Raw genomic sequence first — 71162 nt, 5'->3', positions numbered from 1 at the left:
GTGGGGTGTGCAAGGAGGGGGGCGGGATGGGGGGCGGGACAGCTGCTCCCAGCTTGGCCTGGGCAGGGCCAGGGTGGCAAGAGAAAGCTCCCCCCTGTCCAGGTTTTCACGCAGGAGGACCCGACGAAGCACTTTAGTATGGGCCCAGCTCACAGGAAATAAACATAACAGACATCTGGAGCAAAGAGGGAAACGTCAGCATGGTCTCATTAGAGTCCAGCCACCTCCTCCTGCATTCCCCAGGCAGCCGTGGGGCTCAAACCTTCGTCTTAGCCTGGCTGTTGGGGTCAGGGAGGGCCACATGGTGTCTGGGAGCAGAAGGCTTTCAAGAGCTGTCTTTGGACCTCGTAGTTGTCTTGGGCGAGAATTTGGATCCCGGTGTTAGAAAAGTGATGGGTGGGACGTAAGCCAGGTGACGGGCGAAGTGGTTTCCAGTCTTCACAACGTGTCCCCCTTCCCGCTTGAAGGTGTTCTCCCCATTTCACTGTTGAACAAACTGAGGCACAAAGTTATCACAAAGGTCCAGGATGAGAACTGCCATCTCCAAGGGACAGGGCTCTTTTCCATAAATCAGGCTGCCTCACAGAACCCAGGCTGTTCTTTTCTGGTGATGATTGAAGCCCCGTTTATAAGTTCCGCAGGAGTGAATGCAGTTGCCCCTGGGGGACACAGGAATTAATCTGCCACAAGGTGCCAGACAGGCTCTGGCAAAGAACAATGGTGACCATTAGAGCCCCTGACATCAGTCTATCACTTTCAACTGTCAAGCCCTTCTGCACGCCTCTGGAGCCCTCAGGAGGTGGGAGTCGCAGCCCATTTTGCAGATGGGAAATGGAGGTTCGGAGAGACTAAATGCCTTCCCTGGGACGCTTCGTAAAGGGCAGAGCAGACCTGAGCAGAGCCCCCACCTGCCTCTTGGGATTGGTGGCAAGATATGGGGTGACGACTTCCGGGTACCCCAGGTCACCTGAGCCAAGGAGGCCCTTGGCTGCAAGGAGCTGACCAGTAAGAGACCACGGAGGAGTGTATGGGGGAAGATGCGGGCCCCCTTGCTCCAGGGAGGGTGCGTTCATCTTCTTAGCTACGGGCTATGCAGGGGGGAGGGGGGAGGGGGAAGGGCTTAAAACAATTGCTTTACAAACCGCACCCTTGGAGAGTGTATCTCAGTGACAGTCCTTCAAGTTTGTCTTTTACTGACTTTGGAACGTTGAGCTAACATTCTAAGCCTTGTGTAAAGGGTGTCGTAAAGGATGTCGTTTCAGTGGGTGTGTGAGAGATCAGGTTGGCAGATTCCTGTTTTCATTTCTTGGCATGTGGGAGAAAATGGGGGCCGAGAGGTAGGGGTGACAGGGCATGCTTTTTCTGAATTGTACGAGGTTTTCAGTAAAATAGTTCAGGCACCAAGTCCCCCACCCAAAGATCCCTGCGTCTGTCACCTAGGGTCCCCCAAATGAACCCTCCTTTGTTCATTGCACATCCAATCAGTCACTTCTTTAAGTGAAACAGATGCTAACTTCCACCCGTGCGGAAGATGGAATTCCAGCCCAGGGAGGGCAGGGTGACGTGAGGTGGCGAGTGGACAGCTGGGTGGCTGGCCCTTAAGTCACACTGGTCCAAGCCTCCATCCGGATGGGGCTGTGTGCTTGTCAAGTGACCTGGGAGAGGTTCCTTCTTCACCTGCAAAATGGGCTTGGGTAGAGGATTAGAGATAATATAAGAACCCAGCAGAGTGTCTGACACGTTTATTATTGTGTGTTTTGAAAAACCACCCTCAAGTTGGCTGGCTAATGCCCTGCCTAAGTAGATTGGAATTAGAAATTCAGGAATGCACCTTGTTTTTAATTGTTGCTGGCTTAGGAGTTTATGCATGACCACAGGACACAAACTCTAACGAAATTAAATGTGATTGCCATGGATTTAAGACAAGGAAGTATCTGATAAGGTATAATGGATTGCATTCTGCTTAAGAGCTTTAGGACATGGCGATTGACAGTGAAGAAGGCGAACTGGGAGCGGATTTGGATTCGATTTCCGAGTTTTGTGAAATGACCTTGAAGTTTTTCAAAAGGAAAATGAAAACCAAACACAGCATCCAGTGCAAAGCTCTTGAAAGTTCCGGGAGACATGGATCGGGCTGGGTCTTTTGGTTGTGAGGGTTTCTCACTTGTCGGTGGGACATGGGGTATCCCCGAGGTCTGTCCCTGGAGCCATGTGACAACATGGAAGACCTCTTTGTCACAGCTGGGTTTTAAATCTGGGCAAGATAAAAAGCCATTGTCTTTGCAGTGCAAATGACCCACAGAACAAACAGGATGAATTATGGCGTGTTGCGGTATTTTTAAGTGGGTCTATAATTTTTGGATTCCAGCAGCCCTCATTTGTTCTCAAGTGTCCAGCCCTGGGACGCATCAGTGAAGAGAGATCTTAAGAATTCCTCTCCCAACCCCTCCTCCTCTCCTTAGGCATTCGTTCCACTTACACCTTCTGTTTTCCTAATTTTGAGGTCCTCTGGCGTCTGCTGACCAAATCAACTGGCTGGGTTCAGTCGGATGAACTTCATTTAGCTGGGCGTTTGCATGCCCTCCCTTACCCTGAGCTGATTTATAGAAGCTATAATTAGTGAGATAACTTTAGCCGAGATGGACAGAGTTGCAAAGTGTCTGTATCATTTCCTCCCTGATTTACCAGTTGTATGATGCCGAACCCAGGAGATGCTTCACCCCTGCTGCGTGATCAGTGAGACTGACCCTGTGAGGGAGCGCTGCAGGTTCAGGGGACAAATTCTCCTTGTGGAACTGGGGAAGGCTGAGCGCTCTTTCCTGGCCACTGCCACATCCCGCACCCCACACACTCAGAACTAACACAGGGTAGCTGGTTTAAAATTTGGGGGAGGGCACAGAAATATCTAAAAAATAAGAAATCTTCGGAGAAAAGACCTGTGTTTTCCAGCAGCCTACAGTGAGAGATACAGAGTGTCATAAGTGCGGTGTCCACAGGTCGTCCACAGCACAGTGGCAGCGGTCCCACATGGCTGCAGGGCTGCACAGAGGATAGAGAGGCTGTCAAGGGCATCCTTCCTGAGAGGGGGAGCTTGTGGGCTTGGGAGGGCCTGCGCCAGCCAGGTAGGAGCTCACTGCAGAGACAGCCCTGGAGCCAGCGTGGTCTGAATCACACCAGTTAATGTTTGACCAGTCAGCCTCACGGTGACTGTGCCTGTTTTATTCGTGTCCTAAAGAAATTCTTGACATCGCCTGGCAAGACCCAGCAATGCTTCTTTCCAGATGGAATAGGGCTAATCCTCCTTTGAAAATCCTCAAAGTGCTAACGCTGGGACCAGAAAAATAAAACTGCCCTTCTCCAAGAAACAGGGAAGCCCAGAGCATTTGGAAAGATCCCCCCTCTGCTAAGAAGACTCAGGACTCTGTGAAGTCGGAATCCCATCTGCTCGTTTCATCTGAAGATGTTCCGACCGAAGGCCAGATGGCTGGGACATTAGGGGATGTGCCTGTTCAACATTGTTTTGTATTTGAGGAATAAATATTTAAATCTGAAACCAAGTGAATCACTTTCTACTGAAGTGGGCAAGGATGGAAAGTTGTGTGTGTGTGTGGATGCCGCCCTTCCCCCCGCCAGCCTAACCATAATCTGGGCATGCATGATGATTCCTGCCATGCTTGAAACCTTCAAAGAGGTGTCCCCCCTCCGCTGGTGCAGGATGCCAGGAACAGGGTGACGCTCCCTCTGTTTCAGGGTTGCTGTTTTCATTTCATGTCTGCTTCTGCTGCAAGAAGATTCCCGACGTGCATGGGTTGAAACGGAGACCCCATGCCTTAGTGTGATGAAACCCCCTTGGTTTTGTTTCAGTTTCGGCCTGTATGGTAACTGGACTCTGATACAAATGTGAGTGGATGGAAACTTAACCCTTTTCTTGACTGCAATTAAAGCTCTGAAAAGATCATAGGTCTTTGTGGTTGATTTCTGTCTTTATGGAAGAGGTTTGCATTGTAGTTTGCTGCTTTTGTTTTTTTTAAGAAGGGAAGTATTTTCTGCAGTGCCAGGAGGGTGTGGTAAAAAATGCATCTTATGTTTGGGAGGATCAACAGTTTCATAATCACATCGTTATCTAATCCCTTCTAAGCCTTATGAGGCAGGGTGGAAGTGTTTGCTGTCATCTTGTTACCTAAGGACAACTACTTCAGCGGTTTTTGCCATGTCCAGCACTGTTCTGAGTGCCTTATCATCTGTACCTCATTTAATCCCGTTCCAGCCCCTGTGAAGTTGGCATTATTGTCGCCATTTTGCAGAAGGTGAAACGATGTCGTTCTTTCAAGTAAGGTCGCATCTGAGACTCCATGTCCAGTGCTCTCTCTACACTGCCAGGCTACCTCCCTTAATAAGGACCCACCAGGAAGTCTGGGCTCCAATCTCTGCCTGGTCACCAGCAGGTGGCGCCACCTGTGAGCTTCAGCCCCCTCATTTCCAATGTGAGAGGATTATAATTTCCTGCAACACATGAAAATCACCTGGGGTTTTGCAAACACAGATGATTAGTCATGGTAAATATATCAATGCATTAAAAATAGAAGCACGTAAACAACGTTATTCATTGAAGATTTTCAACAATGATAATAATAATAATGGCCTCCATTCAGTTCACAAATGTTAAAAGGGTGCCCTGTCTGTGCCAGGCACTGTTCTAGGTGCTGAGGATACTGGAGTATCCTGGAGTTCCTGGTTCTGTTGGGGGACACATTTAGTCCCCAAGCAGACGGGCTGTGATTTCAGATTTCAGGGGTAAATGCTGAGATGAAAACCAATTCTTCTGCGGAGATGGAGGGAGCTAGGGGTTGAGGCAGAGTTTGGGATATTTTATGGTGTGGTCTGATGTTGTCTGTGTGGAGAGGGGTTTCAATGTCATCTCAAGTAATCCTCCAAAGCTGGGGTGGACAAACTACAGCTAGAGGACCAATCTGGTCCACTGTCTGTTTTGTCATTAAAGTTTTATTGGAACACAGCCATGCCCATTCATTTATGAGTTTTCTACAGTTGCTTTCCGCCTTTAATGGCAGAGTTGAACAGTTGCAGTAGAGATAGTAGGGCTTACAAAATGGAAAATATTAACTGTCTGGTCTTTCATAGAAAAAGTTTGCTCCTCGCCAGTCTAAAGTTTAGAGTTTAAGCCAGAACTGGAGTCTGTTGTCAATAAGGGATGGAGGCAGGGTTTACATCTGTTTGCCTAATGCTTTGTTTCCTTTCTCTGGGGTCTTAGCACAGTAGGCCTCCTGTGATGGGGGTAGGGAGCGGGTTATAAGGCAGCATATGGAAGAACACAATACGGTGCCTGCTGCCTGGGAGCCGCTCTCTTGGGGCTGTAGTCTGTGTGTGCAAGAAACAATTTCAGGACAATAGGAAACAGGATGTCAAGAAGGGCTCGATTATGTGACTTTGACTTGGAGACCAAGAGGAAAGATGGCTGCAACCCCGGAAGCCTTCCTGGAGGAAGTGGGAGTTGCAGACCAGTTAGTATTTGGCCAGGCAGAGCAGAGGCATGAAGACAGGCAGGTACGGTGGCAGCAAGGAAGCCACCCTGCTCAGACCAGAGAGGAAGGTGTCTGGCTGTCACACTCCAGTGTTTCTGTGTGCAAGCCGTTCGTCCAACGCTTGCCAGTCCTACCGAGTGCCGGGCCCTGTTCTGAGTTGGGTCACAAACAGGAATGGAGCAGCGTCCGTCCTCAGGCAGGAGGATTAGGCTGATTCGATACTAGGTGACCAGTACTGAGGTGGAGGGTGCTAGGCACCCCGTGGCACCCTGTGGTTGGGCAGAGGAGGGGTCCTAGAAGACTTCTGGTGGTGGCTCGTTGGAGCTCTGTGGTTTGAGCTGGTGATGGGCAGGTGAGAGGGAGAGAGTCCTTCAGGAAGAGGGAGCAGCTTGATCAAAGGCTTGGAGGTGGGTAGGCAGGGTGCCACCAGTGAGAGGGTTTGGCTGGGCAGAGAATGGAAGGAATGGAAGGTCGGAGCTTGCTGGGAATCCACCGTCTGGTACTGCAGTGTTCGGTCCACTATTTAAAACTCACCTGCGGAATAGGCTTCTCCCTCCTCCCAGGTGTCGGGAGATAGTCAAGGAGATGACCAGGGTCATGCTAAGACAGCATTCACATCCACGTCGGCCACAGGCCTTTCTGGCCCAGAGATGCCTGTGGGGCCGTATCTCACCAGCATCTGCTCAGTGTTCTCTCCAGCTGCCATCACAGAAGGAGAGAAAAGCGTCTCACTCAGGGCCTTCTGCAAAGAAGATTGTTGGGTCTTTTTTCGTTTTTGGAACGAGTTTTAAAATCCTCTGATTTGTGGCTGGTAGTCGAGTTCATCAAAGTGATTTTTCCAGATGCTGTAATTCTTGGGCCGCTGACACATCAAGGCTCCCCCTATCCCCCAGCTCCAAGTCCCGAGCTGGCCGTAGGCACCAATCCTCACCCACAGTCACTAGCTCAAGCATGCATGTGGCAGCTTACAGCTTCTAGAACCCCCTTCACAACTGTTCACTCCCTGTCTCTGCAACAACCAGGGGATGTGGCCATGGCAGGGACTGTTCTTCCCATTTGACAGAGGAAGGAACTGATAGGCCCAGGGCAAGTGCTTCTGGGGACAGGCGGGAGTCAAACCCTCCTCTGAGCTCAGGGCCGGGCAGAGAGATTGGGACCCCCTGGAGCGCAAAGCCAGAGGACAGGCGGCAAGGATTTCCCAACGCCTTCCCCGTTGCTCTTCCTGGGGGTTGAAGGACAACTCTCAGGCCTGAGAAACGGGGCTGGGCACGGGGCGATGGAGGTCAGGAGGTCAGGAGTGTGTCGGCAGAGAGGCTCGCTCCTATGAGCCGGGCCCCGGCAGCACCAGCCCCGCTCGGCCCTGTTTGTCTCTTTCATGCTGATTATTGCCAAGTTAGGCTTCGAGTTAGGACTAAGCATGGGGGTGGGAGGAACGGGGAGAGACCTGGATCGGCCCCAGAACGTAGGCCTCTGCCACCTCCTGGCTAGGTGACCATTGGCCACCACACTCAACCTCTGGACCTCAGTTTCCGCATCTGTTAGGGAGAGTCATTAATCCTGCCTTGTCCACCTGCCAGGGTTGTGGAAGGGCCCACATGATTTGACGGATGTGAACATGCTGTGTGAAAGGTCCTATGATGCCATGTTGGTCAATGTCCCCGGCCGCTTGAGGACTTTGGATTATACCTAACAGTGTCGCTCTCAGCTCTGACATTCTTTACCTCTTATTTTTTGGCCTCTCCCACATCCAGGCTGCTTCATGGAAGTATCTGTTTTTCACCCGGCCCGTCACTGTTATGGCCCAAGACATGTGGCCCCTGCCATGTGTTAGGTGGCTCCCTGACAATGCAGGCCACAGAACTGGCCTTCCCTTAGAAGGCCTTTGCGGGCCATTTAGTTTGTATCCTCTGTGGAAAGTGTAGGGCCTTAAAAGCATTTGGCCTCCTTTTTTTTTTTTTTCCCTGCAGTGGGTTGCACTGTGTTTCCCAAAAGATATGTCCAAGTCCTAACCCCTGGGACCTGTGACTGTGACCTTGTTTGGAAAAAGGGTCTTTGTAGATGTAATTAAGCTAAGGATCTCAAGAGATCATGCTAGATTTAGGGTGGGCCCTAAGTCCCATGATGGGCATTCTTATAAGAGAAAGGAAAGGGGGATTTGAGGAAGGGGAGAAGACACAGCAGCGGGAGGGTTCTGTGAAACGGAGGCACGTTGGGCTGATGCTGCCACAAGCCATGGACACCTGCAGCCCCCGGGAGCGAGAAGATCCTCCCCTGGAGCTTTCAGAGGTGCCTTGGCCCTGCCAACCTGTCAGTTTTGGACTTCTGGCCTCTAGAGCTGGAAGAGAATACACTTCCACTGCTGGAAGCCACCAAGTTTGCAGTCATTTGTTGCAGCAACCCTAGGACATTAATATCCTGCTTTGCCCTGCAATGATGTCCCCAAATCTAACTCCTTCTACCGTTGTCTGTAATGATACTTAATAAGGGGATGGGGCCTTGTCCTTTCCCATCCCCCTGGCTGGAGCATTTCAGTGTTCCATTTAATTTTAGGATCTGTGAGAAGGCAGCAAGGAAAACTGTGAGCACTCTTTTGAAGTTAGGAAATGTTCATTATCTTTCTTCTGAAAGCATTACAGGATGACATTTACAGGGAAGTACTTTGAAGCCCACGGGGTCGAGCGTGTGACCTTCAAGAAGGGAGTAGAGGACTTCTCTGGTGGTGCAGTGGTTAAGAATCCACCTCCCAATGCAGGGGACACGGGTTCGAGCCCCGGTCTGGGAAGATCCCACATGCCGTGGAGCAACTAAGCCCATGCGCCACAACTACCGAGCCTGCGCTCTAGAGCCCGGGAGCTGCAACTACTGAGCCCGCGCTCCGCAACTACTGAGCTTGCGCTCCATAACTACTGAAGCCTGCTTGCCTAGAGCCCGTGCTTTGCAACAAGAGAAGCCACTACGATGAGAAGCCCGTGCATCGCAACGAAGAGTAGCCCCCGCTCGCCACAACTAGAGAAAGCCCACGCACAGCAACGAAGACCCAGTGTAGCCAAAAATAAATAAATAAATAAATAAATTAAAAAGAAGGGAGTAGAAAGACCAGTACCCAGGCAGTCGGGCTGACCTGGCCCCTACATGTGCCTTGGAGCATCCGTCCATGCTGCTCCCTCTGCCAAGGATACCTCTTTTCCCCATAGTACTGCCTCTTGAAAATCCTATCATCTTCCAGCAGCTGCTCAGGAGGCAGTCGGGTGAGCAGGGAAATAGACACTGGCCCCAGACCCAGAGCCTCAGTGCGCCAAGAGAATGTGACCGGGCTCTGTGGAGGCTTGGCATTCGGTCCCTTTGTGAGCTTGGGTAAGACTCCCGCCTCTCTGGGCTTCGGTTTCCCCTTCTCTAAGTTCAGTTCAGTTCAACCGGTATTTATTAAGCATCTACTATGTATCAGGGAGGGTGTTTGGAGATTAGAGAGCATACGAACTAGTTACATAGTTGTTACTTCTAACATTAGGACGTAGAGACATCTGTAGAAAGAGTGGGTGAGTGAGTGAGTAAATGAGTACATGCCTTTCGCCACCGGCTTGAGGTTGTTCTTGCTGGGCCCTGCTGTGTGGTGGAAACTGCTGCGTGCATGTCTGCCTTTCCCTCCACTTTCCTGCCCTGGAGGCAGCACCAACTGCAGAGTGAGTAGCAGACAGACCGCAAGCAGCTACAGAGGCTACAGAATTTGGATTTTTGCTGAATGATTGGGCTCATGCAGTGCGACCAGCTGTTTGGATCTTTGTAGGTCACCGGGGGACCCAAAGGCATTATCATCCTTCACAGACCCTTGTATGTTCATCGAGATAAAATCCTCTTGCTACAAACCCCAGAGAACTACCGCTTCCTCATCTGTGCTGGGGTTTGTTACATCAACTCTGTTTTTGGTCCTTCTGCCACTGTCTGGGGCTCACAGAACGTTTTGTTGCTGTTACCCGCAGATCTGATTCAGTATCCCACTGGCTTTGGCATTGGACTGATTCCGTTCTCATTCTGGCCCTGCCAGGTGTGAGCTTTGTGACTTGGGCAAGTCACCTCGCCTGAGCTTCATCGCGGGGGAGAGAACGGGTGTAATACACTTACCCCAGGGTCTACAAGGAGCAAATCCTCCAGAAACGGGAGCTGTTGTCATTAGAAACTCTGTGTCATGACATTATTTGCTACTTCTGATTTCACTTGTCCATGACTCTAAGATTAGGGATTGAACTGGCTGGGGATGGGGAGGCATATCAGTTTTCTGTGACCATCCTAACACGTTATGGTAAACGTGGAGGCTTAAAACGACAGAAATTAATTTTCTTACAGTTGTGGAGGCCACAGATCTGAAGACAAGGTGCTGGCAGGCACGTACTCCTTCCGAAGTCTCTAGGAGAGATTCTGTTGCTTGCTTCTCCCAGTTTCCAGTGGCTCCAGGCGGTCCTTGTCTTGTGGCTGCATTAAGTGTCTCCATTTTCACAGGGTTACCTCCCCAGTGTCTCTCTGTGTTAGATCTCTCTCTGTTTTTCTCATATTTAAAGGACACTTGTCTGAAATTGAGTTATTTGTAATGAGGTGGATGGACCTAGAGTCTGTCATACAGAGTGAAGTAAGTCAGAAGAAAAATAAATATACGCAAATGCATCTATATGGAATCTAAAAAAAAAAAGGTTCTGAAGAACCTAGGGGCAGGACAGGAATAAAGATGCAGATGTAGAGAATGGACTTGAGGACACGGGGAGGGGGAAGTGTAAGCTGGGATGGAGTGGCATGGACATATATACACTACCAAATGTAAAAGAGATAGCTAGTGGGAAGAAGCTACATAGCACAGGGAGATCAGCTTGGTGCTTTGTGACCACCTACAGGGGTAGGATAAGGAGGGTGGGAGGGAGATGCAAGAGGGATGGGATATGGGGACACATGTATACATATAGCTGATTCACTTTGTTATACAGCAGCAACTAACACAACAATGTAAAGCATTTATACCCAATAAAGATGTCAAAAAAATAAAGGACACGTCATTAGTTTTAGGACCCACCCTAAATCCAAAATGATCTCATCTTACCCTGGATTAGATCTGCAAAGACCCTTTCCCCAAATAAGGTCACATTTACAAGTTCCCAGAGTTAGGACATGGGCATATCTTTGGGGAGCCACCACTGAACCCACCCCTGGAGGTAAGGAAAAGGAGGAATTGCTGTGAACCCATTTCTCTTACTTGCACATCATTCTAAGAAGGTCCAAAGCAGACCTCTCCCCTTGGCACTCACCATCCAGCCATGCAGAAGGTGACCTGCATGTACCTGTGATGCTCTGGGTGGGGCTTCAGTGCTATCCTTGCAAGTTCCAGGGAGATGAAAACCCTGGAGGCAGCAAGTGACAGATGGGGCTCAAGACCCCCTGTTTTTGTCACTGTAACAAAATATCAGGGACTGGGTGGCTTAAAGAATAGAAATTTATTTTCTCCAGTTCTGGAGGTTGGAAGTCCAAGATCAAGGTGCTGGCAAGGTTGGTTTCTTGACTTGTAGCTGGTCACCTCCTCTCTTTGTCCTCACATGGCCTTTGTGTGCAGGCACTCCTGGTATCTCTTCCTCTGCCTATAAGGACACTAATCCTATCAGATCAGGGCCCCACCCTTATGACCTCATTTAACCTTAATTACCTTCTTAAAGGCCCCTTCTTCAACTTCAGTCACACACTGAGGGTTAGGGCTCCAATACTGAATTTGAGGGGACACAGGTCAGTCCATACCACCCTTTTGATTAGCTTCACCAATGGAACCAACATCTAGATTGATCTGGCCTACAGGATGTTGGATTTCTTAGGTTATACATGGTTTTTCCCAGTGTTTTTGTTTGTTTTTTTAGTATTGGAGTATCGTTAATTTACAATGTTGTGTTAGTTTCAGGTGTATAGCAAAATGATTTAGTTATATATATTCATACATCTTCCCAGTTTTATTAATCAATACTGCCCATCAGAGCTTCTGCCATGTGTAGACATTTCATTAAGATCTTCATGGGTCTCTGCTTAATAATTCTGCTAGAAGAGCCCCACACATTGAACACTGAAAGCAGTGAAGGGACCATGCTGGGCATTTATACACTATATGTTCAAGCCTTACTTCACCCTCCCCCTATCAGCGGGGATGATGATTTGTTCCATTTGATTGACGAGGAGCTTGAGGCTCAGAAAGGGGAGATCTTCCAGCTAGGAAGTGTCAGAGAGGCACCAGGAAACCACATCTATCTGACTCCAGGGGCTGTGTTTCTCCCCCTGCCCTTTTCCTTACCTCTGTTGGTTCAGAGAGGAACCTTGAACATCCAACTCGGGTGCTGTTCCCCTTCCTTTTACTCCAAAAAAGATATGCTTTTCCCCATCCAGCAGCTTCTTCATCTCTCTTTGGAAGGTTGCAGGCCTGGCCAGATACATTGCTGTCTTCAGTAATCCAAAAGCCATCTCCACGGGGACATCCGCTGGCCCACGCAGCCTTCTCACTGCCTGCTATTACGTTCAGTACTTGAGGGAAAATCCTTCCCCACACGTAGCAACGGTTTACAGACCAAGCCGAGCTGAGGGCTTCCAAGTAGAGGGGTCATTTGGATATTGACCAGCATCTCGATGGGATGGAGGTGACCACCAGCCAGCCAAAGAACTGGCTATGAAGAGTGGGTGTGTCTCTTTGCTGTGAAGTGGGGTGGACTTCAAGGACGCTCATTCTTTCCAGTGCGTGGGGCATTCTCATCACTGCCACTGGAAATCTAGATGCATTCGCCTTTTGTGAAGAGTGGCTTGTTTTCAGGGCAAAGCTGAAGAGATCCAGAATGCAGCAGCCTCTCACACACGGTTATCCCCGGAAGCATCTGTTGCCAGAACGACAGAATGCGCTCCAGTTTGCTTTTGTTTGCATCCTCTCTGGAAATGAGCGCTTTTCGGTCATTGCGATCCCCTTTAGTTGAATTGTTGAGGCCGTCTCTTTCTTTGCCGTCCTGAGGGGTTGGTCTGCATTCGGTCCAAATTACGTGACTGCCGACAGAGGCACTGAAAGTGCTTTAGCAGGCAGAGCAGGACAAGGTGGTGGGAATGACTCTCGTCTGGGGATGGAGAGCCAGGCTGCTTGGCTCTGCTTCCCAGGCCCCGTGAGGCTGGTGACACAGGCGAGCGTTTTCACCTCTCAGAGGTATGGTTGCCTCCGGCATAAAAGCAGAGTTAGTAACTCACGTGCCTTTGTTCTTTCCAGGGCAAAGGACAGCAACCTTAGAAGCACAAAAGCAACTTTTTCCCCCTTTTCTCTCCGAGAGGGAGGGCTGGGTGGACTCTTCAAATGAATTGGAAGTGCATTGGGAGAATATGATGTTGATAACAGCTCATACTTTTTTTTTTTTGCGGTACGCGGGCCTCTCACTGTTGTGGCCTCTCCTGTTGCGGAGCACGGGCTCCGGACACGCAGGCTCAGCGGCCATGGCTCACGGGCCCAGCTGCTCTGCGGCATGTGGGATCCTCCCGGACTGGGGCACGAACCCGTGTCCCCTGCATCGGCAGGCAGACTCTCAACCACTGTGACACCAGGGAAGCCCAACAGTTCATACTTTTGCCTGTGGAATATTGCATCTAAGTGTTCTGTTTCTAGACCCACGACAGAACATCTGGGAGGTCAAATGCAAGCTATAGGAACATGGTCTCTTTTGAAAAAAAAAAACAAAACCATCCACCCTGGACTGCTCGGCAAGCATGAGTGAGGCATTTTCCCATTTAATGCTGGTGATAATGGATGAAATAGAGCGATGAATGTTCCAGATGAGGAACGGAGGCTCGGGGAGAAGGGGCAGGTCCAGGATCTCACTGTAACTGGCTGCATCTGTGAGGCAGGGGCAGCTGAGCTCAGAGTCCCGGACAGGGGCCTCCCAGGCGTGCCCAGAACACCAGGAGAGGGGTCTGAGCAGACAGGGCCAAGAAGGGATCCTGCACCTCAGGTCAGGGGGTGAGGAGAGGCCACGATTGAGACTTGGGTCTTCAGTCCAGGGCCAAGTCAACTGGAACAGCTCTGTAAACTGGGTGTGGGGTGCACTGGGGCCAGAGGTTCAGGAAGGTGCTGTGAGTTGGGTGCATGCGTCAGTAACCTGCTCCTGCCTTCCATGAGGGCGGGGACAGGCCTGCCAGATGGAAGATTCTGGGTGTGAGAGGCACTGAGGGAGCACATGGTGAAGCCTGGATTGACATTCCTGCACCAGGGCCACTTAAGACTCGGCTGAGGGCTGTGTGAACGCAGAGTCCCCATGGGGACAGCACTATTTTTAGCCAACACTGGGACGAAGGTCCATGATGAAAAGTGACTACTTCTTGTCTTGACTATCATTGCTGCTGTTCCATCCCACGGGGCTGCCCACCCCTGCCCCCGTTCAGCCTTGTTCTCAGGACCCTACATCATGCCCTCACTTTCTTTGTCCTTTCTGAAACTCTCTCCTCCCCCTTCTCTCCCAGGATCTGTTCCTTCTTCTCCATTTCGTGCCCTTCCCTCCTCCAATGCCTTTGCCCTTTGCTAGGAGCTGGGGATACAAAGATGAACAGGGCAGAGCTCCAGCCAAGGCAGGAGACAGACTCTGAAACATGAATTCCGTGGAGACAGTGACCAATGTGGAGTGAGCGGTTGGTGCAGGGCCAAGCACGGGACCTGGGGAGACAAGGGGGCATGCAGGCTTCCCTGGGAGCCCTGGCCCTGCCCCGGTTTTCGTATCTGTGCCCTGAGCCTACTGATACCGGCTGCTTCAGGGGGTGCCCAGGACCTAATTGGATGCCGCCTATAAATAGAGCCCTTAGCCCAGCACCTGAGCAGGACACATGCCCAGCCCGTGCTGGCTGCTCTGTCATCCCCATCATTGTTATTCTACCTGGGAAGGGAAAGAGATGGAGTCAGGAAAGACTTCAGGATTAATAAAGGTTTTAAACACTCATGCCTGAAGCCTTTACCGAGGGGACCACATACCACATGAAGGATGTGCAGGTGGAATTTAAAGAGGCTGTGGTGAGGGAGCCCGGGGGCCACAAGAGAGGGGCTGAATCCTGGGATGGGGGCCACGGGGCCGGATTAGCGGGGCTTTAGCGGGACAGTGCTCATTAACAGGGGCTGATCCCCAGCTTTTCTTCCCCTTGGAATGACGCTCCCAGTGTCCTCCCTGAGACAAAGATGTCACCGGCTCAGGCTAATGAGGTTGATTGTGCCTTAAATTGGCGATGGCTCTCTTCACGGCTTAGGACACACACAGTTCTGTGGGTCACTTGGGAAGGGCTCCTAGCTTTTAAAGGCAGTGAATTTATACCAGAAAGTGGTGAGGGAGTTAAAATCTGTATCCATATCTGTTTCATATCTCTCTCTATCTGTATATCTATATCTATCTATGCAGGCTTACAGAGAGATATCTTGGGTTTCATTCCAGGTCACCACAATAGACTGAATATCACAGTAAAGGGAGTCACATGAATTTTTTGGTTTCCCAGTGCATATAAAAATTATATTTGCACTATACTGTAGTCTACTAAGTGTGCGATAGCATTATGTCTGTCTCAACTTTCCACATGCCTTCCTTACAAAGCTTCATCATTTCTAGCTTTTGATTTAAAGTAAGAAACATGCGACCCTTCTTTCACTTGAACACTTAAAGGGTAACCATTGTAGGGTTATTAATTGGCCTAATTTCAAGACTGTTGTATCTCAGAGAATAGGGAGACTTGAGGAGAAGGAGGGAGATGGGGGAGTAGCTGGTTGGTGGAGCAGTCAGAACACACACATCATTTATTGGTCAAGTTTACCGTCTTCTGTGGGCACAGCTCTTGGTGCCCCCAAACAATGACAATAGTAACGTGAAAGATCACTGACCACAGTCACCATAACGAATATAATAAGAATGAAAATGTTTGAAGTACTACTAGAATTGCCAAAATGTGGCACAGAGCTGTGAAGTGAGAAAATGCTGTTGGAAAAATGGCACCAGTAGACTTGCTCAACGCAGGGTTGCCACAGTTAAACCAGGTGTGCCTGTATCCCTATCTCTATCTCTATACCCAAATCTGTCCCATAGGACAACACAAGTATTCATTCATTTCTATTCTTTTTCTTTCTTTTTTTAGGATTCCATAAACCATTCATGCCCGTGTAAAATTTTAAACTATACAGGACGGTGTAAGTAAGGAGTGAAAATCTTCCCTTCCTCTTTAACGCTTTTAAAAAAATGTTTATTGGAGTATAGTTGGTTTAAAATACTGTGTTAGTTTCAGGTGTACAGCACAGTGATTCAGTTATACATATAAATATATTCATTCTTTTTCGGATTCCTTTCCCGTATAGGTTATTATACAACATAGAGTTCCCTGTGCAGGGTCCTTGTTTGTTATCTATTTTATATATAGTAGTGTGTGTATGTTAATCCCAAGTTCCTAATTTATCCCTCCCCGTCATGTTTCCCCTCTGGTAAGTTTTTTTTTGAAATCTGTGAGTCTCTTTCTGTTTTGTAAATAAGTTCGTTTATATCATTTTTTAAAAAATTAGATTCCACATATGAGTGATATCATATATTTGTCTTTCTCTGTCTGACTTACTTAGTACGATAATCTCTAGGTCCATCCACGTTGCCGCAAATAGCATTATTTCATTCTTTTTTATGGCTGAGTAATATTCCATTGTATATATGTACCACGTCTTCTTTATCCATTCCTCTGCTGGTGGACATTTAGGTTGCTTCCATGTCTTCTTGGCTATTGTAAATAGTGCTGCAATGAACATTGGGGTGCGTGTATCTTTTTGCATTTTCGTTTTCTCTGGATATATGCCCAGGAGTGGGATTGCTGTATCATATGGTAGTTCTATTTTTAGTTTTTTAAGGAACATTTAATGCTTTTCTTGAGGGAGAGCCACTGTTTAAAGTTTGGAAGTCCCAGGCCATCTCTCTCTCTCTCTCTCTCTCTCTCTCTGAATGGGTACGTGTGTTTTCATTAAACAATGCATCGTGAACAACTCATGAACTTCTCCATGTGTCATGCAGATCAGTCTCCTGCCCTCAGTGGGAACCAGTGTGCCTGATTTCTTGACCCATCTCCTTATTGCTACTTAGGAAGCCACCTCTGACCTTTAATTGTCACAGCTGACACTCAGAGACCACTGTGCAAGGCTCCTATTTGCCCTTTCCCCTGGGGGACAGGATCCCGCAGGAGGAGTTGCTGGCTAGTCACACTGCCCCCCTGCAGGTGTCAGTCTTAGCTGTGCCAGGCTGAGAGGTGGGGGTGACGACAGCCTGGCACAGCCTGTCTCTCGCTAATAGAGAGGCTGGCATGTTTTGTACTGCTTGTTGGCGTTTCTTCTCTCTTACGTGAATTGCCTGTTCATACCCTTCATTTTTCGATGGGACCTTTGGCCCTTTACTGTCAGAGCTTTAAGCCGGCCAGGGCAACCTCTGGCCTTTATGTGTGCTCCAAATATTTTCTCTCAAGCTGTCATTTGTATTTCCACTTTATCTGTGGTCTTTTGCTGTATAGAACGTTTACTCTTTATGGAGTAAAATTTGTGAATCTATTTCTCAAAGGCTTCCAGATTCTGTCTTGCTTAGAAGGGCCTGCTCTACTCCAAGATTATGACACTAGTTGTCTGTACTTTTTTCTAGTACTTTTATAGTTTGATTGATTGCATGTCGGTCTTTAATCCACCTGGAATTTATTTTAGGGTGATGGAAGAGTTTACTTTTACATTTTTCAAAGTGATGGTCAGTTGTTTCAATGCTCTTTACTATATAATCAATCACCCCCCACCACTGATTTGTAATATAGCATTATCTCTATTTTTCTGTGACATCCTATCCCTGTCTATCTATCTATCATCTCCCCCTTGGTTGTGTTCCATTGGTTCATTTGTCTGTTACCATGTTGTGTAACTAGCCTAGTTTTATGGTACCTCTGAATATCTGATGGGGTAATATCTTGTTCTCCTCCATTAGTTTTTTTCCCTCCATAAATTTAGCGGCTAATTTTGTTTTGCCATTTAATTTCTAACTCCCAGAGAAGTAAATATCTGTCGGTATTTTGATTGGAATCACACTGGACTTTATAGATTAATTTGTAGAGAACGCCTCTTTACAATACTGAGTATCACTATCCAGGAATATGGTGTATCAGTTACCTCTTGCTGTCTAACAAAGCATCCCGAAACTCAGTGGGCTTAAAACACATCTATTTATTATTGGTCCGTAAGTTGGCTGGACGTGGCGGATCTGAGCTGGGCTTGTCTGGGTAGCTCCCCTTCAAGTTATAGATACATCTGGTTGGGCTTAGCTCTTCACTGAAGTTGGGGCTTAGGTCGGCTCCCTTTTTATTCCTTTTGGGCATCAGGTCTGGGATAAGCTTCTTTCATGGAAATGGGAGAGATGCAGGAAAGCAAGCAGAAGTCTCTTAAGACCTAGGCTCCAAATTGTACACTGTTACTTCTGCTTACATGCTGTTGGCAAAAGCAAGTCACATGGTTTAGCCTAGAATCAAGGGATGGAGGAATATACTCTGCCCGCAAGGAGGCCAAGGTAAGGAATGGATTCAGACAGAGATGAAGAATTGGGACCAGTAACGCAGTTGACCTCAGGGTATACCTTGTATTTAGCTAGTTCTTCCTTTTTTGTTTTTTAGTAAAGTTTTATGGTGTTTTGCATATAAATTGCATGATGCTCATTAGGTTTACTCCTAGGTATTTTACAGTTCTCATTGTGTTAGTGAGATCTTCTTTCCATTACACATTACAATCGTGTTTTTTTGGCATACAGAGAAATGATGGATTTTTGTTTTTTTATATCATATCCAACCACTTTATCAAACTCTTACAGGTTCGGTATGATTTTCAGTGGATTTACTAGGTGGATAATCATATTATCTGAAACTATAATAATTTTGCCTGTTCTTTTCCTATATTTGTTTCTCTTATTTCTTTTCCTTACCTTATTGCATGCACCAAGTCCTCCAGAAAATAGTGAATGTCATGGTGTTTGTGGCAGGCATCCTTGTTTTCTTTAAAGGGATTGCTTCTGGGTGCCGCTGACAAAGATTATATTTGCTCTTGGTTGTCCCATGACAAATAACGGTAAATACTTAAAGTGAAATAGGCCTCCTAGAAAATTAAAAAGTTTCAAAGTCAGTGTGAGGAAGGTACATCCATGCAGTAACGAATTGTTAGTTTGCAATCTTTTGGCTGCAAGAAACAGTTATCAACTCAACCCACCTTAATTAAAAAAAAACAAAAAACAAAACGGCACTTATTATAAGGATGTAGGGCAGGAGCACAGGTAAGCTTTTTTTTAATATGGAATGCTTCACAAATTTGCATGTCATCCTTGTGCAGGGGTCATGCTAACCTTCTCTGTATTGTTCCACTTTTAGTATATGTGCTGCCAAAGTGAGCCCAGAGCTAAGCTTGATGAAGGCCTTAGAAGGTCACTCAGGTTCTCCCTTTGTCTCTCATCTCCATTCCTTTTTGTGTCTCTGCTTTATTTTTATGTCCCTGCAGACCTACGTTCTCTGTTCCCCATGTCACAGGGCAAACCATGCTTACCAGCCACATGAACAAGGTCTCATTCCTTCTTTCTCTGTCTCTCATCACTCTCTCTATTTCTCCATGACTCAACTCCAGATTCTAAGGGAAGGAACTCTGATCAGCCCTAAATGAGTTGGATGTGCTCCCCCTTCCCCCCCAAAACTCCATGGTCAGGGCACAGAAATGCTTCATTCTACCTGGTCAAGAGCATCCCCCTCTCTGGATCTGGGGAGGTAAGGGGAGGTTGTTTTGGATGGAAGACATTCCATAGATGTCACTTGTACAGAGAGTGCCCCCAACACAGTGGTAGGAGTACTGGATTTAGAGCTGAGAGACTTCAAGCCAGATCCTGACTCCGCTTTGGACTCTCTCTTTGACCTTGGAAACGTCAACAGCCCCCAGCCCTCAGCTTCCCTATTTTTTCCAGCTTTATCGGCAAATAAAAATTGTAACTATATTTAATGTGTACAGTGTAATATTTTGATATACAAATATGTTGTAAAAGAATTACTACAATCAAGCGAATTAATACATCCATCACCTCACATCGTCAACTTTTTTTTTTTTTGGTGTGGCGAGAACATATATGATCTACCCTCTTAGCAAATTTCCAGTGCACGACACAGTATTATTCACTACAGTCACCACGCTGTACATTAAATCTCCAGAACTTATTCATCCTGCATAACTGAAACCTTGTACCCTGAGGCTAACGTCTCCCCATTCCCCTCCTACCCTCAGTGCCTGGCAACCACCATCCTACTCTCTGCTTCTATGAGTTTGACTTTTTCAGATTCCACTTCTAAGTGAAATCATGCACTGTTTGTCTGTGTCTGTCCTATTTCACTAAGCATAATGTCCTTCAGGCTTATTATCAAGGTTGTCCCAAATGGCAGAATCTCCTTTTTTAAGGGTGAATAATATTCCATTGTATTAATATATACACACCACATTTTCTCTATCCATTGACACACTTAGATTGCTTCCATATCTTACTTATGGTGAATAAGCATATTCCCCCATTTTAAACATTGAATTAACATCGTCTGTGCTTCCTCCTTGCAGGGCTGTTGGGAGAAAGCAATGTATTATTTAATGTGAAAGTAGTTTTTGCCCCATAATTACATAATTGTATAATTGCTGTGATGATTTCTTCTTCTGTTTTCTTCCCCTTCCTCCTTCTTACTAAAATATAACTTGTTTCCTCATCATTATAAAAAATGTACAGTATTATTGCCGGAAAACAAAGGGAAAGCCAGTGCCAAAAAAAAAGATAATAAAACACCCTGAATCCTGCTGTCAACACTATGTCATAAACGGGTTGTGACCTCAGTTTTCTCTCCTTTTTCCTTTTTTTTTCTACATTCACTGTTTGTCTTTTTATTTACTTATTTATTTATTTTGACTGTGTTGGGTCTTCATTACTATGCATGGGCTTTCTCTAGTTGCAGCACGGGGGCTACTCTTCATTGTGGTGTACGGGCTTCTCATTGCAGTGGCTTCTCTTGTTGTGGGGCACGGGCTCTAGGCGTGTGGGCTTCAGTAGTTGTGGCACGTGGGCTCAGTAGTTGTGGTGCACGGGCTTAGTTGCTCCGTGACATGTGGCATCTTCCAGACCAGGGCTGGAACCCGTGTCCCCTGCATTGGCAGGCAGATTCTTAACCACTGCGCCACCAGGGAAGTCCCCGTTCTCTTTTTTAAAACAAAATTAGAATCATTCAAGGGAAGTCTTTGTCCCAAGTATCTCCTCCTCTGGGGACTGAGTGGGAGTGGCACTTGGAGGTAGAATCATTAGGGACCCAACATTTTGGAGAGAAAATGAGAGAGAAGGGTGAGGGGAAACCAGCCTGGACCTCTCACACTGCCTGCCCCCCCACTGTGGGCTTTCCTTCTTCTCTCCTTCCAGGTTCCTTCGAGGGGCCAAGGGACCGCTGCTGGGTGGGGGTGGGCTGAAAGCAGCACCCCTCCTGTCTCCCCCATTCTCCTCTCTCAACGTGCATCTTCTCAACCTCCCCGACCTGTGAGGCAAAACTCCACCGGCCTTCCTCTTACCTCCAGACTCTGCCATCTCTTTATGACTTTTTTCACCAAGAGCACCCACCCAATTTAACTTATCCCACTAAAACTGTACGGACATCCACTGGTGGGGAGACCCTACAGGAGTCTGGGCTTGGGCAACGAAGCCACCCCCGACTCTGCTGACGTACCTGACCTGTCAGAGGCCATGGGCCCTGCTGGTGGAGCGTTATTTTGGCCTCCTTCTTAGGCTGCTGGGGAAGAGGGGGTGGGGTCCTGGGGGCGGCCAGTTTTTGGGGAGCGGGATGTGCTTTCCAGGAAGGTGGGTGGAGATTTATGCCACAAGCCTAGGAAAGATACAAAGAAAAAGCACAATATGCCCATTGGTTAAAAACTTGGGCTCCTGAGTCAGCTGTCTGAGTTCAGACTGGGGCCCTGAGATCATGGGAAAGTCATTTAATCTCCAAACCTCAGTTTCCTCATCTGTGAAATGGGGATGTCGAGGGTCTGATCGGGGGAAGTAACGCCCGATTCGTAGCATTTGCCGGCTTCCACGGTATAAACACTCTCATCGTGGATGACTTCAAACCACCAACATGAAGCCAGGGAAGGCAGAGCTGGGAAGAGACTACAGCCACACACCATGATATACCATTTCCAACACACTGATACAATGTTTGTCAATAGCTCCCGAAGCATAGGTGATAGTTAAATGTAGTAGAATAATTAGGAAGTGACGAGTTTTGAGTACGTATTACCTATGCTTTTAATATAATTTACTTAATTGTAAGTTCATATACTTTAATTTTTAATAACAACTATGTTTAACAGACAGCTCACAAAGTTTCCAAAAAATTAACAATTTGCTTGTGAGAGTCCATAGGAGCTGACGCAGGCACAGGCACGATGGGTCGTCCCAGGGATTCAATGAAATAAGCAGAGAACCCAGCATTGTGCTTGCCGTGTCACGGGGCATTTCAAACCTTTGTGTGTGTAGCCTCGTCTACAGGGCTGATGAAGGACCCAGAGGCTCAAGTGAGCTGAAGTAAGATGAGGCCTGGGCCTTCGTGGTTTTTCCAGATTCCCAGGTGATTTTGATGTGACCCGAGTGTGAAAACCACTGGTATGTGGTGGTAGAATATGAGGGCGCCCGAAAAATATTAGCTTGAGCTGTACCAAGTTGTCAATATCCTGCTGACCTGTTCAGTTGGTAATTTCACATGATTCAGCCTAGTAACTCTTCCCTGTTCCTGATTGGAACTAATGCAGATATTACAGAATAAAGCAGGTGGAAAATGGACATACAGATGAGGCTGGTCTTGAGAACGCGGCCTCCATCTATGGGCCGTTGGCTCCCTAAGACTGCGCCCCGGAAGGAAGCACTTCCCGGGGTGGGGGTCACAGGGCACGTGGGCTTGAGCCAGAGGAGTGAAGCAGGTGGTCCCACGGGGAACCGCCCATCCTGTTAGCCAGTCCCCTTCCCAGACTCACCGGTCAGGTAGCCAGGGCTGATCTGCCAAAAAAAAGAGTCGACAAGAGTCGACAACTGATATAGGGCATGAAATACACCCTTTTCTCTCCTCTCCAAGACGTAGTGCAGCCTTGGTCCTCAAGATGTGGTCCGTGGGTCAGCAGCATTGGACTCACCTGGGAGCTTGATAAAAATGCACCCCGACCTGAGGCCCACAGATCCAGATGCTAGACCCCCAGGGATGCCCGTGCACATTCACGTTCCGTCCTGGAGGAAGCAGACGACTCACATGGAAAGGAATAGGCACTCCTGGGTGATGAGCAACGTGAGTTCCCCGAGGGTGGGGTCCGGTCTGTTTCGCTTTTGTTGTTGTTATTAACGGCTTTATTGAGGTACAGTTTACATCTTATAAAATACACCCATTTTAAGTATCTGAATTATATACTTAATTATATACTTACTATTTTTAGCATATTTACAGATTGGTGCCACCATCACCACGATCTAATTTTAGAACATTTCCATCATCCCCAAAAGAATTCTTGTGCCCATCTGCAGTCATTCCCCATTTCCACTCCCAGCCTTAAGCAAACAGTAATCTACTTTCTATCTCTTTAGACTTTTTTGGACATTTCATATAGATGGAATCATACAATACGTGTTGTTTTTCTCCCCCATCTTTAATGAGATATAATTGACCGATAACACTGTGTAAGTTTAAGGTGTACGGTGTGTAGATTTTATACATTTATGTATCGCAAAATGATTGCCCCATGGCATTAGCTAACACCTCCATCCCGACACTTAATTACCCTTTCGGTTTTGTGGTGAGGGTATTTGAGATCTACTCTCACAGAAACTTTGAAATATGCAAGTCAGTGTTGTTAGCTATAGTCAGCAAGTATGTAATACAGTGTTGTTAGCTGTAGTACATCACATCCACAGAATTTGTTCACCTTATAACTGGAAGTTTGTACCTTTGACCAACATTTCCCCATTTCCCCCACCGCCCAAGGCCTTGGTCTGGTTTGTTCATTGCTTTATTCTTAGCACCCGAAACAGTGTGGATGGAATCAACGTGGGTTTGTGTGTTTTGGTGGGAAAGGTGGGGACCCGGATCTGGACTCAGGGGAGGGATTAGCATCCCTGCTGGGCCGCTTGCCGACTGTGGAAACTTGTACCAGACATTTAATATCTCTGGGGCTCCGTATTCCTGTCTGCAAAATGGGATTAGCAACAACTGCCTTAAAGGGTTGCTGCAAGAAGAAAATGAGATAATACTGCCGCCTGGGAGCACTTAGCACTTAGCACTGAGTGGTGAATACATGCAACAGTCTCTAAAAACCCTGTGCCCGAGGGTGTGTGTGTGTATGAAACTGTGTATGTTTCTGTCTGTGTCTCTCTGTGTGTGTGTGTGACTCTGTGTATGTTTCCGTGTGTGCGTGTGTATGACTCTGTGTATGTTTCTGTCTGTGTCTGTGTGTGTGTGTGTGTGTGTGTGTGTGTGACTCTGTGTATGTTTCCGTGTGTGCGTGTGTATGACTGTGTATGTTTCTGTCTGTGTCTCTCTGTGTGTGTGTGTGACTCTGGTATATTTCTGTGCGTGTGTATGTGTGTGTGTGAGTGTCTGTTTGTGCATGGAGATGGGGTGAGAGGTGGGTGGAAGGAGTAGGGGCAGACCAGAAGGTAGAAATCCCCCAGATTTGGGTTTGGGGAGCCCATAATTTAAACTCACATCTCCTGGGTGACCTTTGAGTCCAGCGGCCTCTTTGGGGATTATAGCCCAAGATGGTTTTCATATTTTCAGGTTTCTTTCCCTTTCTGGTTTTCTTCTTCTCTCCTGGACCACAGTTCTGCCTCTGCTGCTGCCTCTGTTGCAAGCCTGTGCGCAGGGTCCTGGTTGTTCCAGTGCCCGGATCTCAGTGACAGAGCTTTTCCCTCTGTTTATCCAGCAGTCACACCTGATTAATCTAAATCAATTTGCAAATGTCTTCATTTACATGGAAAATTCTTTGGATAAATAAGAATCCTGTGATATAGTTCACACTGGAACAAAACAATCCCAGCTCCTTAAAAACGTTTCCTGACATGCAGGCACCCAGGCCATCCCAGACCATTTTCAGTGTGGCCAAGTGGAATCTGTGGTTGTTCAGCCTGATGTGAGCAGAGAATGAGTCCTTTACAAGTTTCCCTAGAACATGCTCCTCCTACTTCAGATTGTCAAGGTCGTGGTAAATCATCAGAATCTGGCCCGTGTGAGCCCCTTTGGAGGTCAGGACTCTAGGGGACTGGGGCCCCTGTAAGAAAGGACCACAAACTGAGTGGCTTAAACAACAGAAATTTATTCTCTTGTATAGATCTGGAGGCTGGAAGTCCAAAATCTAGGTGTCGGCAGGGCCGTGCTCCTTCCAGTGGCTCTAAGCGGGGGATCCTTCCTTGCCACTCCTAGCTTCTGGTGGTGGCCGGCAATCCTCGGCATTCCTTGGCTTGTAGCTGCATCCCTCCCATCTCTGTCTCCGTCACCACATGGCCTCCGCTCCTGTGTGTTTCTCTCTTTGTCTCTTCTCCTTTTCTTATAAGGACCCCGGTCCTATTGGATTAGAGGTCTGTCCTATTCCATTATGATTTCATCCTCACTAATTACATCTGCAATGATGTATTTCCTGCTATTCTGAGGTCCTGGGGGTTAGGACCTCAACATATCATTTGGGGGGAACACAGTTTGCTCTTTGTTTTGTTTTGTTTTGTTTTTGGTCTCACGGTGTGGCATGCGGGATCTTAGTTCCCCAACCAGGGATTGACCCCATGCCCCCTGCATTGGGAGCATGGAGTCTTAACCACTGGACCGCCAGGAAAGCCCTTGGGGAGACACAGTTTAACCCATAACAGAAAGAGGTTTGGGGCCGGGACATCTGGTTTCACATCCCAGCCATGCTTTTTGCTGACCGTGGGCAGATGGTTTTCTCCTTGAGACTTGCTTCCTGTCTCTGGACGATGGCTGTAACAGGCTCTGCCTGACAGGACTGACCTGTGATCAAATGAGATGATGTAAGTTGCCCGGCCTAGAGCCCAACCTCCATAGCATTTCTTCTGTCTCCTTCCTACAGGCCAAACTGGGAAGTGGGAAATATTCGTCTTCTAAGCTTCCCATGAGAAAAGTTTGCAGTCTCTGGAAGAGTTTCTGTGGCAAATGAAATCCACGTTCACATTTTCAGAATGCACAGTGCCATGTGGATTGGATAGTAAGGAGGGTCAGTCCTTAAGTGCCATCCTAAACCAACAACCATCCACCCGGTTGTTGCAGATGACGCGGGAGCCCACTGGATTCACTGGGCTTCAGGAGTGCTGGAGTCTGCTAACATTTGTGAACATAGAGCTGTCACTAAATAAAAGAGCTTAAAAAACCCCACGAGACGTGAGATCCCTCATTATTCAAATCTGGAAGTCAGTCTTGCCTCTGTGCTCCCTCTGAGCCTTGAATACACCCCATAGGGCCCTGATGTGGTATTGAAACTGTGATTCTGTCTCCCTATAAACTGTGAGTCCTGAGAGCAGGGTGACGGTGCTATTTATTTCTCTACCCAGAATGTTCCAGTTATTTATTGCCATATAACAAACCACACTGAAACTTAGTGGTTTAAAATAACATGTCATTACCTCGAGGCTTGCGGAGGTTGAGTAGGCTCAGCTGGGCGGTTTTCACATGACACAGTTGTGATGGGAGGGGGGCTGGGGTTGGACTCATCGGAAGGACTCGCTACGTGGCTTCTCCCGCATAGTGACTTCTGGGTGGTTGGAGTCCTTCTGGGGATTCAGGGCTCCAAAGCATATGCCTGAAAATGACAGAGCCAGGTAGAGTCTGTATTGCTCTTATGAATGAGCCTCCAAACCCAAGCTGGGTCTCTTCTAAGAGAGTCAGAGGCCAGCGCATAGTCAAAGGGAGGCCAATCAGACATGCCTTTTAATGGGAGGAGCATCAGAGAATTTACAGGCATGTCTTTTTCTCTTGCGGTACGTGGGCCTCTCACTGCTGTGGCCTCTCCCGTTGCGGAGCACAGGCTCCGGACGCGCAGGCTCAGCGGCCATGGCTCACGGGCCCAGCTGCTCCGTGGCATGTGGGATCTTCCCGGACCAGGGCACGAACCCGTGTCCCCTGCATCGGCAGGCGGACCCTCAACCACTGCGCCACCAGGGAAGCCCTACAGGTGTGTTTTAAGACCTTCATGGAATAGGCAAGGGAGTTGCTGTCTTACTTTTTAATTTTTAAAAAAGGTGACAAGAATGCTTCTCAAGCAGTTCCCAATCCAAATATTAGGTATAAATTAAACTACTGTTGAATTCTAAAGATGCTGATCTGGGTTAGCATGCTAGATTCTTTTTTTTTTTTTTTTTAAAGAAACTCAGAATTGGGCAATTAGTTAGATCTTAGCCTCTTAGGAAATCATCACACACACACAAAAAGAGTTATGTATTACTGCTGGCACCCATGAGTCATTTTTATCACCCAATGAAAGGTCTAGTTTCATTAAAAACACTTGGAGGATTAATCTAATATGAAGTTGCTACAACTACAAGCATAAACTTTTTGTTTTTTACCTTATCTCAAGATTTTCTTTTTTCTTTGTCATTATAAAAGATGATTATTACTAGTGTGAGGGCAGACCTCACAGAGAGCACACAGTAGGTGCTCAATACGTGTCTGCAGAATTGACTTGCTATAAAACTGCATCAGTGAATTCCAATCTACAGTTAAGCAGACATTGTCTAAGCGATGGCCATAGGAACAGCTGGTCTTAGTATATACCCTGAAGGCTCAAAGCTTGCTTTATCATAGAGCTGGATGAGAATAATTGTGCTGTACACTATTAGGGTTCCCTCAGAGAAGCAGAATAGCTGTGAGTGTCATAGGGGATTTATTATAGGCATTTGACCTCACACATCTTGGGAACCAGTTAAACTGTCTACGTCAGTGCGTCGTCCCCAAGTCTGCTGCGGGTCTGCGGCCAGCAGGGTTGACAAGAGGAAAAGAAGATGACCTTGCAGTGGGGAGAACGAGGTCAATTTCAAAGCCAGGAGGATATGCTGAAACCCCCAGGAGGCTGTGTCTCATTGGAAATCCAGTTGGTCTTTTATTTCCTCAAAGCCCACAGCCCTGATGCTTTAAGGTGAGCTGCAGACGAGCTGGTACTTCCCCAGAGAAGCACCTGGCCCAGGTGGACACGAACAGGTTCATTCACATAAAGTGACCCAGGATTTGGGACCCCGACAGACAAGTTGAGCAGCAGCTGAGGGAGCTGTGGGTGTGGATGCTGCTGTCTCCCCAAAGTGAGCCAGAAGACCCGTAATGATGGGTGTGAGCCCTAGTACCATCTGCTCTACACCCTCCATGGGGGCTGGGGGTGCAGAATTCATTTTGAACAGGTGGTATCTTCTTCCTGTGCAGGGAAGAGGGTACACGCGCCCATGGTTGGTGGACATGCAGTTACTACAACCTCTCGGGGAGTAACTTGGCAAAATGTATTAAAATTACACGCACATGCCCCATTGACCCAGAATCCCACTCCTGGGAATCCTTATACAAATAATGTAAGCATATATGTTCAACGTTGAATAAATTGTGGATAATTCATAGTAACAGATCGTTCTCGATAGTTCATTAAAAATAGTGAATTAGCACGATATCTGGGGACCTGGAGCAATTTGCATGAGGTATCAAAAGAGAAGCTGGAGCAGAGTGTGTATGCTTTGAACCTATGTTTTCCTAAAGCAATGACAGAAATATTTTGTATATATACATGTATGTGTGGTCTTATATGTTTAGAAATAATTTTACAAGCATAGGGAAATATAGAAAAGGTCAATACTAGGTTGCTAAGGTTGGTTAAGTGGGGTGGGGTGGGGTGAGGAAGTGGACAGGGAGCCACATGAAGAGAAAAAGGCAAATGTAAGACTGGGCCAAACACAGCTCTAACACCATTTGATGAAGATGATCTCTCTTAAACCATCAATCAGGGTTATGCGTGTGTGCTTATACGTAATTTATCTCTATGAATACTCTATACCTTGAAGTGTATTTAGCCTGTTATTAATATAGTCACTCCATCCTTCTAAGTCTTACTTTTTACATGACAAATTATTTTCCATCACTTTTCCATTCACTTTCAATCTGTGTGCCTTTATCATTAAAGTGCATCACTTTTGGACAAGCTGAAGTTGGGTCTCTTTTATCCATTCTGACCATTCTACTTTTTAATTGGAGTGTTTAGACCATTAACATTTAATATGATTATTGATGGGATTGGCTTTATTCTATTTATTATTTATTTTCTGTTTGTCCCTCTGCTACTTTTTAACTGTTTTTAAGAATAATTTTAAATTCCCAGAGAAGGTACAAAGATAACTACAGACTGAATGTTTGTGTCCCCCCTCCACATTTATGAAAGTTGGAATCCTAACCCTTGATGTGATGGTTTTTGGAGGTGGGGCATTTGGGAGGTGAATAGGTCATGAGGAGGGAGCCCTCACGAAGGGGATTAGTGCCATTATGAAAGAGGAGGAAACACAGGATCCCTCTCTTTCTTTTTGTTGTGAGGATACAACAAGAAAATGGCCATCTGCAAACCAGGAAGAGGACTCTCACCGGAACCCAACCATGCTGGCACCCTGATCTTGGACTTCCAGCCTCCAGAACTCTGAGAAATAAATTTCTGTTGGATATAAGCCACCCAGACTATGGTATTCTGTTATAGCAGCCTGAACAGACTGAAACACTAGTACAGAGAGTTTTGGTTCCCCCTATTGTTAACATCTTACACTATAACTTACAATGGTACAATTGTCACAAGTAAGAAGCCAACATTGGCACGTTACTGTAAACTAGACTCCAGACTTTATTTGGATTTCACCAGTTTTTCCATTAATGTTCTCTTTCCAATACCGGGTACCACGTTGCATTTAGTCATCATGCCCTCTTAGTCACCTTTGGTCTGTGATAGTTTCTCAGTCTTTCCTTGTTTTTCATGATGTTGATTGACAGTCTTGAGGAGTCCTGGCCAGGTATCCTATAGAATATTTTCCAACTTGGGCTTGTCTGATGTTTTTCTCATGCTTAGACGGGGTTTTGGAGTCTTGGAAAGACTACCGTGGATGTGAAGTACCTTTCTCATCACATCGTATCAGAGGGTTCATATCATATCAACATGACTCATCACTGGTGACGTTGAGCTTTATCACTTGGTCAAGGTGGTGTTTGCCAGGCTTCTCCACTGTAAAGGTACTATTTTCCCTTTTTTATACCCTCCTCTTTGGAAGCCAGTCACTAAATCTCGTCCACCCTCAAAGGAATTAACCTCTACATCCTAGAGAGGGAGCTTCTACATATATTATTTGAAATTCTTTTGTAAGGAAGATTTATTTCTTGTTCCTATTTATTTCATCATTTGTTTATATTATTAATAGTATGGACTCACGTATATTTCTTTTATACTTTGGGTTATAATTCAGTTCCGTGTTATTTATTTTGTTGTTCAAATTGTTCCAGCTTTTGTCACTGGGAGCACTTTCAGGTTGGTTCCTGTGTCCCTTTGACTTGTCCCTATTCTAAAGTTTTATGATTGGATCTACCCTGAACTTTTCAACTTTTCAGCTATATGAGCCAATAAGAATCCCCTCCCCACTTTTTATTGCTTAACTTAATTGAGTTGGATATCTGTCAACTGCAAGCGAAAACAGACCTGATATAATGTATACTATATATATCTGATATGTAACAGATGTAATATATACCAGACTCAGATAAAGTAGGACTGTTAAAATTATTATTGAGGATTATTAAGCAAATATTAAAATAAGCGGAAAAATGATCCTACCCCAAATTTAGGCCAATAGAGTTACTGGTCTTGAACAGATAATTTAACTTTGAATTTCCTGGCAGCCAAAGCAAAGATAGAAATATGATGAGTTATATAACACTTGTCTGATTAAAGGAAACATACCACCCTCTTAAGAGAGATAAAGTTATCCTTGATTCAAATGTCACAAATATTTTCTCATGAGGATCATTACTTGTGAGATTATTAAGCAGCATAAGGATTTTCCTAAAGATGCCATAACATTCCGATATAAAAGCAAAAGACCTTATTATTTCAGTGAAATTTAGTAAAGGCATTTCTGTAAGAAGTTAAGTTCTTATGCTCTATAAACTTGATATACACTGAGCACTTAGGAAACTGGAGGAGTGGATCAAGAGTCTGTCTTAGACTATGTTTTCCAAATACCCTTGGATATTTGAAGGATAGAAGCCAAACTATTTCTGTAAAAATTGTACACACAGCACACACATATTACTTAAAGGGTAGTCTCTAGGTCAGGTGCACACCCACCCACACCCACACACACACACACACACACACACACACACACACACACACACAGAGCCTGGCAGGGTTGAACCCCAGTTTGTAGCTGTTCAGAATAAGACTAGTAAGAAAAACATTCATCTCTGAGGAGGAGTATAAACTGTAGAGAGAAAAAAAAAAAAATCTCTAGGCCAGGATTCCAGCTCTAGTATTTGGACTGGAGACTTAACATTTCAGTTTCCACTGATGCTAGTGAATTTTGTGTCTATTTCTCTACCTATCAAGCCCAACAAACTCCTTCTAACTTTTCTGCAGCACTTAGTGAGATTATTCCTGAAGAAAGTGCTCCTAACACACTAAGGTTAATAGGTTTGAATGCAAGGGGAAGTGAGCCCAAAGAAAATCCCCTCCCAGGGAATTCCCTGGCAGTCCAGTGGTTAGCACTCAGCGCTTTCACTGCCGAGGGCCCGGGTTCAATCGGGGAACTAAGATCCTGCAAGCCACAGGGTGCGGCCAAGAAAAGAAAAAAAGAAAATCCCCTCCCAGATATTTGCTTTCATTCCCGTTGCTTTTCCCCTTCCTCACAACTTCAAATGGGCTGCACCTTGGCATTTGCAGGCTAAAACTCCCTGCCGGGCATTCCATGCCTGACCCCTCTGGATCTACGTTAGAGCTCCAAACCCACGTTTCATCTGCATTCAGGGGCCCACCTCGGAGGGAGCTGGCCCACCTCCTGACTTGGATGCCATCTCCAGAAAGGCTTACCTTCCAGAAGCTAAGTGAATTAATCCATTTACCGAGGGTTTGGCTGCCTCTCGCCTTCTAATGGTATTTTCCTGTCACTGACCAGCTGTCTCTTCTGTCATTGAGTTTCTATAGCGCTGTAGGATTTAAAGCAGGATAGATTAGCCTAAGCAAAAGACTTTGAATCACATCGCTCCAGTAGAGCTTAGGAGTTCCAGTTCCTAGGGAGGCTGTTGACTTGGAAGGAACCCCAAATAGCATCCCGAACCCAGGCCTTCGAGGAACAATTTGTTCAAAACACTCGAAGGCTGATCTAAGTCAGCGTGGCCGAAATGTGGACCAGCCATCCGCTGCACACCAGTCAGCCTAACATCTGTATGACGGTTTACTTGATACTTCTTCAAATCATCTTGTGTTTTGAAACTTAAATGCATTTATTTAAATATGAGATTAGAGAACGGGACGTTCGGCTTGCGAACGGGAACCTCTTAGTCGTGCACAGAGAAAGTACGATTTAGAAATGGGTGATGTTGAGGAGGGCAAGAAGATTTCTGTTCAGAAGTGTGCCCAGTGCCATATTGTGGAAAAGGGAGGCAAGCACAAGACTGGGCCAAATCTCCATGGCCTGTTTGGGCAAAAGACAGGTCAGGCTGTCGGATTCTCTTACACAGATGCCAACAAGAACGAAGGCATCACCTGGGGAGAGGAGACGCTGATGGAGTGTTTGGAGAATCCCAAGAAGTACATCCCTGGAACAAAAATGATCTTCGCTGGCATTAAGAAGAAGGGAGAAAGGGCAGACTTGATAGCGTATCTCAAAAAAGCTACTAATGCATAATCGTTGGCCACTGCCTTATTTATCATGAAACAGATGTCTCATGACTTTTTATGTGTACCATATTTAAATTGATCTCATACACTAGAATTCAGATCATGAATGGCTGATGTAATATTTCTGTCCTGATTTAAATAAGATTGGCTCGTGGCTAAATGAATATGGTCAGCTTTTTGAATTTTGCTAGTAATTCTGGTTCAACAAGTACTATCACTGATTTCCCCTTCTAAAGAGATGATTAAACTTGAATAAGGAAGGTTAAACTTTTCAGGGATATGGTGAATGCCTTCCCAAACCCTATAGGAGATTGGTTTTATATTTAGATTTCTACCAGTGGTTATATTAATATATTTAAATCTTGAGAAGCTCTCTTCACTGTCTCATAGACCAGCAAGAGTCACCTGTGTTTCAGTTGTGTTCATTTTCCCTGTTAAGGCAAGGGCTGAAGATACACTTACAATGTCCACTTTGTCTTTTCGGTCTTAACTATGCCAATTTAATTAAAATTCTCTATCTGATATATTAAATAAATAAATAAATAAGAAACTGCCCGGGCCTGCTCAGCCAGGGCTGCAGGCCCTCCCAGCTCCATGGGGGCTTTGGCTGTGGAGCTGGAAGGCCTTCAGGGGCAAAGGATGGATGTGGTCATTAACTCCAGTGCCTGTCAGAGCCCAAAGGGGGTTCAGAAGGGAGAAATGGGGAGAGGCCAAGCCAGGTGGGCCTAGGCAGTGGACCTCTCATATCTCCATAGGACCACGTTACATCCTTCTCCCACCCACTGCCTCGCACAGCTGCTCCAGACTCAGGGACGGGCAGGGGTAACAGATCGTTATAAAGCAGGTAAACTTGCAGTAATGGAGGGTGGGGCAGTGCTAGAAGCCAGCTGTGGAAAAGACACAGGCCCCATCTACCACATTAAAAAAAAAAAAAAGAGTTGTCAAACGTATCTCCCTGATTCCACTTTCTGAAAGTCCACTAGGATTTCCCAAACATGGGGAGAGGCAGGGTATAATGGAAACCACAGCTGCTTCTGGCCCGGAAGGCTGCTTGGGGAACGTCACCCTCACCTAACCTGTCCTCAAGTATTCTTGCAGGTGAACAGCCAACTTCATCAACAGCCCTGGGAGTTTGTAGATGGCCTTGTCAAATCACAGGGCTCTCAGATGCTGCTAAGATCCCATCGGGGCAAAACCGAGTGTGTCCCCAGAGGGATTCAGCTTCCTTCATTTCTTCCTGAACTGTTTGTTAATAGTGGAGAACACGTTTGAGGTGGAATTGTTTTGAATTCAGAAACATTCCTTTGTCCCAGAAGTGATTTTGCAGCCAAGGATGTGCACAGCTTTGGAAACTGAGCGGGCTACGGTGGCGTTGTGTGGTGGATGTTGGAAGCCGTTGGTTGTGATCCCAGCATCGTCCAGCCTCTGGACTTGAGGGAGGCTGTGCTCCGAATATCAGCCTCCTCAAAACAGCCCCTTCCATATTTGTTCATGCAGGTAGGAGACGGGGCTGGACTCACAGAAGGCTTGCAAAGAAAGATATTGTTATCTTTTCAACATTGTCAGGTGATGCCATTTGTGGCACTTTGAAAGGAGACTTTGTGAAAACGAACCAAGGGTGGAAGGACAGGGGTGCACGGACCCATTTCTGCAATTCTGAGGAGTAAAAGTGCCTGACTTTGTTCAGTGAATTGGTTGAAGCTCTGAACCAGCGAAAAGGCTGGATGGCTTTCATTGTAGTGATGGACGTGAACACCTGTGATAATGTGTAGTTAAGTGAACCAGGTATAACTTGACCAATGAAGGGCTCCAGTACACGAGGCTGGTGGTGGGAGGATCCTGAAGTTCTCACCTTATGCTGGGGAGGGGGTGACGTGGCGGTGTGGAGGGCTAGGAAGTGACCATCTCGGTATCGTATGAGACGTTCTCAGTTTAGGGTATAGGATAATTTTCACTGTCTGTACTTTTGTGATTTTTGTGACTGTATAGACCACCTATAATATATCAATTTTCACTAACCTCATAATAGTGCAATGCATCTTTTGTGATTGAATGTTTGGATCCTACTTGCCCTATGATGGTGGGGATTTTAGGTGTTTTGTAATAGAAAACACTGTGACGGGAGGTGTGGTTAAACCCAAGGTCCCAGAAGTATGAATCCTGAAATACACATTTAGAGAGGCACATTCTGACGTTCATAGTAAGGGAAGAGGAAATGGAAAGGGCTCTTTACGTCACTACAGTCAATGGAAAACAAGTATGGCTTCCCGTGCAGAGATGGACATGACCAGTGAAAACTCTGCAACGTTGCTCAATTCTAGCTCACCTTGGGAGGGTTCTCATCCCTAGGACTACGTTCTCTCTGTTAACAAGGATCCTCTTTCTTCTAGAGGTCATCAGAAGTCCTATAAGGGGTTGAACAGGAAGGACCTTTGCAGTGTCATTCAAGGCTGTTTAATGCCCTCTTCCATGTCCCAGTTCTTTGGGGGACACTGGGTGCTGGAAGGAGGCCAGACGTTGTGCACATGTCATGCTGGGCTTCAGTCCCAACTTGGCCCTTTTTAGCCACATGACCCTGGGGCAAGTTCCCTTCTCTCTCAGTTTCCCTTCTCCAGAGACTGTGATGCTGATTCCTCCCTTTGAGACCTGTTCACCAGGGGTTGGAGAGCCCCACTGGCACAGCAGAATGTGCCTGGCACAGTGCCCATTAACACGTAGTAGGTGCTTAGTGGGTGGCTTCAATTGCAGAAAGATCAGGAGGTCCACAGCTGGACAGACTCCAGGTCTGAGTTTCAACAGGTGTGCAGAACACAGTATTTCTCCCTGATGTGCGTGTATCATAAAAATTGCAGAAAAAAAATTTAAAGTCTACCCTAATCTTACGATTCTGACACAGCCATTTTCATTCTCCTTTTGATCCATCATCACCTCTGTAACATTGCTTTTTTAAAAAAAAATAAATTTATCTATTTATTTTTGGCTGTGTTGGGTCTTCGTTGCTGCGAGCGGGCTTTCTCTAGTTGCAGCGAACGGGGGCTACCCTTTGTTGCAGTGCATGGGCTCCTCATTGCGGTGGCTCCTCTCGTTGTGGAGCACAGCTCTAGGCGCGTGGGCTTCAGTAGTTGCGGCACACGGGCTCAGTAGTTGTGGCGCACGGGCTTAGTTGCTCTGCGGCATGTGGGATCTTCCCGGACCAGGGCTCGAACCCGTGTCCCCTGCATTGGCAGGCGATTCTCAACCACTGCGCCACCAGGGAAGCCCCTGTAACATTGCTTTTTGTGCTTAACATTATAATGTGAATGTTTTTCCTTTTGCGACCCAGTCTCTCCCAAATACCATTGAGTGAGGATTTCTTATTTCTTTATGTGTCCTGATGGCTGGGCCTGGAGATAATCTTCAGTTATCCACAGCTCCATTCACCGCTCCAGTGGATCTCGACCCTTAGACCTCACTGTTCAACCCATCACTTCTTATAAGTCTAGAAAACCTTTTCCGATGGACACAGTGAATTCAATATATTATTTCTTTTCATTTTTTTCCCCTTCAAGATTGGATCCTTAGAAAAATTCCCAGGAGAGTTGTCAAAAAAGGACAAAGATAATGGACATTCTAATGGCCTCCAGACAATTGACAAATTGCTTTCAGCTCAACAGTTCAGCAAACATATATGGGGAGTCTACCGCGAGACATGCTTTCTCACCTGTAGTAACAAGACTGACCCATCACTTTGAATGTGTATTTGTTTTACTACAACTAGGCCTAGCACTACATATTACTATGTTTATTTTTTTTTTTCCTGGTTAAATAATACCCTCTGGTTTGTACTGGAGATCTGTTTCTAATAAGTTTTCCCTTGGATTTGATTAATGGGTTTGCATCTTAGCCAGCCATAGGAACCTCCCAAAGCGGCGTCGTGTTGCAAATCAATTCTCTTGCCCAAGCTTCAGTTTTGTCATCCAGAGAACAAAGGGGAATAGATGCCCATTAACTCGCATGCAGCTGCCCTGGGAAAGAGGTGTTATCGTTATCCCATTTTTCTGATGTGGAAACTAAGGCTCGGTGACATTGGGTGACTTGTCCAAGGTTGCTTGTGTGGTTAAGTACCAGCTCTACCTAAATTGTGGGTTCTCCAACATGCTGCATAGTTTGTTCTCAAAGACACTCCAGGGACAGAATTTTGTTGGCAAATGTAGAAGTCCTACAGAGATTAGTTGGGAAGGGGCCAATTTCGTCTCTCGGATGGGCCAAAGTGGATTTTTTTTTTTTTAGTTTTTGTGTCTGCATGGCACCACCGCGTCACCCCTCCAGACCACCTAATTCCTGAAGGTCTGCTTGTGCCTGGTGAAAAAGTGGGACCCCCCCCCCCCAGCAGGGATAGGTTGTGCCCTGGAGCACTTGGAGACCACCAGGTCCCTGTGAGGCATCCCAGCTCCCTTACTCTTCAGCCGTGGATCTGCCCACTGTCTTCATGGGCTTTGCAAATCAAAGGACCCTTTTCATTAACTTGAACAAGTTGGCCATGGATTTTTTTTCAGGAGACATTCTTTCCCTTGTTGGAAAATGGAATCAGAGTCTAGGAGAGCTTCTGTTTTAAGTAAAGCCTGTAGCAAATCATCAGTAGTTAGTTCTCCTCTGGTAATTTATCAAGGAAATTTCCTCCATGGTTTCCAGGGTTCATAGCCCAGAAGAGATGAAAGGAGCTAGAGAGCCCATATATCTTAAGAATTATAAAGTCAAATGTCTACAGAAGCCGGAAGTGAGACAAGTGAGTGAAAACAGGACAATAGGGACTGGTGGGGATTGTGGGGAATGGAGAACACATGTCCTCTGTATGGGAGCAATGCTGCTCACTTTCCCTAGATTGTTGCCGTGAGTGAAATAGGCCCAGTATTGCTAAACCTTTTATTCTTCAAGAGATGCTAGATCTCCAGATTTTTAGGTAGACTATCCCATTTTTATAAATGAGAAATAGATTTGACTTCTAAGAAGCAAAAAAGAAAAAAAAATGCAGGCCAAACACCAAACATATCTGCAAATTGACTTTGGCTGAGGGCAAGCAGTTTGTAAGATTTGATGTAGTGGCACCATCTATTTTACAGAGGCAGAAGCTGAGACCCAGAGAGAGGGAATGACCGTTAGTGATCACTTTCTGCCAACAGTTTAGGGGCCTTCCGATAGAAGAAGCCGTATCACCAAAGTGCAGAATTGTAAAGTCACTTGGATGCAATAAGGGGTAACTGCAAGATAACTTTTATTGACCACCTGCTACATTCTGGGCCCTGTGCTGGGATATATCTCATATGGTCACCATAGCTACATATTTGTCGACTTTACAGATGAGGAAACTGAGGTTTACAGATGATAAGTCAGAATAAAGGGTAGACCAGTGTACAAGAGTGGCTGACTCCAGTGTCTGTGTTCCTTCCACTATTGTTACCTGTCTTCTTATGTAATGAGCCTCCTGTCCCTGGGTGTACCCAAGCAGAGGAGGTATTGGGGAAAAGATTCTTATATTCAGAAGGAGACAGAACCAGATGCTCCTGGAATTTCCTTCAAGGGGGAGTTTCTCCACTTTGGCACTCCTGATATTTGGTGCTGGATAGTTCTTTGTTGTGCAGGCCGATCCCATGACTTGTCGGAAGTTTAGTAAATAGTATGCCTGTCCTCTACCCAGGGATCTTCCCTAGATGCCAGTAGCACCCCTTTCCTCCCCCAGTTGTGATGACCAAATTTTTCTCCAGATATTGTCGAATGTCGCCTGGAAAGCAAGACTGTCCCCAGCTGGGAACCACTTCTTGAAAGTTTCGAGATTTTCATGAATCTATAATTAGCAGTTTTCTAATTAGTTTTGGAACAAGGGAGGGGAAGGGAACTAAGATCTGTGGATCCTCCAGGTGCCTCCCGCACATTATTTCATAAAGTTCTCATAGGAGCCTGGGAGAGAGGGTCATCAACCCCATTTCACAGTTTAGGATACAGACACTCAGAAAAGTTAAATGAGTCACCCAGGTCCCATGGCCAAGTCCTGTAGGATGTGATCTGCATCTATGTCATAGTACACTGGACTTTTTACTGTATTAAGAATTTCAGTGTGAAACAAACATGCTAAACATTCAAATCAAGAGATTAGAAAAAGATATGTTTGATAAGAGAGAAGACAATAATAAAGATAAGGGTGGAAATCAGCTAGAGAATAACTACAATAACGGAAGTAGAGAAGAGTAAAGACACCAAAAGTTGGTTTTTAATATATTAATAGGATTAACAGGAGAAACATCATTTGTAAGGCTGATGATAGAGTGATGCAAATAAACAAAATATAAATAATAAAGGATAAGTAGCAACAGATACAAGTACACACATAAAGGAAGAAAAGATTGCTATAAATATCCATTACTAATAAATTTGAAAATTTAGATGACATGGACATATATCTTGAAAAAATATAAAATGCCAAGTTTGGGCACAAGAAAAATTTTAAAAGAAAACTTGAATAGACTAAAAAGTATTAGAGAATTTGAAATGTTAGGCAAAGACCTTCCTCCCAGAATGCTTCAGTCTCAGATGTTTTTATAGGTGAGTTTTAACCAAGTTTATAAAGAATGAATCATCCAGATCTCTAGAAAGATATTGTGGAAAATATAAGAATGAAAACCGCTTGGCTTGTTTTATGAAACCAGGATAATATTGGTTCCAAAACTAGAAAAAATATATAAGACTAATCACTCAGAAAAAAATAGAAGAAAATAGATTGTAGGTCAATTTATGTAATGGATGAGATACAAATAACCTAAATAAAATATTACCTAAAAGAATCCAAGAGCCTTTAAAATAAATAGTACATCATAATCAAATAGAGCTTATCCCAATAATATCAGTATTATATCAGAGAATCTATTTGAAAAAAATCAAATCTACTTGAAAAAGTTCAGATAGAGGCAGGAAAGTATATTATGAAGTGATAAATGTTGTTTTTAAACCACTTACCAATAAAATGGAAGTTTTGTTAAGTTGGTAAAAGTCATGTGTCTAAGTTCTATAGCAACATTTATTTTAACAAAGTAACTTTATATATTTTCTTTATGATTTTGAAAAACACAGCAATGCCTCTCTATCACCACTCCTCTTTAACACAGGAAGTCCTGCTAATGTTAGAAGAAAGAACAGGGACTTCCCTGGCGGTCCAGTGGTTAAGAATCTGCCTTCCAATGCAGGGGAAGTGGGTTCGATCCCTGGTCGGGAACTAAGATCCCACATGCCGTGGGGCAACTAAGCCTGCGTGTGAGTAGCAACTACTGAGCCCGCGCCACAGGTAGATAGCCCACGCGCCACAGCTACAGAGCCCACGCGCTCTCCTTGCGCTGCAATAAAAGATCCTGCATGCCGCAACTAAGACCTGACACAACCAAAAATAAGTAAAGTAATTTAAAAAAAAATTTTAAAGCAAGAGAAAAGAAAAATAAGTGTACAAAGAAGATAATACTTTTTTTTCTTCAGGAGACATGATCTTCTTCATAGAAAAGTAGAATCAAAACTAAAAAGAGAGGACTTCCTTGGTGGCACAGTAGTTAAGAATCCACCTGCCAATGCAGGGGAAATGGGTTCGAGCCCTGGTCCGGGAAGATTACACATTCCGCAGAGCAACTAAGCCCGTGTGCCACAACTACTGACCCCACATACCTAGAGTCCATGCTCTACAACAAGAGAAGCCACTGCTATGAGAAGCACGCACACCGCAACAAAGAGTAGCCCCCGCTCGCCGCAACTAGAGAAAGCCTGTGCACAGCAACAAAGGCCCAGCACAGCCAAAAATAAATAAATAAATTTATTAAAAAAAAAAAACTAAAAAGAGAGTCAAGCATGGAATACGGGTACACAATCAACTTTTTAAAAATCTGTAGCATTTCACTATATCATTAGTAACCAACTAGAAAAGATTATAATGTATATAAACAATATAATTCAATAATTATGTATAATAATGCATATATAATATAATAAAAACCAAGATACTATTCACAATAGCAGTAAAAACTAGGAATTAACAGAAGAATACACAAAACCTCTATGGAGAAAGTTTAAACATTTGATATTAAAGAATAAAAATAATATCTGAAAAGTGGAGAGACAGTCATACTCTTTATTTACTTTATTTTTTATTTTATTCTTTAACATCTTTATTGGAGTATAACTGCTTTACAATGGTGTGTTATTTTCTGCTGTGTAACGAAGTGAATTAGCTATACATATACACTTAGTTTTTTAAGGAACCTCCATACTGTTCTCCATAGTGGCTGTATCAATTTATATTTCCACCAACAGTGCAAGCGGGCTCCCTTTTCTCCACACCCTCTCCAGCATTTATTGTTTGTAGATTTTTTGATGATAGCCATTCTGACCGGTGTGAGGTGATACCTCATTGTAGTTTTGATTTGCATTTCTCTAATGATTAGTGATGTTGAGCATCCTTTCATGTGTTTGTTGGCAATCTGTGTATCTTCTCTGGAGAAATGTCTATTTAGGTCTTCTGCCCATTTTTGGATTGGGTTGTTTGTTTTTTTGATATTGAGCTGCTTGTATGTTTTGGAGATTAATCCTTTGAGACAGTCATACTCTTTTTTTTTTTTTTTCGGTACACGGGCCTCTCACTGTTGTGGCCTCTCCCGTTGTGGAGCACAGGCTGCGGATATGCAGGCTCAGTGGCCATGGCTCACGGGCCCAGCCGCTCCGCGGCATGTGGGATCCTCCTGGACTGGGGCACGAACCCGTGTCCCCTGCATCGGCAGGCGGACTCTCAACCACTGCGCCACCAGGGAAGCCCAGTCATACTCTTTAATAGCATTACTTAATGTTATAAAAACGTCAATTGTCCCAAGTTAAGCTATTGTTTCGATGTAGGCCCAATCAAAATTGCAGTTGGATTTTTTTGGGAACTCCATAAACTTATTCTAAAAAACATTTTTTCAAGAACAAATGTCCATGAATAATTGAGGCAACTTTGAAGAAGAAAAGCAGAGGATGTAGTAATGAAAAAAGTATAGAACAAGAACATTCCATTGGGCCAGTGAACAGAATAAAGAGCTCAGAGACTGACCTGTGTTTGCATATGGAAACTGAAGATATGAGAAAGATGCTCCCACAAATCAATGGGGGAAGGAAAGTACAGTCTAGTGGCTGGAGTTGGGAAAACTGACCCACTGAATGGAGGTAAATAAAACCCTAGATTCTCTGTCTAATACCACTTACAAAGGCAAGTTCCAGATGGAGTGAGACTTAAATTTGAAAGGTAAGTCTAGAATATCAATAGAAGATAATACAGGAGTGCATTTTTGTGAGACACTGCGGCATGTGTGTGTGTATGTGTATCCCAAAAGCATAGAGTATAAGACCAAAGAAAAAAAAAAAAGGGACGGATTTGATCATAATACAATTAAAGATTTCTGTTCAGTGAAGGACACTCTGGAGTAAGTTCATAGACGGATAACAAACAGAGAGATGTTTGCAGCATCAGAAATGGACAAGGAACTAATATTGAAAATATCTGAGAAATTTCTGCGAAACAGGAAAAAACAAGAACTGCAAGGGAAAATTGGGCAAAAGATATGGGCAGGCGGCTCACAGGAGAGGAAACCCCAAAGACTAAGAAGCCAATGAAAAGAAGTTCAAACTCAGCGGCAAACAGAGAAATGCAAATTAAAACAACAAGGAGATAGCACTTATACCTATCAGGTTGGCAAAAACAATAACATAGAAAGCAGGATAATGCAACATATTGGCGGGGATGCGGGGATACAGAAAACCTCGTGCAGGGCTGGTGGGAACGTTTAGATGGATGCAGCTGTCTTTGACAGTCCCCTTGCTGGCCTTAGTGTAATTGGGGTGTATATGTGCACTCCATGACCCAGCAAGTCCTCCCTGGATATAATTTCTCAAAGCAACTCTTACACACATCTCCAGAGGGTGATATATACAAGATATTCATCATAGGATTGTTGAAACATTCAGAGGTATTCTAGGTGTTTGTCCATCCCCCCAGGAATGGGTACATAAAATGCAGTGGACGAACACCGTGGAATACTGTACAGTAGTTAGAATCAAGCCCCATGTCTGCACAGTGAGGGTGGGGGTGGGTGTATCGTCTTGAACAAGCCCAGGAAATTCAGAATGATGTAATGGCCATGGGCCTTCTGGGCGAAAATGAAAGAAGTCCCCACTTCACATCCCTGCCAACATTTGCAGTCCATAAATAGGAACATTTGAGGTGAAAAAGAGGGAATAGCTACGTAGCTGCCATGGAAATCTTTGTCCTGGGAGACATTTGGAAGAAGGGGACAGAACCAAGGACTGTGAGACATACTTGCACTGATATATTTTTTTATCCCCTCTCTCCATCGAAGGCCTCTGGGTTTGTGAGCTGCAGTGCAGACCATTGAATATGGAAGCTGTGATGACGATGGTAGTAGTAGCAGCTGGTATTTATTTATGTATTCTCCTGCTATTTATTTATTATACACTTTGTGCCAATTACCAGGATGGGATCGTCACATAGATTATTGTTGATTCCTGTGACACCTCCTGTGGGGAAGGAGTTTGGGTCCCATTCTGACCTGAGAGAGAAAGTAGATTTCTGAACTCCTTAAAGACCCTCCGGACTCTCCCTTCCCGAAGGCATCTACTCTCCATGGACAGGGCGATGGCAGGAGGCCTGGCTCCCATTCCTAAAGCAGGATGCTGTGTGCCCTTGGGCAAGGCCCTCAACCTCTCTAGGCCACAGATTTCTCACCTATGAAATGGGCCTAGGGTCTCTGCCCTGGCCACTTCAGCAGGTTGCTAGGAGGGTCAACTGGTGGCTTGCAAAGCATTCTCTGAATGAAGGAATGTGTTGATAATTTACTTTGGGGCTCTGTGGTATCACATGGGTTCACCTTCACAGTCTCATTACTTTTAAATTACCTCTCCCTACCCTCTTATGTCCCGTGCCCCTCCTCCCTCACCTTTGACATATGACTATTTCACTATCACATATACATCATTTATGGTTATTATTATAACAACTACCATTTTTCCAATATGCATGAAATATACATGCACTACTAGGCACCTTATTTTATTTTCTAAATATTCCTAGTGCGTATGTGTGAGTGTGTGAGTGTGTAAGAGCAGAGGGAGACTGGCGTGAGAGTGTTGGGGAGGAGAAGAAGCAGAGCTTGAAGGGTTCCCATTGCCCTGATCTCGTGCTCGTCCCTCTATCTGGGCAGCCTCTGTCCTTTCCTTGGTGTCTTTCAGGGGGTCGATAGAGCTCAGCTTTGGGTTCAAAAGAGACCTGGGTTTGAATCCTGGCTCTGCCAAGGATTAACTGCGGGACCCTGAGTAAGTGACATAACTGTCAGGTGAGGACATCAATATCACCCTCACAGGGGTTGAGTGTGACGTGAGATCATCTTTGCAAAGTGCCTGGTGCACAAAAAGCATTCAGTGAATGCTAATTGCCTCCTTTCGATGTGAAACCTTGTGTATCTTCCCTCCCAGCATGTTTGTTCATTGGTCTTTCAGAGAGAGAAAGAAGAAACTGAAAACTAAAAAAAAATTTAGACCTTGTGACGGTTAATTTTATGTGTCAACTTGACTGGGCCACAGTACCCAGATACTTGGCTGTGAAGGTATTTTTTGTTTTGTTTTGGGTATGAGATTAAGATGTAAGTTGGTGGACTTTGAGTAAAGCAGATTGTCCTCCATAATGTGGGTGGGCCCTGACTAATCCGTTGAAGGCCTGAACAGAACACACTGATCTCCCTCAAGCAAAGAAGCAATTCTGCCAGCAGACAGCCTTTGGATTCAAACTGCAACTCTTCTCTGTGTCTCCACCTGCCAACCTACCCTGAAGATTTTGCATGAGGCAATTCCTTAAAATAAGTCTCTTTCTATGTACATACTTATAAAATACACACACACAAATATACATATATGTCCACACATTTATACACACACGCACTCGCATGCACGCACACACATATATAATGGTGGTTCTGTTTCTTGGGAGAACCCTAAAACAGACCCCCAAGTCAAAACTCTGTGTTACGCGATGTCTTTCTCGGAAGGGTCAGCCCTGAAATGGATTTGGGGTAGGTCTGCCCTGGACACCTTGGAAGGCAGATGAAGTGTGCAGTGCTGGTGTGTCTGAGTTCCTCTGCTGAGCAGTGAGCTCTGGGTCCTGGTACTGAGAAGCTGAGCCTGAGACAGGGGGCATCATGGGATTTCCCCAATTTGTCTGAGTAATGAAATGCTTCTCCTTGCCTGCATAGCTGACTAGGAACAAAATCTATGTTCCGTGCTTTATCCACCATTTGGAGAACGAAAGAAAAAAAGCATTTGGATTTTTCATGAATGCTTTCATGAAAGTATGTGCTGTGTTCGTCCACGTCTCTGCCCCAAAGCCTTGCTAATTACCAAAAGTTATGTTCTTGCCGTGTTGTATTACAGTTGCTGTGGAAGCTCAGACATTAAGTTTCCAGGCTTCGACATTCTGGAGTTTTCCTTTATAACAGGTTTCTCAACCTCAAGACTATTGACATCTGGGCCCGGATGACTTTTTGCTGTTTGGGGTTGTTCTGTGCATTGTAAGATGTCTAGCAGGCCCCCTGGCCTCCACCCAGGTCCCAGTTGTACACTCGTCGCAGTAGAGCCGGTGCCTAGGGCTCATGGTAATCTTAGGGGCTTACAAAAATGTTTTAATTTTAATTTAATTTCAAAATCAGAAGAAAAAATGAATATAATAATAAAGAATATATGCTAATGAATCCAGCCTGGATTAGATTTCTCTTCACACCAACTTAGTTTTAAAATACAATTTTTAACGTATTTTTTATGGAGGAAGGGGCTCAGGCCCACAAAAGTCTTACTGTATAGCTCTGCCTCTAGCCACTAGATGCCGTTAGCATTCCCCTTTCCAACTGTGACAATCAAAAATGTCTCTAGACATTGTCCTGGTTTGGGGGCAGGTAATGCAAAAATTGGCCAGTTGAGAATCACTGCTTTACACTGTACTATACTATGTAAGTACTAAGTACTATACACGTAAAAACAACAGTTATTCCATCAACAAGCATTCCATTCAGAGCGCACCTCCTGGGAGCTGTGTGCTTGCTCTGGGTACTGTAGGAAGAATGGAATAATAGTATTCTTCCTGCCCTGGAGTTGCTTGGGGAGTGACAAAGGAACCAAGTGAGGTCCGTAAGCGGGCTGGGAAGACATAGGGACACGTCAGACCCTCGGTCACCAAGGAAGAAGTGAGTAATTGATTACAGTAGTCAGGAAGGATTCTCAGAGATGGGCATTCTGAACTGAGTCTTGGAGGTGGAGTAGAAGTTTTTCAGGTTGGAATGAGAATGAGGGGAAGGTCCTTGGTCTGTGAATAAGTGTGGAGGGGTGTAAGGGCAACCCAATGTCTGCCGCTGGGGTCACTGCAAAGTTTTAAGGGCTGGACATAGGCCCCTTTGTAATAAGTAGAATAGGTGGGTATTTAGTTCCCTGGAATCAGGGAAATACTAATTTCTCCTTGAATCTCCTGAAAGATTCATTTCTTCTGTCAGCACCAACAATAACATACGATGTGAAATACCACGGGCTCTGACACCATGTCCAGACCCCGTGAAGTCCAATTAGAAAATTAACGTTGATTTCAGATTTATCAGATTCGAGTTTTGACTTTTGTCCAGAGGAGAACAGGGGCACGGTGTTATTACAGGCTTGTATTTCACCTTCTCGAGGAAGGAAAGGAAAGACACACGTCGTTTTGATGGGATCCAGAGCCCAGGTCAGAGAGAGGCACCCTATTTTATAACGGGCTGCTGTCTAGCAGGAGTCTGGCCCTGGGGATGCTGTTTAGTTTCTGGGCCGTCATGCCGGAGATGTGAAATAGAATGCAGTCCCTGGGCCGACGCCGGCCTTTGCAGGCAAGGGGATCCGCTGGCTGCAGGGCTAAATGGTCCTGGCACAATGAGAGCTCTCAGACTGGCACTGGGGGCTGGGAGGGAGGGTGCTTCTGGAACTTTCAAATTAGCCCCAGTTTGCACTCTGCCTAGGAGGAGTGGTGCCTGCCGTTCTCAGTGTAAAGGCAGGCCTGGAAACGCTGGAATTGGGTGCAGTTGGGATGACCCGGAGCACCCCTGCTTCTTTGGGGCTGTGGGACTTTTTTTTTTTGGCTGTGCCCCGCAGCTTGTGGGATCTTAATTCCCCAATCAGCTGCTCCGCGGCATGTGGGATCTTCCCGGACCGGGGTATGAACCCGTGTCCCCTGCATCGGCAGGTGGACTCTCAACCACTGCGCCACCAGGGAACCCCCCATCCTCTCTCTTAATAAGAGAATAGCCTCCTCCCCACACCTTCTTCCCTTCCAGGAGCAACACAACATGGCAGAAGGACAAGGATGTGGGGGACTGAGTCCCTCCTCATCATCTGAGCGGCGGGGCTGTACAGGTTCGAATCTCTCTTCTGCCACTCAAGTCCATGGCCTTGGGAAAAGTGATTGACCCTGTCGGATGATGGTGGAACCAGGCACTGTTGTATATGCTCTTCGTATCTTCACCTGTTGGCCACTGCAGCAACCTAGGAGGTGGTGCTGGGCATAGAATGAGCATTTGGGAAACATTAGTTCTTGGCTTTACCGTTATTCTGAATTATCATCACTGTGAACAGTAGAGGTGACGTGCACTGCTGAATCTCGAAGCTGGGTTCACCAAGCAGGAGTTGGTACTAGTATTTGCTGAGCTATTCTTAGCTCCTCTCTTAAGACTGGGATTGTGGCTGGAGGGATCTGGACACAGAATAGTGGTCATTCTGCAGGAGAGGAGTCCAGCCTGCCTGATCCTGTAAGGAAGGAGGGGAGGACCTCGGGGTTCCCATTTTACAGATGTGGAGACTGGGGCTCCTGAGCCAGCCCGTGCCTTGCCCAAGGTCACATGTGAAGTGCAGCAGAACCAGAAGGCTGTAGACTCAGGGCCACCTGCCCCTGTCCCAGGCGGCCTTGGACAGTTTCCTTGGGTTCACAGCTTAGGTCCCTCCTCAAACCTCTTCCCCCATGGCCCACAAATGTCCTCTGCATTCCCTCCTGGGCCAGTGACTCGCCCGGCCCCCCTCTCGTTGGGTACACCGGCAGCCCTGGCCAGCATCCACTGTGGCCACAGAGGGAGCAGAGCCCATTGCCTCCAGAACCATCTAAAAACAAGAAAATAATACTTGCAGATGCAGCCCTCAATATCTCTCCGGGCAACAAGATCTGTCTACAAACCGTAGAAGTTCAGATTACCAACTTTCCAGGCCTTTTTACCAACCCAATCCAAAACCAATCCTGGTTTTATAACTCAATAAAAAGGACTCAAGGACTCATGCAGAGCGGGAGGGCCGCGCAGGCCCAGGGGCAGCTGGGGGAAGCGATCAGTCTCCCGAATTGGGAGGTGGCGGGGAGACTGCCAGGCTGGGGGCGGGCGATCTTCAGGCCCAGAGTCCTTGTCTGGGATGAAAAACAGACAGAAACGTCTGCTTCCACGTCTTTGATGGGATTTATCCCCAAGAGAGGTGACAGGCGACAGGCCCGAAAGGCAGCAGGACAGATCACTCTTCTCTCTGACAGATGCGGAACGCGAGGTGCAGGGCAGGCGCAGGTTTCCCGGAGGAGATGTGGCCGGGTGAGGGTGGGCGGGCGGCTAGTGTTTGCTGGGCTGGCAAACCTGCTCCCTGGCGCAGGCCTGCCTCCGCCTGGAGGGGGCGCCCTGTTCCCGTTAGTGCGCAGGCGCCCCGTGGGTGCGCGCTTGGCCTCAGCTGCCTGGGCAGCAAGTTTTCTGCAGGGTTTCTGTGGAGTCGCCCGGTCGGGAACCAGGACAGCTCAGAGCACGTTTTGTTCTGTCCTTGCGTGCTTTATTCCTGCAGTCAGATGGTTCTGGGTGGGTTATGGGCGTGGCCAAATCTCAGACGGTAAGGAGTTAGCCTCATTTTCCTCCGGGCATGGGGGAAATGAAGCTCTCCCTTGCAGGGTTAGCTAAGGTTTAGATGAGGTGATGAGGCCAGGGGCTGGGGAAGACGTCCCGTCCTACACAGCTAGTGGCTGTGGAAACTGGATCAATGATATCGACTGGGGGATTCGAATCAACAACGTTTATATTCTTTGGCCCAGTAATTCCACTTGTGGAATTGATCCTGGGGAGTAATTTGAACAAAGGGCAAAGATGTATGGAGGAGGAGGTTCAGGACCACCCTGTGTGGGGCAGGAATGAAAACTGACAAATACCCAGCCCTTGATAGACTGCGGGTTCAACAAAGAAGGTGCCCTGCACCCAGCTCCCCTGCCCCAAACATGCTACAGTCATTGAAGAAAATCAGGTAGATCTACATTCAGTGACTAGGAGTGAAACCTAAGTTACACACACACACACACACACACACACACACACACGTGCAGAGCAGATTATGGAACACTATGAAGGGTATTGTTTGATTTTTGTATTGATTTATATATTTTCTCAATATACATAGATAAATCTGGAAGTACATACCAACCGAATTGTTAACAGTGTTTATTCCTTTGGGATAAGCCTATGGGGACTGTTTGCAATCTACTGAATCCATTTTATAATGTATGATTTTTAAAAAATGTAGCCTGCATTAATTTTATAAACAGAACACAAAATATTCCAGTTTGGTTTAAGAAAAATCTGAGAGAACACAGGAAAAGCATGAGAGCAGTGACCAGCGCAGAGTAGCTGCTTTAGTACACGAAGTTCTGTTCACGGGGCCTCTTGACCTCATCAGTCACAAGGAGCAACTTTGAAATTTATGTGACCATTTGTCCCCTACTGAAAGCCCACAGGTCCAGCTCAGCAATATTTGGATAAATTACAATGGAAATATACAGGCAAAAGTAAGTCTCATTGAAAGAAAAAAAGAAAAGAAAAAAACCTGACTATACATGTATATAAAATCCATATTACAACATGCTAGACTGGAAACTATAAATTGGAAACATGTGAAGTCGCCCTATATTGGCCTATGGATCACACTTTTAATACATCATCTTGAAATTGAGCAATCTTCATAAAGCACCTGAGGATGGGAAGATGAGCACCAGCCTTAGGGCGCTGGGTGAGAGACAGGGTGCTGCCTGCTGCCCTTGGGCACATTCGTGGCCTCTTACTTCATTGAAAAGAAGTTGAAAAGGAGCTTACTCGGCAGCCCTGCCCACCTTCCCAATCGCACAAGGCAAATGCCAAACAGATGTCCTCAAAGGATGGAAATATGAAATAAAAGGCGTATTTAGGATTTATAGAGCTGAAAACCAAAAGTCAGTGGAAATTAGAACTCTGATGAGCGCAAAGCTTGCCGTTAATTCATTTTTTTTCCACCATAGCACTTGCAGATTGGCTTCCAGACGTTCAGTCAGCAGGAGATAGAAGAGTGATGTAGCCTCGTATGATAAAGTGACAGGTCTGAGCCAAGCAGACAAAATCTTCAGGATCTAGCAGAAACCTCCCGTGCAACCTCAATCCCCCTCCCCTACACTCTTATTCCCCACTCCCTAGCATACAATCTTTCATCCTCTCCACGCTCTAGCTTACCAGTCCTTGATCCCCCACTCCCCAGCATACCATCCTTGATCCCCCACTCCCTAGCATACCATCCCTGATCCCCCACTCCCTAGCATACCACCCTTGATCCCCCACTCCCTAGCATACCCATCCTTGATCCCTCACTCCCTAGCATACCATCCTTTATCCTCCTCCCTTCTCTAAACTATCTAACAGTCCCATCCACGTTAGCCCAACATTTAAGACCCTGCGTGATGCTGAGTTATACATAGGCCTCTGTCTGAATCTGTCATGCCTTCCTAATGTTTTTCCCTTATCTAGAATGTTCTCATAGGCTCTGCAAACCCCTGGGAACCTTGTGGACTCAGGAAAATGTTACCTCCTCCTGCGGGCAGCCCTTAGCCCGGGAGAGACCTCTGTTCTGGCACTTCTTGCACCTTATTGCCTTTCCTGTTCAGACCTATCTCCCCAGACAGCAGCTTCCTCTTCAAGGCAGGGACTTCAGTCATTTTAGTTCTGGAAGAGACGGTAGTGGTCTTCAGTGATGAGGATTCTCACAGGCTTTACCTTCGCACCTATCACAGCGTGTGTACTTTATTCAAGGAATGAATGAATGAAATGGGGTCTCTCCCAGATACCCCTTAGCCTCCCCCCCACCAGAGAACATTGGGAAATTCTGGTGGCAGAAAGAAAGCAATCCCTGGAGGGAGCAGATCGCCATTTATCTAGATCTACTGTCTGCCTTCCCTCTAGGAACTTAATAGATGTTAATCTCATTTAATTCTCCCATATCCACTTTACAGATGCAGAAACAGATACTCAGAGGGAAGAAGTGCTTTGCCTAGGGTCACCTTTGTCATGGCTCAGGAACCTGGGGTTGGGGACAGAGGTGAGATGGAGACCCTGGGCTTGGCGTGTCAAGGGCGGTCAGCAGGTTTAGCTCTTGGAAAAGCCTGCTGACTGCAGGAGTAAATGTTAATTTTAAGTTCATTATTGTCTTTGTGAGCAAATGTCTGCTTATCTTCCGAGACTAGAATTCCGGGAATCTGTGATCTTGAAGTGATTTCCCTCTTAATAGGCTGATAATAGCACAATGATATTTTGTCCCTGTAAACACCCAGTTAAGCAGCTATTATTTTTATTTCATTTCAGATGAAGAAAACTGAAGCTTAGAGGAGTTATTAGGTTCCCCAATAATTTTAGGTGGTTGAGTCAGACTTTGAAACTGAGGGTCTGACTCCCAGCCTGTATGCTTCCAACTGTCCCACATGGCTTTTATTTCCCTCTTCAAGTTTGGTGACCCCAGCCAGGGCCAGATGTGGAAGTCCCAACTTGGTCTGGCAGGTCCCATGATCCCTTGGAACTGGAGTCAGGGTAGAGGCAGGTTCAAGTTCCCCACCAGGGCACTGCACCTTTCAGAGTTCATTTAGTCCATCTGGAAACATTCACCTACTATGTGCCAGGTCCTGTGCTCAGCACTGGGGAAATGTCCTTGTCCTGGGACCCACGGAGCTTGCAGGCAATGAATGACTGAACAAATGCACGAGCAGATCGTCGCAAGTAGCAGGAAGTGCTTTGAAGGCACTTCATCCCAAGCCACACAAGTGATGACCTCATGAGTAAGATAGTCACCCTGCATGCCAAGGAACACTAGGGTGCTGCCTTCCAAAGACAAGGGCACGTACTGTGTCCAAGACCAAGGGCATAGCCACACTGATTCAAAAGCCATCTTTGTGGGCCTCTCTCCTGCAACTTCAGTTGGGGTGCATCCAGGAAAACAAGTCACAGTAGGCATTCTGGGGAGGGGATTAACAGGGGAATGGACTTCACAGGTGGTGGAGGACTGAAAGAGCGGAAAAAGGACCCTTGAGCTGAGCCAGAGGTCAATGCGGGAAGCAGCTGCCACCCACAGTGAGGAGGGCGGGGGGTGGGAACAAGAGGACTGGGGTTGGGGAGCTTGGAGGAGGGGCTTGTGGAGTTGGGGATCAGACCCCCGAGAGGGGGAAAGAAATGCAACTGAGTGCAGAGTCGGGTTGAAGGGTGACATTGCCGGGTGATACCATTAGGAACAGCACACAGGAAAGAGGCTGTGCCTTTCGCTTCCTCCTGCCACCCAGCCTCCTACTAGTGCCCCGCTTGGCAGAGTCCCCTGGGACAGGCTGCCTGATGGATCTGAGGAATGATACCTGCACACCCCCAGCCCCGCATCCCTGAACACAGTGTAGACGAGTGGATGTAAAGCTGAGAGAAAATAACTGATGCTGTCACTTACTAATGCTCTGACCTCTGGAAGTTAAACCCGACCTGTGAAACAGGTTGGTACTGCTCCTGTGGTTGCTATGGTGATTACTAGAGATACTGATGCAAACTGCCTGGCACCTGTAGGCACTCATTGACTGGTAGTTAGTGTTCTTTTTTTTTTTTTTTTAATTGAAAAGGACCCAAGTAAAGTTCCACACTATAGGATTTTATAGCTGTGAAAGGGCAATAAATCCCTCCCACCTCCGACTCCCACTTTCTAAACAACTTCCCTGCTTTCATACTTCTCAGTAACACTTACCACTGGCCAAATTGCAGCATAATTTACTTTTCAAAAATCCTTCTTTATTTATTGTCCTTCTCTTCCCAGTAGAATGTGAGCTACAGAAGGGCAGGGATTTTCATCTGTTTTGTTCTCCCAGGACCAAGAGCAGGGCCCAACGTTTAGCTATTTTTTGAATGAATGAAACAGCAGAACTTCTAATGAAAATTAATTCAGTGTTTTCCTTCCTTCTTTCCCTCCCTTCCTCCTTCTCTCTTTCCTAGAATACTTGTTGATGGCTGTTATATTCCAGGTGTCATTTAAAGCACCAGAAGTTGTAGGCATCTTAACTTTTAATTACCAGTCACCTCATTGCTTGTCAGCCCCTTGGCCTCAAGGCTGAGTCTGATTCTCTCACTGCAGTCGGACCATCTGTGTTCAGGTCCTAGTCCCACCACAAACTGCTGGTGTGCTCCTGGATAATTCATTCATTCATTCATTCATTCATCCAGCAAATATTGGCTTTGGTTATGTGTCCAGTGCTTTGTCCAGGACTGGGGATAAATCGATCTATGCCTTCATTTTTTTTTTTTTTTACAACCAATTAACTTAATATCGGCTGTGTAACTTACATCTCTGAGCCTAAGGTTACTCATCTGTGAAATGGGCATAGTAATACGAGCTGTCAAGTTTGTTGTGTAGAAAGGTACTTAGACAAGGACAAGCACATGCTTCCTGCCAAGACCAGTGACCGGGCTGTGGGCTGTGGGTTTCTGCAGCATGAGGTGGGGTATAATTAAGTAATCATCTAACAGACCTTAATCTAGGCACTGACAATATATTCTTCTAAGTGCTTTCCCAGTATTCACTCATTCGACCCCCATCACGGTCCTGGGAAGTAGATGTACTGTCGTTATACCCATTTGACAGATGAGAAAACTGAGGACATGTAACTTGACCAAGGTCACACCACCAGTAGAGGGCAGAGCCAGGATTCCAATCCAGGCTATTAACCATGATGGTATGCTATGAGAAGCAGGGGCAACAAGGCCCAGCATTTCTGTGTGGCAGGATTTGGGGGGGCAATGGGGCTGGAAGTGTGGTGGACGTGGGCTGGGAAGGTGGTTTGCGGGGGTTTGGACCTTTCTTTGCATCACATGTACATAAGACTTTAAAAACGTCCATATCAAAGAGTGGAGGGGCTTGGAAGGGAAGCCCTTGCGCCTCTTGCCTCCTACTTCCACTCAGGTCTAAGTGGGAGTGGAGGGTCTGGAGGGAGGGTGGCTGTGGGAGGGAAGGCCCTGACTAGAAGGAAAGGCTTGGGGGAGAAGAGCCCCATGGGGGGTCCCACTGCCCCTCTAGGCAGGGGGTCTGTATACCAGCAGCACCAGCCTTACCTGGAAGCTTGGAAGAATGCAGAACCCACCCGGACCCACTGCCCTAGACCCTGCCTTTCATACAGTCCCAAGGCTTGTTGTGCACCTCGGGGCTGGTGCAGGGCTGCCCTGGCAGGAGTGTGACGGTCCCAGGGCACGAGCGCCAGTCGGGGGGTTGGGAGGAGGGAGTTCTAAAGTCTAGTCCTGGAGAAGAAGGTCTCAGCGGGAGAGGTCTTCCCTGGCTACATTCTTTAAGGCCCAGCCCTCCTTTATTTCCTTCTTTTCACTAAAGCCCTCTGAGGACTGGGAAGTGGGATGCTTGATTCAGTGTGAACTCTGCAGCTTTCCATACAGTGTGGACTGTGGTGAAATCCTTGACTTTAAATGCAAAATTTCCTCTCTGAGTTTGGTCTGCCCTAGGCAGGGGCCCTGGGGACTGGCTGACCCAGGAATTTGGCTATAGTTAGAAGGAAATGCTGGCAAAACACATCTGAGCTGGGGTTGCTGGAGATGGAACCACAGGGTAAAAATAGAAGAAAGAAGTGACAAGGCTTAGCTGCAGGTAAGCCATCACAAACCGGCATTCCCGATTAGGCCCTGCCACTTCTTGCTGTGTGATCTGGGGCAGGTGACCTAACCTCTCTGAGCCTCAATTTTTATAATCTGCAAAATGGGGAGAGTAATATCTTGTCAAGTTTTGGCTCACCTCTCTCTCCACACACAGAATTTGACCTCCTGGAAAGCAGAGATTATATCTTTCTTGAATTTCTCTTTTGTTTCCCTTACCACCATATTCAGACTCAGTTTCAGGTAATATCTATTAAGTCAGTTTAATTCCTTTTATCTAGCTGACACTGGTGGAAATCCTATTGAGGGGTGGGCCCTGGTTTGGTGCTAGGAGGATGGAGGAGAGAAGAAGTGGGCCCTGGCCCCAGGGAAGAAGCCCGTAGGTAGAGACCAGCCTGGGAGGTCATCATTTCAAAACAATGATAGAGGGACATCCCTGGTGGCGCAGTGGTTAAGAATCCGCCTGCCGATTCAGGGGACATGGGTTCGATCCCTGGTCCAGGAAGATCCCACATGCAGTGGAGGAACTAAGCCCGTGCGCCACAGCTACTGAACCTGCACTCTAGAACCCGCGAGCCACAACTACTGAGCCCATGCACCACAACTACTGAAGCCCACGATCTCTAGGGCCTGTGCTCTGCAACAAGAGAAGCCACCGCAACGAGAAGCCCGCACACCGCAACAAAGAGGAGACCCGCTTGCTGCAACTAGAGAAAGCCTGCGTGCAGCAGCGAAGACCCAATGCAGCCAAGAAAACAAAACAAAAACAATGATAGAGGGAAGGTTAAAGCTATGTGGCTGCGTTGAGATCCCAGAGCAAGATCCAGGAGGCCTTTCTGGAGGAGGTGACCCTTGCAGGCTGAGTCGGAGTTGGGAAAGGGAAGAGAGACCAGTGCTGTTGTTGAGGATGATGATGGTTGCTGACAAGAGAGCTAGCATTTAGGGAATCTATACTGTCCACCCGGCGCCCGTATTAGCGCTTCACATGGGTTGTCTTATGTAATCTGCACAACAACCTGATGAAGTAGGCACTATTTTATCCCCATTTATAGATGAAGGAACTGAGGCACAGAGAGGGTAAGTAACTTGCCCAGGATCACACAGCTCATTAAAATAACCACAGGTATTTTACATTTAAAAGTATTTACTGTATGATTTTTATACACCATTTAGAGGGTTAACTGGTTTTCAATTCTTACATCATTTCATATCTTTCACCAATCCCATGAAGTAAGGACTGGTCATTTGGTTCATGTTTATTATTCTTATTTTACAAATTTAGAAGACGAGGCTGAAAGGCCAGTCCTTGTCCACTGTCACACAGCCAGTGAGCAGGGAAGCCAGGATTAGCACCCAGGGCCTGAGGCCTGGAGCCCATGGCATTCATCACCTGCCGTACGTGTGTGAACACCTGGCTCTGTGTTGGGCATTTTCCCTGGAGGGAAATACAGTACAGTAAGTCCCCTACATACGAACCTTCAAGTCGTGAACTTTCAAAGATGCGAACGTGTATTCCATCCACATCAGGCGTGAGTGAAACTGCAGCTTGTCCTCTGTCTCCTGTTGCTGACGATCCTTCAGCTCTGCCACCTCCCACCTCCTCTCCCTCCTCCGGTCTGTAACTCTGCTTGCCTGTTCACTCGATGCCAGCCGCTGCGTGCCAGCTGTTGTGCTGTACTGCTGTACCCTTTAAGGTACTGTCCTGTAAGCTTAAAATTGTTTTCTGTATTTTTGTGTTTGTTTTGTGTTGTTTTGTATTTGTTTTTTGTATTTGTTTTGTGTTTTGATGTATTATTTGTGTGAGGAGTCTTATAAACCTATCACAGTACAGTACTATATAGCCGATTGTGTTAGCTGGGTACCTAGGCTACCTTTGTTGGACTTACAAACAAATAGGAACGTGCTCTGGGAACAGAACTCGTTCACGTGTGGGGGAATCACTGGGGCCAGGGCCCACTTCTTCTCTCCTCCATCCACCTAGCACAGGGCAGGTGCTCAACCATTTCAGAACAATTTATGAAGCACCCACTGTGCGCGGAAGCCGAGAGCAGTGTCCCTCCAGCCTCTCCTCACTGCCCCCAACGACAGAGGGTTTTCCAGCCTCTCCCTTAGTGCTGGGGGCCTTCCTCACACCCTTCCCGCCCTCCTGTCCTTCTCAGCTGTCGGTACAGTCATCTGAGCGCTCCCGAAGGGGAGCGTCGGAGGGCTTCACAAGCCACATGCTGAACAGATGCTTCTGGATGTCTGGAGAAACCAAGTGAGGGGTGCACTCGGGTAATGAAGCCGAAAGCGCTCAGCGTCAACGGCCTTTGGGGCTTAATTAGCAGAGACTCACACTTTACTGCAGAACTGGCAAATAAAAAGGTGCTTGGAATGAATGCAGGATGAATTTATAAGACGTTGGAACAGTCAGTCAGGAAAAGCCAGCCTTTCTCCGGCCTGGCAGGGACCCAGACAGAGCCCTGGGAAGCTTGGTTACCCCTCATGGGGTCTGCTGTGGGAGAGAAGAAAGATTCTAGAGATGGAGGTTCCAGTATTGGCCCCAGCAACTCTTTCCCGTGATCCTTTGTCCACATTTCCTAAGCTCTCTGAGCCCCAGCTTTCTCATCTGTAAAAGGGGCAGATGTCTCCTACCTCAAATCATGCTGGGAGGATTAAATGTAATACTGTACATAAAGTACACACCATAGTCAGCTTTTGAGCTCTTCATTCGCCGTTTTTTGCTGGCCTGCATCTCTCCCGTGCCCCCAGCACCCTCCAGATCCATTCCTTCTTGCTCTGTGCCCGGGGAGCTCGCCCCTGTGGACTTCATTTCCCAGGTTCCCTTGCTCTGTGGCATCAGCCAGCGGGAGGACCAGTAGGAGCTCAGAGGGTGGCAGCAGAGAGGGGCTGGGGTATTTGTTCCCCAGTCCCTCCTTGCTTCAGGGCTGGTACACAGGGGGTGAGTCCCTCTAGAACTATTCCCACCAGGCAGCCCCTCCGCCAGGCTCTAGCTCTCACCCGGATCCAGGAACACAGTTTTCTCCACATCTGTCCTGCTTCAGTCCTAAAGAGCAGTAATGCGTCTTCTTTTGCTGGTCTTCTCGCTTTGCCCACGTTCTATGACTAGTCCCTTTTTGACCTTCTCCCCAGATTCCAGCTGTGGAGTGAGCTGCCTGTTTCCTGCCAGGCCTCTCGATATGCTGTGGTCGATAATGTCAGTTTTTCTTTCCCTTCTAGTTCCAGCTCTGCCCCCAACAGCCCATGTGTGATCTGAGACAAGCCTCTTCTGTTAATTCTGCTCTCCTCAAGTGTCCACAGAGAGGGGTAGTTTTTGCCCTCCCCTCTGCAGGATTAACCAGTGAGAGGTAAATAGTCTGGCCATCTGCCATCCCCTGACTCAGTTTTTCCTTTAAGAGGAGGAGTAACTTAGCTGATGGTGACTTTGGGATGGGGAAAAAGAGGGCTCGACCCAGCCCCTCCTTTGGGGAGGAAAGAGGCCTGCGGTTGTGTGGTTGAATTTAACTCCATGCAGGAAGTCTTAGGGACTCGGACTTGGCCACACATCTAAGCCTCACTCTTCAATCAGTTCTTCCAATAAACCTGATGTTGCAATTTCCGTTTCCATGATTCTTATCCCTACTTCTTGCTGCTTCCAAATTCAGGAGGGCGGTGGACATTGGCCCCCTCCGTCCCCAGCACCTCTCTGAGATGAGTCCTCTACAAATACCAAATACTCACCATCTCAGCTGGAACATGCTTCAAGTCTGTGAATATTGGAACCCATAGGATTCAGTGCTTGGAATGTGGGAGAGGTGCTGACTGTTCTACCGTCCAGACAAGCTCTCAAGGCTGGTGACCAGATCTGTTCATCTTGAGACGAATGGGTCCCCACCCCCAGCTCCTAGCCCAGTGATCCTTATACAGTAGGTGCTTGATAAACACTTGCTGAGGAATTGGTCCCCGTGGCAGTTCAGGTCCTGCAGGAAGCAGTTGCTGTGGTGGCGTTAGGAGTGATAGAGGGTTACGCAGATAATGCCCATAAAAAAGACGAAGGGAGAGGAAGCAGGCGTGGCAGGGGGAGACTCAGATCCCTGTGAACGGCTGACAGTCTTGGCCAGCCCAATGTGGGGCTCCAGAACAAATACTGCACGTTAAGGTGTCCCGTGCTGGGCGCGAGTGGCCAGTGTTTGGCTGGGGACTGGCCCTGAAATGCTTGGTGGAGCTGGATGGTATCCACAGCTGAAGGTTGTCAATTAACCTCTGTTCTTGCAGCTGAAGCGCAAATTCCTTCTTGAAGAGAGACCTGAATGGCACATCTCCATGACCGCCAGTCACTGGGCAATCTGCTTAATGACAGCCAAAGGAGACATGTGGGTCACAGGCCTTGAGGTGACCCCAATCCACCAGGCATGATCAGCCATCAAAGCAGACAGGGTGCTCAGAGATTCAGTCATTCATTCATTCAACAAACATCTAGGGGAAGCCTACTAGATTTCCTGCTCTAGGCTCCGGGAAAATAGCATCAAACAAGACAGTCTCTGCCCGGATCTGCTAGGACACGGGTGGGAAACTTTAAAGGGTCAGATGGAAAATGTTTTAGGTCTATCACAAGTGCTCAACTCTGCCGCTAAGGCAGGCATGGACGGTACGTGAGTGAACGGGTGAGGCTCTGTTCCAGTAAGACTTTACAAAACTGTCCGGATTTGGCCTGAAGGCTGTAGTTCTCTGACCCCTGATCTGGGATAACATCTGTCTGTTTACTGATGAGAAGGCCCAGAGAGGGCAGGGACTAGGCTAAGATTTATTTATTTTTGGCTGCGTTGGTCTTCGTTGCTGCATGTGGGCTTTCTCTAGTTGCGGTGAGCGGGAGCTACTCTTTGTTGCAGTGCGCGGGCTTCCCATTGTGGTGGCTTCTCTTGTTGCGGAGCACGGGCTCTAGGCACGCGGGCTTCAGTAGTTGTGGTGCGCAGGCTCAGTAGTTGTGGCGTACGGGCTTAGTTGCTCCGCAGCAATGTGAGATCTTCCCGGACCAGGGCTCAAACCACCCGTGTCCCCTGCATTGGCAGGCGGATTCTTAACCATTGCACCACCAGGGAAGCCCTCGATCCTCTTTTTACTTGAATAAATTTCCTTACAGAGGAAACTATATATAGAAACAGAAAACCGTACCCCCTGCAATCAACAGAAAGTAATCTTAAAAATAAACAAAATGAAGAGCAAGGTTTATCATCCTAGCTGTATACTTTTGTCTTTTGTCTGCTGAAGGATGTGACCGCCATATCCACTTTCTCCCAGGTGGAAAACAGAGACGAATAGGTACTGGGGAGGCTTTGAAATCATCAGCACCAAGCCGAGCCTTTCTTGTCCTAGACAACGTCAGCAAGACTGGAAAAGAATTGTAAAGGGAATAACTTTCCCACTGTGTGGTGCTCTGTTCTTCGAGGTGGTGTCAGGTCCCCCATGGCTGGCACTCTCCCACCTCCAGGTAACTCTGCTCTGGACGGACAGAGGTAGCTGCGTACCTTGGGCATTTCTTTTGCAAAGTGGAGCTTTACATGAGACCAGGGACTCATCTGTGGCAACGCCTAGCTTCAACTCTGGAGTGATCTACAAACACATAGGTACGGCCCGGGGCTAGTCAGTCTCTCTGAGCCTTAGTTTTCTCCCGTGGACACACCTGAGGTCACTCCAGCTCTGACCTGAGCATCCAGTGGGGGCTTCCATAGCTTAGTGGCAGCAGCCCAGGTTTTAGTACCAAAGAGACGTAGGTTTGACTCCTGCTGTGTTTCTTATTGGCCTTGGTTAAGTCTCCCACACTCTTTGAGCCTCATTTCTTCGAATGGAGATAAGACTACCTTCCTCAGGAGATCTGTGTAAGAATTAATGAGATGGGGCTTCCCTGGTGGCGCAGTGGTTAAGAATCCTCCTGACAAGGCAGGGGGCACAGGTTCGAGCCCTGGTCCAGGAAGAACCCACATGCTGCAGAGCAACTAAGCCCGTGCGCCACAACTACTGAGCCCGTGTGCCAAAACTACCAAAGCCCAAAAGCCCGTGCTCCGTAACAAGAGAAGCCTGTGCACAGCAACAAAAAGTAGCCCCCACTCGCTGCAACTAAAGAAAGCCCGCACACAGCAATGAAGACCCAGTGTAGCCCAAAATAAATAAATAATAATTTAAAAAAAAATGGATGAGATAAATGATTCTGACCACTTAGCTCACAGCAGACTACTAATAAACACGTGCTGAATGAATGCACGTGTGAGCATGGATGCCCCCAGGGTCTCCGGCTCCCGATCCTTCTGGATGGCGACCCCATCACACAGATGGGGAAGCTGAGACCACAGAGTGAACGTGCTTCACCCAGGGTCACTCCAAGGGTGGGAGCCAGAGTCGAGACTCTCCCAGGTCCGGGCCTCCAGCTTTTCCCATGATGCCACACTGCTTCCCAGATTCCAGTTCGCTGTCCTCAGGTCTGGTTTTTATGGCCCAGGTTTCAGAGACTCCAGTTTTGGAGACTCTGGGAAAGGCTTGGTCTTTCCACTGACTTGGGAGCCATAATTACCGTATTAACCGGAGAAGACCTTGGGATTTTACTGGGGCACATAAAAAGCAGAGGCAGGCCCTGGCAGGGAAGCCTGGGGACAATAAAATGCCCCTTTCACTTGACACTAACCAAGCTCTTGGTTCAGGCACCTAAGTGGGGAATGAACATTGATCCTGAGGGTCTGAAGTTACAACCTATGCTCACAGAATTGGGCACCTGGGGAGGCATAAAGAGCCTTAAACACAGCGCTTGGCTCAGCTGAAAGGGGTACTCTAGCTCCCCAGCATGGATGCCTGGAGGTCAGAAGTCCCGGGACCCAAGGCTGGTACTTATTCGCCTTGTGCAAGGAGAGTGCATGAATGTTCAGCTTATCAAAGGAAATGGTCCAGTCCCCCCAGTCTCTTAGCCTGGACCTGGATGAACCCTTTGGGAAAGGGCTGAGCATGGGGGCAGAAGGAAACCAAAATTTAACGAGAACCTACTCTGTGCTCGGTACTGTACGTACCCCTCTGTGCAGTCAAGGAAGCGGAGGCTCAGCTAGGGTCAGTTCCGTGCCCCAGATCACACAGCTAGGAAGGGAGTGGGTGCTGGGACGTGTCTGGGGAGCCATATGCATCTCAGCTCCTTCCCCCAGTAGGGTCCCATTATCACGGGGAGGTGGCCCTTCCTGATTTCACTGGAGGGGTTTAGGAAATGTGGATTCTGCAGCAGGACTTGGGGATGGCTCTGTGATTAACCTAATTACATTGTTTATACCTGATCAAGGTGTGAGGGGGAAAGAAAGGTAACTCCTCCCACACCCCACCCCACCCCCAGCACACACACACACAGTTTAAACTGGTTTTGTTGCTAACTGTGAAACTAACCCTGTTTGGGCATCTCATTTAACTGCTTAATGGAAATATCTGGAGTCTCTGCAGTGATGGGAAGAGGGAAAGGGAAGAAAGATTACGCTGGAATTTTCATGAGGGAAAGGGTTCTTCAGATCCATTCATCACCCATCCATATACCCATCATCTGTCCATCCATCATCCATTCAAACAGTCATCCATCTGTCCCTCCATCCACCCATCCATCCACCATCTAGCCATCTATCTATCCATCCAACCTCCACCCATACCAGGGCAGGCTGGAGTGGGAGCTTTCACCACTGGATTCCGGAAGCCCTGGGAACGCTTCCAGGCTCTGCACGTGATACTGGGCAAACAATATCCCGAACCTCTGTTTTACACCTGCAAAGCAGAGCTCATCATACGAGAGTGTTAAAGTGACATTCATGTGACAAAGCTCATTAAGTGCCTGGTGTGGTTCTTGCTACATAGTTGACACTCAGTAAATATTGGTTTCCATCATCTTTCTTGTTAAGAACATTCAATTCATTCATTCTTTCCTTCATTCACTTTTGCCCAGCGTTGTGCTAGCCACCCCTCCCCGCCCCGGGGGATACAGCAGTGAACAAGAACAGAAGGGCTCTGCTTTCATGGAGTTGACAATCTAGTTGTTGAACAAAAACTGTGCATGCCTGAGATAACAGACAGGTCTTCCTTAGCCAGCCTGTATATGTGTTTTGCTTGGCCAGCAATGTGTTGACTTTTTTTTTTTAAAAAAAATAGACTTTATTTTTAGAGCAGTTTTAGGTTCACAGCAAAATTGAGCAGAAGGTACAGAGATTTCCCATATACCTCCTCCCCCCCCACCACAACCTCCTCCAGTATCAACATCCCTCACCTGATGGTACATGTGTTGTAATCAACGAACCTATACGGACATGTCATTACCACTCAAAGTCATTAGGGTTCACCCTTGATGTTGTACTTTCTATGGGTTTGGACAAATGTATAATGACATGTATCCATTGTTATGGTATCATACAGAGTAGTTTCACTGCCCTAAAAATCCTCTGTGCCCTGCCTATTTATCCCTCTCCCTTCCCTGCATCTCTGGAAACCACTGATCCTTTTACTGTCTGCGTAGTTTTGCCTTTTTCAGAATTCATATAGTTGCTGTTATACATATGTAGCCTTTTAGATCGGTCTCTTTCATTTAGTAGTATGCATTTAAGGTTCCTCCATGTCTTTTCATGACTCGATAGCTCATTTCTTTTTAGCACTCAATAATATTCCATCGTCTGGATGTCCCTCAGTTTCTTTATCCATCATCTACTGAAGGACATCTTTGTTGCTTCCAGGTTTTGGCAATTATGAATAAAGCTGCTATAAACATCCATGTGTCGGTCTTTGTGTGGACAGAAATTTTCAATGCATTGAACTGTTTTCTAAATTAGCTGCCAATATTTGAAAGTTAAGAGATTTTACATAAAAACAAACACTCAGAACTTCTAGCTCCTCTTGAAAATGGAAAGATCCGGTGTCTCCTTCCCACAGAGCAGTGAGCTCGGTGCTGAGCAGCTCCCGCCCCCCCTCTGGTGGTGTTGGAGCGCCCATGTTTGCCACAGTCCACACCCAGCCCTCTCACTCACTTGATGTCTGATGTTGTCTGATGTCTCTAGGCATGTGAGTCTGTGATTCCCAGGGGCATGATGTATGCCCTAATCTACTAATGCCTTATTCACTTAAAACAATACCGTTACATAGAGCTTACTCAGGTCAGACACTGTTCTAAGAGCTTTATAAAAGTGAGGAAACTGAGGCACAGAGAGGTTAAGTTGTCCAAAGTCACACAGCCAGAAGCGTCAGAGGCAGGATTTGAACCCAGGGAGTCTGGCTCTTAAGCACTAAGCTAGGCGTATTCAAGGGGTGGTGGTGTGAGTCGGGGGAGAGACAAAGGTGAGAGAGAGTAGATAGCAGTCCAAGAGAAGCCACAGGGCAATGGAGCCAGTGATTGGAGAGGGAAACTTCACAGGTCTCCTGGCTCTCTAAAGCGCCTGGTGTGGTGTGGATGACCAGCCCGTGCTGGTCAGAAGGAGCTTGCAAGCATTGAATAAAGCTGGTAAAGTCAGGGAAGGTTTCCTGGAGGCAGCGCCCATTGGCTAGGCCTCGAGGGGCTGGAAGAGACTAGGAAAGGCTTCCTCACCAGGGGACAGGCTCCTTTAGAATCTCTTAGACTCAGCAAAAGTTCGCTTCTTAGACCCTTGGTGGTACAATCCTATTTCAAAGGCTGAAATACAGGATACGTGCCCTGCACGTACACATCATTGAGAGCGGGCGGATGTTTCCATGATGACTTTCCAAGCAGAGTGAGCTCAGATGCCTGATGTCCTGTCACAGACACTGAGGGCAGTTAACCAGAGGTGGGCACTGGGCAGCGGGCTGGCCTGGTCCACGAGCAGCCTGTGGCAGTGTCAGGAGCACCAAAAGAGCAGCGGCTGCTGTGAACATGGTCAACTCGTAATCACGACGCATGGGAAATGCTGCCTTATGGACTAGGGTCAGCCTTGCAGAGCAGTGAGCCACGTGGGGATGGGGCACGTCCCACCTGTGTGGCTGCAGACCCTTGGCAGGCTACGGAGCCTAGGCCTCCCTGTCGACAGGGAAACTGAGGCCCAGGGAGGGAAGGGAGTCACTGAGTTGCAAATTTGGGATTCAAGGTCCCCAGAAATGTTCGCTTCAATCCGAAGGCATTCATTTCACTGAATCAAGGCCACCGTCATCTCCTGATCTCACCATGTCATGTCACCATGACAGTTGACACTGAATCCTGGTTTATCAAGGATGCAGGTGGCTTCAAAAGCACGCAAGAACAGCATTTAGTGACCTGTGAAGGTGGTCACACACACACACACACACACACACACACACACTCCACCCTCCTGTACTCTCTCCCAGCCCTGGGTTGCTGCCGCCCATGTCCTTTCAAAGCCCACCAGGAGGACAGGCGGCTGTTTCCCCAGGAGGTCCTGGCAGAAACGAGCATGTGGGTTGCCATGATGTAAAATGGAGCAGGGATGTCTTGGGCTTTTGCCCTCCCTTTCCCCCCTCCCTCTTTTAAACCAGGCTTTTAAGCTCTGGCCGTCAGCCTGCTGAATTGCCTCACAGCAAAGCTACTTAGAAACTTCCTGTTTCACACGCTAATTAACAGTCTATGAATTTTAAGTTCCATCCAGGGCCCGTGGAGCTATAACGTTTGTTCGGTGGAGGGCTGCATTTGCCATTCGAGGTCCTTAGCGCGTTTTTCTCCTTCCTTTTAACCTGGATGCACAGTGGGGACCTTAGCAGGGTTATCTGAGTCTTAGGCCAAAAGACCCAGGATTGGATCCTTTATGCTGACTCGCCTTGCCATTCCTGGCAAGTTCAAGGCAGATGGGCTCGATTCACCAAACGTGGCTGCTGGACAGGAGCGTCTGTGCTGGGCCCACACCCTGCCCCAGGGAGCTCCCAGTCTTAGAGGAGGCAGACAAGTAAACAGAAGTAATTCTGGGGAACAGTCATGTATTTAATCTTCACAATAACCCACACAAGGACAGGATCCTTATACAGACAAGACAACCAAGGTCCAGAGAGGTCGAGTAATTTGCCCAAGGACACACAGCTAGTAAACGGCAGAGCTGGGATTTTTTTTTTTTTTTTTTTTGGCTGCGTTGGGTCTTCATTGCTGCACGCGGGCTTTCTCTAGTTGTGTCAAGCAGGAGCTACTCTTCGTTGCGGTGCATGGGCTTCTTGTTGAGGTGGCTTCTCTTGTTGCAGAGCACGGGCTCTAGGCGCTTGGGCTTCAGTAGTTGTGACGTGTGAGCTCTAGAGCGCAGGCTCAGTAGTTGTGGCACACGGGCTTAGCTGCTCCGCGGCATGTGGGATCTTCCCAGACCGGGGCTCAAACCTGTGTCCCCTGCATTGGCAGGCGGATTCCTGACCACTGTGCCACCAGGGAAGTCCCAGACCTGCGATTTGAACCCAGACAGTTCATGTCCTGGGTCGATTTTTTTCTGTTGGACTTCTGGTCTCATTGACTTGTAGGAGGTCTTTAAATATCAGGGGAAGTGTCTCTTCATCTGCGATATGAGTCGCAGATATTTCCCCCCTGTTTGTTGCTTTCCTTTCGATTTTGTTTATTTGATTTTTTCCCCTTGCAGTTTCAAAAATTTCATTTATGAGAATTCAACAGTCTTTTATGGTGTTTGAGTTGCGTGTCATGCTTAAAGACTTCCCCATTCTGGAAGTGTATGTAAAATGCTGTGATTTCTTCTAACATTTTTAGAGTTTAGAGTTTTTGTTTTGCATATAAATATTTGTTCCATTTGGAGTTTATTTTGATGTATAGTTTGAGGTGTGTTTATTCGCTGTGACATAGTCTTTTCAATTAGGAGACCCACCGCTCAGAGTCTAGGGGTAACCATGAATATCTAGCAATTGGTGGTATTGGAGATTCTAGAAAAAAGTAAGGAGTTTATTGTGTAAGCTTGACATCATAACTTAGATGTGGCCTTCTCTATTTCTGAGACCTCTGCCACTCAACAGCAACTGAGGTTTGAGGGCTCCTTGAGCCAGAGGCCTGGACCCTCTCTCTCGTGCCAAGCCTGGGACTGATGCTGGAGATAGGAGATGAATGTCAGTCCTGCCCCTTAAGGATCATGCAGCCCAGCGGAAAGCCAGCCAGCCGGACAGACCCAGTGTGGGGAGCCACTGAGAGAAGGCCAGCCAGGAGAGACTGAGAATTTCCAGCCACTTGAGATGTGCCCCCTCACCATACAGCGGAGAAGGATGTGGACAGCAGGGACCAGAGAGAAGTGGCTGCAGAATCAAAACAAGAAGAGAGGGAATTTGGTTCAAACTCAAATGGAGGCATTTCTCTTTATCTGACAGAGGTTTTACCAACATTTTCCTGAGAAGCGATTGGATGTTAAAAGCAGAATTATGATTTATAGGATTTCCACTGTATTTGTGCATATGTATGTACTGTTGCCCTTGCCAACCATCCAGAAGCTTCCTTGAAAGGCAATCGCTACATTTCCTCGCAGTTTGGACAGTCAGGGTCCCCCTGGCTCAGGAAGCCCCAGCACTGGCATTGGCTGTGACACCAGCCTCCTCGGTTCTTAGCTGTGGGGGCTGGGCACACTGCCTCTCCAAATCTTTTCTCTCTTGTAGCGTGGAGAGGACAACATACACTTCTGCAGAGTTATCATGCCTAGCGGGGGACCAGTGCTACGAGAGTCAATAACAGTGATGCCGATGGCAATAAGTATTGGATAATCAGTGTTCCATGTGTGCAGGTGTGTGTGTCAGCTCCCAGTTCACTGTTCCCATGTGAGAAGGGACTTGACACAAGGTGGAAGGGGTACCAGAATGGTGGCCACCCCCCCTTCTGAAATGTGGCCTCCTCTGACGTGGGGAAGAGGGTCTTGCTTCTGCTGCATTGAATTTCCTCTTCTATTTCCCATCCTTTTGTCTCTCGGGCTTCTCACAGGTGAAGGATGGTTCAAGTCATTCCTGCAGCCCTCACAGCACAGACCCTGCACTGAGGAGACACCCCAGTCCCACCCCATGGGAATGTCAGCTGTCAGTGACCTCACGTCTGCCATGTGGCCCTGGGCAGTTACACCTCTTGGGTCCCCAGTGCACAGAATGAACTGTAGCACCAAGCGTCTCCGAGTTCCCTCCGAATGGATGATTTCACAGCTGGCTTTGGGGAGATGCCCCACAAGCACGTCTGACATCCACGTGGCTTTTGTCTTAAAGCTTTTTTGAGTGTCTTCTGGCAACCCAAGAAGCATACGTGTGTCTGGAAGAGCAACTAGAAAAGTTCCTTCTCGTATACTGCAGGAGACTCCAATTATTCTGAAGAGTTTTTGCAGGAGGAGGTGGGGTGGTGCAGAGGGAGACCTCCAGGACTGGCTGCCTCTCTGTCTGCTCCCGCCGCCCCCCAGCGGGGAGTCAGCAAGATGCAGAGGAACCCGACGAAGACCACAGCCCCGTGATGGCTGTGTGGCCCCGGGCTCGTGATGGCCTTCTCTGAACTCGGCAGCAAAGTTGAGAGGCTGGGCTCCGGGTACTGCCTGGCTGGAAAGTTCTACATCTGGGCCCGAGCGGGTGAGGGTTTCTGTGAAAGCGTGGAGGAGGGACAGCAGGAACCGCCCCGTTTCCCTGCGTTGTGTCTGATCATGCCCCCCACTGCCTCATTCCATCCTTCCTGCCGATAAATGAGGTCAGGGAAACTCAGGACATTTCGGCATGCGGAGGCAGGGTATCCATTTAAAAGCTTCTAATCCTCGGCCAGAGCCTTCTCCTCCTACCTGGTCTTCTCCCAGAAATCTTGGTCAGAGGCCCTGGGTTGGTGCCCTGGTTTGGTTCCCTGGACCCCTCCTGCGATCCCAGCCCGGCTTGAGCGACCCGGCATCGGCGTTGCTCTGGCGCCGCCTAGTGGTTGGCTCGGCGAGCGCAAGCGCCCCCTTAAATCCCGCTGCGGAGGCGCCCTGGACGCCCCCGGGCTGGAGGACGGGGTGGGACGCAGGCGCTCTCAGTTCTTTCTGCTTCATGTTTGTAAAAGCCAGCCCGCAAAAGGCCTTTCATCTTCCTTAAACGTTTAATTTCTCTACTGCGTGTGAAATGTTCTTTTCCGTAGTTGGTTGGTTGCGTGTTTATATTTTATGCTGTTTTCTTCCTCACAGTGAAACTCTATAATGAGGGCAAAAAGCCCAGGGGCCAGTGTTTGAGGTGTGATTTCACTGCCACGCTCTCTGAGCCTCAGTTTTCTCATCTATAAAATAGAAAAAAAAAAAAGAAATCAGGGTTTTTTTATATAGCCTCGAAGCACAGTGACTATGGAGGTGTCTTAATGATGTGGGGAAATACTTGCATTGTGACGTTAGGTGACAATACGGACCCCGCAGTTAAGATTTCACCTACTGTGATAAAATTATATTAGTTTCCATTAATGTATTACTATTATTTAATGCATTTATTATTTGTATGATATGCTACGTAATGTACGATGTATAATATACATGATGACGATGTATTAATTGTATGAAATCCACCAAAGGGCAAGAATGTTCATAGCAGCTGTATTCATAACAGCCCCAAACTAGAAACGGCCCAAAAGTCGGTCAACAGAATGGACCCATTAACGACGGTGCATGAAAAAGCGCAAACCCAGACACAGGCAGCCACACAAAGGCCTCCCAGTCATTATATTGGGTGAAAGAAGGGAGATACAAACAATCTCAGGCACATAAAATCCTAAAACAAGCAACACTCGTTTATGGTGATAGAGGTTAGAATGACCGCTGTCTCGGGCCAGGCGTGGGTGGGGCGAGGAGCCTGCTGCGGAGACGGACGAATTACTCTGCAGCTTGATCTAGCTGGTGGCTACATTCATAGAAATATTTAGCAAGCTGTACACTTCAGGCTATGCACTGTCGTGGGCTAAACTTTTGTGTGCCCTCCCGTTCATATGTTGAAATTAAGGTGAGGGTATTAGGAGGCGGGGCCTTTGGGAGGTGATTAGGCCGTGAGGTTGAAGCCTCACGAATGGGATTGTACCCTTATAAAAGGGACCCCTGAAGGCCTTCTCTTTCTTTCTGCCCTGTGAGCACACAGCGAGGAGATGTCCATCTACAGCTCACAAGAGGGCTTTCAGCAGAACCTGGTCACTCTGGCATCCTCAGCTCGGACCTCCAGCCTCTAAAACTTCGAGAAATAAAACTTCTGTCATTTATAAGACGCCCAGTCTATGGTGTTCTGTGATAGCCGTCCAAAGGGACTAAGGCGTGCCCTGTACATAGTTTGGGGATGTTATACTCCAATAAAAAGTTTTTTAAAAAAATAGCAAAGGGAGTAGGAAAAAACATGCTAACATATTAATAAAGGTAGTTGCTTCTGGGGAGAAGGATTGTGGGTAATCTTTCTTCTTTTTATACACTGCTGTGCTTTCAGTATTTATAGTCAGAAAAATCATCATTAAGAAAGATGACTTATATGGAGACTTCCCCGGAATCTTCCAGTGGTTAAGATTCCACGCGTTCACTGCAGGGGGCATGGGTTCAATCCCTGGTCAGGGAACCAAGATCCTACAGGCCATGTAGCATGGTCAAAAAAAGAAGACATCTCAGGACTTAGTGAAGAGACACAGATGATAGGCGTCTCTGTGCTTTGTCAGATGCAAAGCGTTTAGAAAGCTGTCAAGTTCGACGCGTGCTTTAGGAAGATTCTATGTGTGAGTGTTCACTGGGCACCTACTGAGTGTTGCTGGGGGATGGAGACAGAGCCGCTACTGGGATTTCTGGGTCTCAGCCAGGCCCAGAGGAGTAAGAACAGCCCGGGGCGGGGGCGGTCCCCTGGGTGGCTGAGCACTCACAGGGCCTGCAGCCAATAGGAGCTCACTGCATCCTCACACAGCCCTGGAAGATGGCTATGGCCATTTCACAGATGAGGAAACTGAGGCCCACACAGGGCCACATGGCTGTAGGTGGCGAGCCATGACCCACACTCTAAGCGCCAGTGCGCTAAGCCACATCACCTCTCACAAGAGGGCTGAAAGTCAACCTCATCCCCAGGGCTCTTGGGACCCGCAGGCAAGGGCCCTCCCACAGGCTCACCTTTTTGGCTTGACTGCAGACCGGCTGGGACAGGTCTGGGGGGAATTGATCTAGACCCTCCCTCCAGGGTGCCTATTACAAGATTAAAGCTGAAAGGGAGGAGGGGGCTTGGAGCCCCAGGGCGCCCTCAGATGAACATCTGACAGAGGCGAGAGTGAGGTAGTGGCTGACCCAAGGTCACAAGGAACTGAGCACGAGGAGGGAGACTGAGGTTGAGAAGGCCCTGAGTCTCCTTGTTTTCTGAAGCTGACGACAGACCTTCCAGGTGCCTGTGTCTCTAAATGCAACATCTCCCTGAATTCTCATGACAACCCTCCAAGGGGGGCACCCCCATTTACAGAAGCAGAAATGGAGGCACAGAGAGGTGAAGTAACTTGCCTAAGACACACAGATGAGGTCTGAACCGTGTAACTCCAGAGCCTGCACTCTCACCTGCCTCAGTTTCCTGGAGAAGCTCTGCTGACTGAGGTCGGCTTTGTCAGGTCCACACCTTGCTTCTGAGACACTGGCCTGGGTGCATTGGGAGGTGGCGGGGGGGGTCCACACCTTGCTTCTGAGACACTGGCCTGGGTGC

General features: G+C 47.0%; 1 protein-coding gene and 1 non-coding gene across 2 annotated transcripts; one reads left to right on the top strand and one right to left on the bottom strand.

Annotated features, from left to right (window-relative positions):
* Positions 1-18879: 18879 nt before the first annotated feature.
* Positions 18880-18986, bottom strand: LOC112409891 (U6 spliceosomal RNA). Its single transcript, XR_003005268.1, has one exon. It is a non-coding gene; the product is annotated as a U6 spliceosomal RNA (small nuclear RNA).
* Positions 18987-32224: 13238 nt separating this feature from the next.
* Positions 32225-32542, top strand: LOC112409526 (cytochrome c-like). Its single transcript, XM_024759733.1, has one exon. The coding sequence runs from the start codon at positions 32225-32227 to the stop codon at positions 32540-32542; it is 318 nt and encodes a 105-aa protein (XP_024615501.1).
* The last annotated feature ends 38620 nt before the right edge of the window (positions 32543-71162 follow it).

The sequence above is a fragment of the Neophocaena asiaeorientalis genome, unplaced genomic scaffold (assembly GCF_003031525.2).
Source record: "Neophocaena asiaeorientalis asiaeorientalis breed wild unplaced genomic scaffold, Neophocaena_asiaeorientalis_V1.1 scaffold476, whole genome shotgun sequence".
In the NCBI taxonomy this organism is placed as follows: Eukaryota; Metazoa; Chordata; class Mammalia; order Artiodactyla; family Phocoenidae; genus Neophocaena; species Neophocaena asiaeorientalis.
Note: the sequence above shows the minus strand (reverse complement) of the source record. Positions and strands in the feature narration are given on the sequence as shown.

What these genes read in the sequence shown, in the direction of transcription:
- LOC112409526 (XM_024759733.1), top strand. Translation starts at nt 32,225, where the DNA reads ATGGGTGATGTTGAGGAGGGCAAGAAGATTTCTGTTCAGAAGTGTGCC.